General features: G+C 40.6%; 2 protein-coding genes and 2 long non-coding RNA genes across 6 annotated transcripts; 1 reads left to right on the top strand and 3 right to left on the bottom strand.

The window, feature by feature from the left end:
• Positions 1–319: 319 nt before the first annotated feature.
• LOC127087717 (uncharacterized) lies at positions 320–713 on the bottom strand. Its single transcript, XR_007790004.1, has 3 exons — positions 634–713; positions 474–520; positions 320–385 (listed from the first exon to the last, which is right to left on the bottom strand). It is a non-coding gene; the product is annotated as an uncharacterized LOC127087717 (long non-coding RNA).
• A 12084-nt stretch (positions 714–12797) lies between these two features.
• On the bottom strand, positions 12798–14688 carry LOC127081778 (uncharacterized). 3 transcript variants are annotated; one of them, XR_007788121.1, is made up of 3 exons: positions 14210–14640; positions 13836–14080; positions 12798–13567 (listed from the first exon to the last, which is right to left on the bottom strand). It is a non-coding gene; the product is annotated as an uncharacterized LOC127081778 (long non-coding RNA). The 3 variants fall into 3 exon arrangements; XR_007788120.1 differs by having other exon boundaries at positions 12798–13543; XR_007788119.1 differs by having other exon boundaries at positions 12798–14080; positions 14210–14688.
• A 2490-nt stretch (positions 14689–17178) lies between these two features.
• LOC127079559 (uncharacterized) lies at positions 17179–18210 on the top strand. Its single transcript, XM_051019944.1, has 2 exons — positions 17179–17325; positions 17434–18210. Exons 1-2 carry the CDS (start codon positions 17179–17181, stop codon positions 18208–18210), a joined length of 924 nt encoding a protein of 307 aa, XP_050875901.1.
• A 14930-nt stretch (positions 18211–33140) lies between these two features.
• Positions 33141–34879, bottom strand: LOC127079558 (uncharacterized). Its single transcript, XM_051019943.1, has 3 exons — positions 33947–34879; positions 33190–33460; positions 33141–33145 (listed from the first exon to the last, which is right to left on the bottom strand). Exons 1-3 carry the CDS (start codon positions 34877–34879, stop codon positions 33141–33143), a joined length of 1209 nt encoding a protein of 402 aa, XP_050875900.1.
• Between the last annotated feature and the right edge of the window lie 26080 nt (positions 34880–60959).

The raw sequence follows: 60959 nt of genomic DNA, 5'->3' as shown, positions 1-60959 counted from the left end.
TTTAAAAGCAGACGAGTCATTTCCTTCTTAGTCATAAAAACCCGCATAGTTAACCAAGATCCTTATGCTTTATAATTTACAAAAACAATTACCTAGTGCCTACACTTGGGAAAGGGAGATGATCTAAGAAAGAATACAAGACAAATTTAGTGGCTTACATGTTCATCTGGGACTTGGGCAATTTCCAGGAGCTGCATTAAACAATCAAAGATAATGTCACTTAGCATCAATACCTTAAGATTCTAATTGATCATAAGTTTACTGACTTAATTAAATAAATTTTGGTTGAGAAGAAATGAATTGAGCAACAGATACGTGCCTGAACCCTTCCTTCATAAGAAATAAGAGTGCCACCCTTCACATCAGCCAATGTCTTGGGAGTCACCTGTATTACAAGCACCAAGAAAAAAAATCAATATTATGTAGGTCTAAATCTAAATGGAAGTTTCTTGATAACAGCTATCTTTATTTACCTCCATACAGTATTCATTCTTGTTCTGGATCAAATGATTTAAGATTTCTTGATTAACCAGTCAAGGATACCGCTGTACTTGAGATACCCTTTGCATGTATAAATAACAAACAAGCAATACAACCAAAATGTAATAGAAAATAAAACATAAGGAAGGATACTCAAATCAACTAGGGCACCCAAGTTATCTGAATTGGCAACGAACACATACTCCTTACCCTGTAAGAGAGTAAAAAAAGAAAAGATAGTGATGCATTAATTATAAAAGACCCATATGAAGATTAGAAAAATACCTATGGTGTCAAAATCGAACAGCTAACAACGAATTAATAGAAGGAGGAAACGTCGTAGATCTAACAGAGGTGGAAGGAGAACGCCTTAGAAGTAGCTAAAATCGTAGCAGTGAGAACCCTAACGTGAAAAAGAACGAAAATAACAGAGAGTGAAATAACAAAACGCGCAGTATGTTATAATTTTAATGTTTACTAAAGGGGACCTTAGAGGGCGCTTGTGGAAAAAAAGCGCCCTCTAAAGGGGGCCTAAGAGGGCGCTTATGAAAGCGCTCTCTAAGGCTTTCCAAAAGCGCTTTATAAACTGGAAATGCACATGGACTTATAGAGCGCTTTTTTAAAAGTGCCCTCTAAGGGTAACCTTAGAGGGCGCTTTCTAAAAAGCGCCCTGTATTGTTGTCCCTCTATCTCCTCCTTATTTTTTCGCTTCACCTTAGAGGGCGCTTTATTACAAAAGCGCCCTCTAAAGTGCGCTGTCTATTCCAGTTGTTCGCTCCTTATTTTTTCGCTTCACTTTAGAGTGCGCTTTTGTAATAAAGCGCCCTCTAAGGTGCGCTGTCTATTCCAGTTTTTGGCGTAGTGTTTTATCTCTTGAAGTTCATGCTTATATTTCTTCAAATATTTCCCATTCACTCTCAAGAGCCTTCGATCCTTAGCCACTTATTAGATTTCATATGTGCCATTTGAAAAAACTTGGATAATTTGAAAAGGGCATTCCCACCTAGGGGACCCTTTTCCAAATGTTCTATCTTTTTGATCCATGGGTAAAATTACTTTCCATACTATATCTCCAGTCGAAAACAAATTAACTTTAACCTTTTTGTTGTACAATTTTCCACTCTCTTTTTCTGCTTTTTTAATAATTCAAAGGCATTTAATCTTTCTTCGTCCAAGTTAACTAATTCATCCAACAACATGTTCCAATAAGACTCAGATGGGATTTCATGGTGTCTTTGAATTCTTGTTGACTGCAAGTAGATTTCGACTGGCAAAACTGCATCATGACCATATGTTAGCTGAAAAGTCGTAGTGTTTGTAGCCTCTTTAGGGGAGGTTCTACATGGTCATAAAATTTGGTCCAATGTCTTATGCAAATTCTTTGGCTTTTTTCCCACATGATTTTTGATTAACCCAATTACTACCTTATTTGCTGCTTCGACCTGGCCATTAGCTTGAGCATAATAAAGTGTAGATGTCAATAACTTGAACTCCATTTCCTTAGCAAACTCTTGGACCTTTCGACTAGTGAAAATTGATCCTTGATCTATTTTGATAGTTTCTTGGATTCCAAACCTGTAGATGATGTGTCTCTGGATGAATTTGATTACAGCTTCTTGATCCACATTCGTTAAATGTATAACCTCAATCCACTTAGTGAAATAATTTATACTCACTAGGATGTATCTTTGACTTTTAGATGATGCTGGTCGAATTTCTCCAACTAGGTCCAGTGCCCAACCTCTAAAAGGCCAAGGCTTCACAATGGAGTGTAGTTCGCTTGCAGGGACATGTTGTATGCCCGCATGCACTTGGCACTCTTGGCACCCCTTAGTAAATTCAATACAATCCTTAAGCATGGTAGGCCAATACATTCCTTGTCGAAATAATAATCACTTCATCTTATGACCCACCTGATGTGCCCCACATGCCCCACTATAGACACTCAAGAGAGCTAAGTATGCCTCAGATTCACTAAGGCATTTGAGTAAGACTCATTCAGGTGTCTTCTTGAATAATTAGCTCCCCATAAGAATATAACTTAAGGCACGATACCTGACTTTTCGTTCAGCAAATGTTGTTGGGTTTTCTAAATATTCTGCTATTGGCTTTCTCCAATCTTCGCCTGTCAAACAGTCTATGGCTAGTATCTCAAAATTCTTGTTGTCATCATATCCTAGCTTCGTTGTATCCAAATTTGATGGGGATAGTCTTGTTGACACAACTCTTCCTCTAACCTCAATTACATCTTGCAATTTCTCTTTTGAAATGTTATACCCAAAGGCAATTTGAGCTAATTCATTGGCCTCTTGATTCTGAAGTCGAGGTATGTGTCGAATGTTTATCATTTCAAATTTATGTAAGAGTTTTCTGGCTATCCCAAAGTACATAATTATATTTTCTTTAACACATTCGTACTCCTTTGTGATTTGTTTTATCACTAACTCTGAGTCTCCCATTATTTCGACTCGAGTTGCCCCTAATTCCAATAAGATCTCAAGGCTGGCTACGAAAGCCTCATACTTAGCCTCATTGTTTGAACAAAGGCCTTCGACCTTGTACTTGAATTTTGTTTGGATAAATAATTAATACTCCCATACTCGTTCCATCCTTATGACTAGAACCGTCAAAGTATAACTTCCAAGGTTCAAGTTCCAAATAGTTTAGGGAGTTTTCGACTATAGAGTGGTCGACTATAAAGTTTGTTACCACTTGTCTCTTAACAATCTTTAAAGGCATGCAAGTTAAAGAATACTCAGTTAAATCCAATGCCCATCTACCAATTCGACTATGTAAAATAGGTTTAGATAACATATGTTTAATAACGTCGAAATGAGACGAAACGTGAACATCAATTGGCTTTATATAATGCTTCAATTTTGTACATGAGAAATATAGACATAGACATAAGTTTTTGACTACACTATATCTAGTCTCGACGTCATTTAGAACTCTACTAAGGTAGTAAATGTCCCTTTCGACGCCATTTTCATCCTCTTGAGCCAACATGCTCCCTAAAGTTACATCAGATGCAGATATGTACAATCTCATACTTCTATTCCTACAAGGAGGTGACAAAATTGGAGGATGCACAAGGTAGTCTTTGATCTTGTCGAAAGCCTCTTGTTGCGCTTGCCCCCATTCAAAGCCTTCCTTCTTGAGTCGAAGTAGAGGTGAGAAGGTTTGAGTCTTGTCACTTAAGCTTGAGATAAACCTCCTTAAGAAGTTGATCTTGCCTAGCAGCGATTGTAGTTCCTTCTTCGTTGATGGCGGTTTCGCCTCCATGATGGCCTTGGTCTTGTTTTGGTTAATTTTGATTCCCTTCTTATGGACCACGAAGCCTAGGAAACCCCCAACCTGCACGCAAAAAGCACATTTAAGAGGATTCATCTTTAGACCATGTTTCCTCATTCTTTCGAATGATTGTCGAAGATGGTCTATATGACTTTTTTCTGAAACAAACTTAACCATAATGTCATCAATATAATTTTGCATGAAAATTTCAATAAAGTCATGAAAAATAGAGTTCATTGCTCATTGATAAGTTGCCCCAGCGTTTTTTAGGCCAAAAGGCGTCACCAACCATTCGTAGGTGCCTAAGGCTCCGGGACATCGAAATGTCATTTTTGGCACATCTTCATCAAAAATGAAGATATGGTTATATCCAGAACATCCGTCGAGCATGCTAAGATACTCATGTCCTGCAGCAGAATCTACTAGCATTTCCGCCACAAACATTGGATACTCATTCTTTAGGGTTGCAGTGTTCAAATCTCTAAAGTTAATGCAAACGCTCAAAGTGTCGTTCTTTTTAATGACCAGTGCAATATTAGCAATCCATTCGACATACTTGGTAGTACGAATGAAATTACATTTGAGAAGCCTTTCGACCTCTTCTTTAATCTTTGATAGAACTTCAGGTGCAAAACGCCTCAGTGTCTGCTTGATGGGCTTCTTCCCAGGCTTTATAGGCAGCTTTAGTTCGACCAGATCTCTGTTTAAACCATGCATTTCATCATAATCCCATGTGAAGCAGTCTTTGTACTCCTTCAGCAATTGGATCACTTTGATCTTGAGTTCTGGGCTGATGTTGGCACTTATGTATGTTGTCCTTTTGATTCTCCCGTTTCCCAAGTCGATCTCTTCTAGAGGATCTTGCGCTAGCATCTTTATGTTATTTTCCAGCGGATCCTTTTCGAAACCTAACGGCTCGTCATCGTATATGGTGTCGAGCTTCTGGCCTTGCACTTTATTTCGAACCTTATTAGGTGGTTCTGGATCAAAATCCTTACCAGGACCTTCCAAGTGCATTTCATTATTTTTTGCTTTGAAAACCATGTATTTGACTTTAGCCTCCAAGACCGCTTTTAATTTGTTTTCGGCTATATAAGCCGAAATCCTTTCTAATGTCTTTGACTCAGACATCATCATCGAATTCGCTTCCCCAAACAGTTGGTTGGATTCCTTCCGTTCCTCCATAGCCCAAGCCTTCTTCGTGTACAATCTCTCTATCCCATTGAAACCCATGGGTTAGGTGTAGGTAGAGGGAACATAATGCATTGTCTGCAGGCGTGAAGTCAAACCCTGCAGAATTGCAAGGTGCAATGTGAGCCAGGTTCTTGTCGAAGTTGCTTCTGTCCACCTGGTTGACTTCAGCCATGAAATAGCTCTTGTAAGCTTCTTTGTTTTCCAAGATTCCATCATTTCTCCAGATGGTGATCCTTTGGTGCATAGAAGAAGGGATCGCGCAGATTCCATGAATCCACTCTCGACCTAGCAGCAGATTATAATTGGTCTTCGATATTATCACCATAAACATTGTTGTCCTTGTTATAGTGTCAGCTGTGAGGTCTATTTGTATTACCCCAATTTTTGTTCCAACCTTCCCTTCATAGTTCGATAGAACCATCTTATAGTGCCTTGTATCGGTATCATCTTTCCCAATCCTTTTCAGCATGTAATGTGCGGCATCAGGTTAACTGTCGCTCCGCCATCAACTAGGATCTCATTCACTCCCACGCTTCCTACTTTACCTCTGATAAACAGAGGTTTCAAATGACTTTTCATTGATTCATCCGGACTTTCAAAAAATGTATTTTGTTATTCTACACGACCATTGTTCATTATATAGTAACAAACATGCTTGTGCCTAGCCATCTCCATTTTAGTCAAATATTATGGCTTCTTTACTTCCATAACTTGATCATATTCTCTGAGAAATACAGATACCACATTGCAAATGATGTCTAATGAGGCCTCAAAATCTGAATCGAAATCATATGTCAACTTCATGATTAGACTTCTCTGCAGACACCCTCTTCTGAGGGGAAAACAACTTCCTTTCAACAAACTTTATTTCTTCCTTCTTCTCCTGCTTCAATGGTACATTTCTACTTGACCCAGGCTTCGCCTGTTCTACAGCCTCCCTCTCAACTTTTATTTCCCTTTGTTACCTCATCCACTAAGACCTTGACATCAGGTTCTTCCCCTTATAATTTTCAGAGCGATACACTAACTGCTTCGAGGCCTGAAACTCCTTTCGGTACGCTATTGATGACCCCTTTCGACTTCAAAGTTTTTCCATTTCTGATGGCCTTGTCCCCTTCCTTCAACTAGTTTCACCCACCTACCCTTAGGGGCGTCAACAGTGGGCATGAAGGTTAAATACCTATTTCCTTGAAGGGTTAGGTCTCTTTGGTCTACCCTTCTAGGATCACTTATGTCGTCAAAAACTTGGTTATTTATGGGGTCTCTCTAGTTCCTCCCTTTCCTGGACAATCGAACTCCTTTAAGGTTTTCTGTAGCTTTCCTATTAAAAACTGAATTTCACCTTGGGCACAACATCACCTCCGATCTCTTCCTCTGGAATCTGTGGAGGAATTCGACCAAACCTTCCTCTTGCTTGGGGTAGGCCAGTTTGTTATATTCCTCTTGGCTGAAGCTTTCTTCATCCACCTCCATTGCAGCCTTCTGGGTCATTTCGACCATGTTAACCCTTAAGTTGGCACCCTTAGTGATGTCCAACTTTTGTAACTTAACCCCAAGGCCCTCAATGGCCTTGAGTAGTTTCATTCGTTGTGAAACCTTCAATAGTGTCTTGGTTAAAATCCTCAGTAACCTATTTGTCGACACCCTCAGTGTTTTCAATTGTTGTGAACATTTGATTGGGATCATTGATGATCCATTTATTAAAGCCTTCAGTGACTCGCTGAACGAAGCCCTCGGTTGTCTCGTTGGTGAAGCCTTCAGCAGCTTCCTGGTTGAAGCCATTAGTAACTTCGACCATCTCAGTATTATTTCCATAAACATCGGATATCTCCACCATATTAACCATGGATGGTTCAGTGTAGTGAACATCAACGATCTGGAGAGGATCTGAATCAATCCTCATTGGAGACTTCGACTTGTCTCTGAATTTGAGTCTTCCATCTCTAATAGCACTTTGCACAAGATACCTGAAAAGAAAACATTGTGAAGTTTTATGGCTCAAAAAATTATGATACTTATAAACCTCCCTCTTTTTTCTTTGTTCTAGAGGAGGTATTTTAGCGCTAGGAGGCAATATCAGTTGACCATCTTTGACAAGTAAGTCGAACATTTCGTCACATTTGGTGACGTCGAAGGTATAAGTTTTCTTAGAAAACCTATCATTCTTTTCTGGTTCGACTGGATTCTTCCCATTTAAAGGCACTAAGACTTTGCAAGAATAAGGTGGTCCTTGCTTTAGTTCAGCAAGGTCAATTTCACTTTCGTTGAAATCCGCCGGATCACCATACATTTCAGGTTCGTCATCACCTAATTCTACATAAGCTATTCTATCTTTCAAGTTATTTTTGTTTGCTCTGGCTTTCTCAGTCTTCAAACGTTCTACATGTCGAACTCTATCAGCCAACTGGGCCATGTCTCTCAGGTATTGGGTATCCAATTTCTTCCTAACAGAATAATCAAGGCCACCAGCGGCCATTTCGATAACTCATGCTCATGCACTTGTGTAAAATATTTTGCCTTAAGTAAACTAAACCTATTTAGGTACTCATATATTGGCTCAGTGAATTTTCATTTTATGCTGGCCAATTCTTTCAGACTTATCTTCGATTGTCCCATGTAGAATTGCTCATGGAACAATCTTTCTAAACGAGTCCAAGTATCAACAGAATTCGATGGTAATATGGTGAACCATGTGAAGGAATTCTTAGTAAGGTAAATTGGGAAGTATTTTATTCTAAGACTCTCATCATTTGCAATTTCCCCTGCCTCTATTAGGTATCTAGCCACGTGTTCGACAATGGACTCACTGGTGTCCTCAGAGAACTTATTGAACTTAGGGACTTTCCATCTAGCGGGTAATTCTGATTGCAGAACATACTCTGATAAAGGTGATATGTAATTTGGCCTATGGAGGCCAACATTCACCCCATTTCATGCCACGATTCTTTCGACCATGGTTGTTAGGTTATTGTCTGTTGTCATATCATCACGTCGAATTTCTTGAACGACTTCGTCAGTATTTTGGTTCATGTTTACCATTACTACCCCATGTTCTCTTTCCCTTGGGATTTGTCGCTCAACCCTAGGGGGTTCGACTCTCGGGGTTTCAACCCTAGGTGGTTCGAATCCTACTCCCTGATTAACCATATTTTCTTGTGGTGCATTTCGTGGGACTTGGTTAATGGTAAAGTCCTCCTCGATGGCTAACACTTGGCTTTCTCTTATCCATTCCTTTTGAGGGTGTCAAGGGGGTTGTGGCACGTCAAAGAAATCAACGATGCGCGTCATTTATGCTGCCATTTGTTGATTTGATTGGGTAGTGTTTTGGATCAAAGGGGTAAATATTGTACCCATTGTTTGGGCCAGCATCTGGATCATTTCATGGTTACTTTCGTCAATTTGTTGCCCTAAGGGTTGGCTTAGACCCAAGTTGTTAACACCAGACACATACCCTTGTAATGGCGAAGATGCATTCACCAATGGGTCAGTATATGTTGATGTTGAGTTATGTAAATTGGCCATCATCGAAGTTGGCATGCCAAATGGCTGTTAGCGACCATTTAAAGGCATCAAAAACCCAGTCACATAGGGCCTGAAAATTTGATTTCCCCTTTGAGTGGGGCCACTAGTGGATCATGCGTCCCTAAGGGATTTACTGGTGGGCCTTATGGCCCTACATAAGATAAAATATGCCCATTTTGGGCAATCGACTACAGAGGCGTCAAATTTGTGGTGGATGGTACAGGTTCCAAAGAAGATGTTGCGACCGTAGTTCCCCCTGTCGCAGATGAAGGGGGTGGTTCTCCATTACTATTTGGAGGATTTTGGTTATTTGGTGGATTTGGATTCACCATTCTCATCGTGTATCTTCTCCTTGATCTATCTTCGTTAGTTGTGACTACTTTACCACTTCTCAGTAACATGCAACGAAGTTATAAAGAGCGATATCAAAATGAAGAACTAATAAAGATTTTAAAAAAGAAACTTATTTTAAACACTAGAATTGTCCCACTGGGCATGCCAATTTGTTTACCGTGAAAATTGGTAAACAACCGTTGGTCTTCCAAATTAAAGATAATTTGGTTACTCATAGGATTGACCAGATTGATCCTAAGACATGTGCTATTGTTGAAATTATATTTGAAAAATGATGAACACTTCGATAACATTCATGTTTGAAGATTGTTCGTTTAAAAGGTTTTTAAAGAGATAAATTACAAAATGTAAAGGAAAGTACAATAAAGGTGATTGAAAAGAACTTGCAATGGAAGATAAATTCTGGAAAAGTATAAATAAAATTTAATTGAAATATGGAAAATGGTGTTATCAAACGTACATTCTCAATTACACTCTTTTCTTAATACACTAGATACTTTGAGTAATTTTGAGTATTTGTACAACAATTGAACACACCAAAATCCTAACACTAAGACCCTTATATATACTAAGTCGAAATAACTATTACCAATGACTTTTCTCCCAGGCAATGACATGTCGCACTCGAAATGTCTTCAATCCATCATAACATCCCACGCGTCTTTTCTTGAAACTGGATAAGGACAAAATACAATTATCCTTCTTTTATTCAAATTCAAACATTTGTGTCGAACACAGCCTTAACGTTGCCTCCGTTGAATTAGCACTATAATCTTAGAAATATTTCTAAGTCTCATACAGAAATTCCCTCTTACGCAAGGATCACTTCGATTGGAAATCTCAAACAATGTTTTTATGTCGAAGTCCAGAACATATTCAAAGATATTTTCTTTTCTTTTGTCCATTGAATCAGGCTCGACGTCAAAACTTCCAGCTAACAATATCATAGACTTATTTTTATGCCTGAATTTAACCTTTTTGAATGCCTTATTGATCAACTAGCCTGCTTAAAAATATACTCGCTTGAATATTTGTAAATAATAAATTTAAAATAGACTAGCGAATTAAAAAATCAATGAAACTACATGTTTGTTTTTATTGATTCATTCGAATTTATCTATTAGCATAAGTTTTGTGATACTATTTGTATGAGAGAACTTGTGAAAATAATTTATGACAACAATTTATGATATTATTCATAAGGTTTTTTTAACTTATTTTCACAAGATATCCCCTGTGTGTGGCCTTTTGCAAACACCTTGGGAATCTTCAACTAGAGGCTTACCTTTCGTAAGCGGTCCCTTGCCTTTTGCATGGGAGGTCCCTCATTTCATTTCAATACTCGTCCGTATTGATCTCCAACACTCGTCCGTGTTGTTATCTTTCTTCAATACCCGTCCGTATTGATCTTCAACACTCGTCTGTGTTGGTCCATTTTTAGTACCTGTCTGTCTTGACCTTCAACACTCGTCCGTGTTGGTCTTCTTTTTCAATACTCATCCGTGTTGTTACCTTTTTTCAATACCCGTATGTATTGACCTCCCTCACTCGTATGTGTGGACTTCAACTTCCTTCTTGACCTTTTGTCAAGAAGTTCCCACTACCTTTTGTGTGAGAATCCCCAGCCGACCTCGTGTCTAAGAGTTCCCGTTACCTTTTGTACGAGAATCTCATCCCCCATTTTTCTTCTTAACCTTTTGTTAAGAAATTCTCACTACCTTTTATGTGAGAAATTCAGTCATCTTTCTTCTTAACCTTTTGTTTGGAGGACCCCTTCTCTTGTGCAAAGGAGTCGTTGCTTATCCTTTCCAGTTTTCTTCTTAACCCTCTGTTGAGAAGTTTCTCATTACCTTTTGTATGAGAGATTATATCCAGCTTCATGCGCCTTCTTAACCCTCTGTTGAGAAGTTTCTCATTACCTTTTGCATGAGAGATCATATCTAGCTTCATGCGCCTTCTTAACCCTTTGTTGAGAAGTTTCTCATTACCTTTTGTATGAGAGATCATATCCAGCTTCATGCGCCTTCTTAACCCTCTGTTGAGAAGTTTCTCATTAGCTTTTGTATGAGAGATCATATCCAGCTTCATGCGCCTTCTTAACCCCCTATTAAGAAGTTTCTCATCACCTTTTTGTATGAGAAATCCTTTCACCTTTCTTCTTAACCCTTTGTTAATAAGTTTCTCATTACCTTTCGTATGAGAAATCCACCTCAGCTTTCTTCTTAACCTTTTGTTAAGAATTTCTCACTACCTTTTGTGTGAGAATCCCCAGCCGACCTTGGGTCTAAGGGTTCCCGTCATCTTTGGTACGAGAATCTCATCCCCTTTTCTTCTTAACCTTTTGTTAAGGAGTTCTCACTACCTTTTATGTGAGAAATCCAGTCATCTTTCTTCTTAACCTTTTGTTTGGAAGAGTCATTCTCTTGTGCAAAGGAGTCATTGCTACCTATTGTGCGCGAAAATCATTTCCCTAACAAGGTCGTACCATTCCCATTTTTTCTTAACCTTTTGTTAAGGAGTTCTCATCACCTTTTGTGTGAGAAGTCTGTTCACCTTTTCTTAACTGTATTTAAAGATTTCGTTTCACTTGCTAAGAAGTCGTTGTTGTCTGTTGTAAGAGAAGGTCGCTTCTCAGTTGAGTTGCTTGCCTTTGGCAAGATGTCTCTCTGCCTTTCGCAGAAGATCTCATTTCAATCCTTTTTCTCCACTGGTACTTGCCTTTTCCAAACACCTGGTTCTTTTTACATTCGCGGAATCCTGCGGGAATACCTCGATTTCAAGCCAAAACTCGTTAGTGGAGGCGAGAAAATAAAAAAAGAAAGGAATGAGGAATACAGAGAAAGACACGAAAAAAGAGATCAACATACATGACATATCGCATATAACATGCATGACTTCCTAAAGCATCTCACTGAATAACTTCCTATAATACCGTGCATCTCACTCATTTCGTTCATTCCCTGCGGGCAAATTTCTTGGCTATTTTTAGTATTTAATCCTCTCCTGCCATGAATGTTTGAAAGCAGTTGCTATTCATACCTTCAGGTCCGATAAGATTAAATAGGGGCAGCTGGCATACCCCAAAATTTTCCCTCCTTTTCGCTTTTTCATCTTACTATAACTTGATATCCATTCTAACCTCATTCATACTCATTCATGTGCATTCATTCATTCGTGATTAACATCGACTGACAAGTATCATGGATTCAGGGTTGGTGGTTGATAAAATCAGGGTTTTGGATTGAAGTTTGTGGCATTGCACGTCATATGGATAAAATATCGATTCATGGCTTTTCTATTCGAGGATCTTGTGTACGAACTGTTGTTTGGTCGATGTTCACCTGAATTGATTCATGGCATTGACACAAGTCGTTGGTTCGGGATATTATGATCCATATTCGTTTGTCCATGAGAAAATACGCATTTTTGACTGTGTTGACATTTTGGTCATCCAGTTGACCGAAGTCAACCATAAACTTCTGAATTTTTAATCATGTGATCCGTAGTCGTCCTGTCATTTTCGAATTAATTCTAGAAGTTGTGAATGGATTTTAATGGTTCAAATTTGATTTAATTCAAAATTTGATTTTTGAGATTTAAATCGACTTCGGAGAATTAGTTCGATTTCATAACCATTTCATCATTTTTCGTTAGCCGATTAATTCTAGAACATTATTTTTAAGTACAAATTAATCGTGAAATTTTTTATCATTAGAATTTCTTGATTTTATTAATGAACCATTTAAGTGTAACCATAGCCATAGTCCAATCCTAATTTGTGAGTCCATTTAGTGAGTCATAAACCAAAAATCCATTACTAACCCAATTTAATCCATATCTATTTTAAATCCAAAATCCAATTTAATATCCATATTAATCCATTTCATAATCTATATCCATTTGGTTTAACAATTAACCAAGTCCACTTTAAATCCATTGAAACAACTAATAAATTCATTTTAAACCCATTGTTAAATTAACCATCATCCAAATAACAATGTACATTCATTAGTATACTTCCAAAAGCGCGTTACATAAGTTGCTACGCCAAAACATACATCAACAAGTTGCAGAACGGCAAAACGCCAGCAGCCAAAACAAAACAGCTACCAAAAATTGTTGCAGAATGCTGCATAAACCACGCGTAGCGAGCAACCAAAACCAACAGAAATTACGCCTACAAGCCAAAATGCAGCATAAGCCATCAACAGGTTGCAACCCATTAAAACGTCAAGCGAAACACCACCTGCTGCCAAATCCAAAACGCGAACGAGCCATGAAAGCCAATCCAAATGCAACTGCAAATAAACTGCAGCCGGCGCCGTAAGCCAAGCTGCAACTTCCACCAAGCGCCATGCTAGTACAAAAGCTACAAATGGAAATGTAGTAGCCGTTAGCGTCCAAGCCAAAGGCAGCAGCATGCCAAGAAATGCAATTGAAAAAAAGAAGACGTGAGAAAAGCTCCACAGCAGCAATGATAACCCCGTCGGCACCGAAAGCAAAGTGAGCAAAGCCTATCCATGAAAAATAAGCTATAAACTGTCAAAGCTGCAACATGAAATCCGAATGAAAGTTCCCGCACAAATCAAAAATAACTGGCATAGCATAAAAACCTGCATAATTAAAAACCAACCTCACAAAATCAATAACGGAAAAGAATCCACAAAACCAACAACCACGGCGACGCCGACATAAAGATCTGCATAAAATAGAAATGAAAATCCTGCATACAAGAGAAATGAAAATCTTGCAAACAAATTCCTTTTATATTAAAACTAACTTCTAAGTTCTAGCAGAAATCAAAGAGTGATCTAACAGAAATTTTTTCGCTAACAAGTTCTAACAGAGTCCAAGTGAATGGAATTCAACCTAACAGTTCATGATTTTTCCAATTAACTAATTGTAACCGATTCAGTTGCAAATCGATAAGAAACTTTAGTAACAGAAAAAGAAGTAGAGAGGGAGATTTGGAAATCTATAAAAAGGCATACCTTCATAGTTCAGATGGCTCTCTCGCTTATTTACATTTCCATCACCTTCAACCTCACCAATTCTCTAACAAAAATTGGACTCTCACACACAAAACTCCACCTTCCATTCCTCCCCCCACCTTCCAAATCTCCCCCACAACGACCTCCATAACCGAGTTACCTCGCACACAAACACTCTCCCTCTTTAATTCCTTCACACGCGAGCTCACTCTTCATTCATCAATTCGGAAGACGCTCACGATACACTGCAGAATGCGAGAAGACGAAGAGGTAAGAAAAAGCAGAAGAAAGTTTGACACAGAAGGAATAGAAGAGGCATCGAAGAACGAATAAAAGAAGAAGAAATATTAATTTGAGGAGAAAGTAAGTGATACCTGGTCTCTATCCGATGAGTACGCATTATTTTCTTTCCACCTTCATCTCAGCTTCACGTTCGTTCGAGTTGTCGCGTTTGTTCTTTCGCGGTTGGTTCGTCTTATTACGATTGGTGTTCGCCGTCGAAGGTTGAACTCAAGTTTTGATCTTGAGTCCTCCGCAGTCATCCGTCGTCGCTTCGTGGTGAGGTCATTGGAAACACGTTGATTCCAAATACGACACTTAAAGAAGATACAAACGCGAGCCGCCCGCCTAAACACGAATCCATGGTGTTAATCGGTGTTTTCAAACACGTAGATCATGAAGGACGTGAGGGTGATTGAGGAAGGATCGTGCCATTGCTCAGGTCCCGTTCGCGTAGGCGCCGTCAGCGTAGCTCGCGTTTTACTCATGAGATGTTGTTGCCCTTTTGGCATCAATTGATAGATCCTTGGGGATCTGGACTCGTTTTCAGGCCTAAGGCCCAAACGGGATGTTCGTATACCCCCTCCTGAGAGCATAGAGATCCTTGGGCCGGTCCATGGGCCCTGCGTCCTGGATATCCACACCACTGAGTTTCAGTGGTTCACCCCTTGGTTGGGTGTTTCTTTTCTATTTACTTTACTAGTATCCTTTTAATTGTTTAATTGTTAATTAGAATAATATTAGTTTAGAATATTAGATTTTTTAGGATCATAATTAGGTGTTAATTAGGATATTAGTTTAGAATATTAGGATAATTAGAAGTTAATTAATTTTAGATTTAGATTTCGAATTTTAATTAGATAATTAGAAATATTAACTTTGGTTAGAAATTTTAATTAGATTTTAGAATTAGAATTAATCAAGATTAGGTAATGATTTATAATCTTAGAAAATTTGGAATGGTTTAGAATTTAATTGTTTTAATTAGGATTTTCGTAATTGGTAGTTTAATTCAATATTAACCAAAATTGTGAATTGACGATTCTACCCATAGGTTTAGAAATAGTTCAATCTTGCATGCTCCTTTAGTTTTAGGACTTGTTTAAATTTTAGAATTAATTTCTGTTTGATCGACTTTATTTTCGCACTCCCTTGTACTTTATATGTACTCCCATCCCCTTTCCGATGTACGCTTTTACTTGCTTTCTTTTATTGCTTGTTATCTACTCCTCAGGCATTAGGAGTGACCACCATTTCATAATCAATAATCAAACCCTTGATCCAACATCAAGCGGGTTTTTTTCTTAAATCAAAAAAACAATAAACAAACCCTTGATCCAATGTCAAGCGGCCTTTTCAAATCAAACTCAAAAACGCAATAAATGGCGATTAGGATTGTACGTCACGAGCCTTAAGTGGTAAAGAAGGGATGAGACTGGAGCTTTCCTACACTAATTCTGAATGCTTCGAACACAAGACGTTTGGCTTGGTAGTTCGAGGTATTCACCTTTATCTATAGTCTTTAGTGCAATCCGAAATCAATAACACTTTCTCAAAATCTAAAAATAATTCAACGCATTCAAACCTTTTGTTTGAGCCTTAGGGTGACGCATTCGAAAACCCTTCTTCAAGGTAATAAAATCAACCAAGCAAACCAAACAATCTTAAACCCACGAACTACGAAGGCTCCGATTTTTCACTTTAACAAGTGGGCATACGTAGGCACGAGGATCCCAATCCTTGGCGAGCACACTAATTTAAAATCTACCTCCACTCCGCAAAACCTTTGGCAAGCAAACATTCGATAAACAACATCCACGTAAGCGCAAACATCCTAGATGGTTCCCATGGAATACCATGGATGTGAGGGGTGCTAATACCTTCCCCTTGCATAACCGACTTCCGAACCTGTTCATGGTTGCGACAACCCCTCTTTGGGGTTTTCTTGATATTTTCCCATTCCTTTGGAATAAATAAAAACCGATGGCGATTATGTATTTTCGCGTAGCGACAGGTGGCGACTCTGCTGGGGACACCTCCCTAAGCAAGTCAAGCCTAATCTAGGTTGCTTCCTCGCGTGTGTGAGTGCTTATCCTTTTGATATTGCTTGCCTTATTTATTGCCTTTTGCTTTAAATTTTGTAATATTTGTTACATGGTTCCATGGTTCTATGGTATTGATGGATAGTACTTTGATTGCAAGAAACCTTGTGGGAAAGACTCTCTACCCGAGTCTTGAGTGGAAACTTGAGATAGGAGAGGTTGAGTAGTATGGGCCACCGAGAAGCTTTTCTCGTAAGGGTCGTTATGAGAACCTCGCTTAGAGTAGATTCTTTTGATAATGTTGACGACCGTCAAGCTTTTGGCGTAAGCGATCAATGTTTTCATTAGGATCCATGACTCTAAGGACCTTCATAGAACATTGAACCTTCGGCCAATTAAGATTGATGGTCGAGTAGTATGGACCACCGAGAAGCTTTTTTCGTAAGGGTCGGTACAAAGATCTCACTCAAAGTAGATTTTCTTGATGGAGTTGTCGACCAGCAAGCTTTTGCCGTAAGCGGCAAACAGTCAAGGAGCTCCGTGACTTGGAGACCCTTGTCTAGAACCTGATGTCGATGGTCGTGTAGTGCGGGTCCCCGAGAAGCTTTTCTCGTGTGGGTCGGTACGAAGATCTCACCCAGAAGAGGCTCATTTGAGGGAGTTGACGACCGACAAGCTTTTGCCGTACGCGTCAAACAGCCAAATGAATCGATGACTCTGGGGTTCCTATCTAAAAGCCCTAAATCATACCCGATGAGATCCCTGATGTAGAAAGCAGTCAGTGTTATCCTTCATCCGTACCTCGAACTTTTGAATCCATGTGCCTGAATGTCGTCCATTCGTCCATCCATCCATTCATTAATTCATTCATTCATTCATTCATACATCAAAGTGAAAAAATTCGCATGCATCCCTGCATAATTTTGCATACCATATTTCCAAACCATAACAAAAAAGTTCATCTATCCTTTGTCCATAATCTGTAGTTGATTTCCCGACACTCGTATTGGACTTGAAAGATTATGGAGCAAAATCAGTTTGCGTCAAAGGCGGATGTTGATGTGATAAACAATCAGTTGGACCAACTTGTGGAAGCTATGGCAACCTTGGAAAGGAGAGATGACAGTGTTCAACGGACTATAGTCATCGAGAATATCATTCCACCTCAAGTGAACAATCTTGCTCAAACTCAGCCTGTGCAGATCCCTGTCGAGGACCAGATTATACAAGAGCGTCCCATTGTCCGAGACGGACACTCCTCTTGCGATGCTATTTAGTATCATAGTTTTGCTTTCTCTGTGCAAAATTCCCAAGGGGCAGTCCCAGTGACGAAAATCAAAGATCCACGAGATGTGGCGGTTGCTGAAAGATTTCAGGTGTTAGAAGAGAAGCTTAAAGCCATAGAAGGGCATGACGCTTTCGGTCTGAATGCTTCGGACATGTGTTTAGTGCCTGGCCTGATAATGCCTCCAAAGTTCAAGACACCGAACTTCGAAAAGTACAAAGGGGATAGTTGTCCAAAGAACCATTTGGTGATGTTTTGCAGAAAAATGACTTCATATGCTCGCAATGATAAGTTGATGATTCACTATTTTCAGGATAGTCTGGGTGGAGCATCATTGAGTTGGTACATGCAGCTAGAAAAGTGCCACATCCAATCATGGTTAGACCTGGCTAATGCCTTTTTGAAGCAGTACCATTACAATTTGGACATGGCTCCCAGTCGTATGCAGTTGCAAGGTTTGTCTCAAGAGAGCAACGAATTCTTCAGAGGATATGCCCAAAGATGGAGAGAATTAGCCGCTCAAGTTCAACCACCACTTCTAGAAAAAGAATTGGTTGACTTATTCATGGATACCTTGCAAGGTCCATACTACAAAAAGATGATAGGCAGTACTGCACCTGATTTTTCTCACTTGGTGTCAGCTGGAATACGCATCGAGAGTATGCTCAAAAGTGGAAAGATCCAAGACGTCTCGAACATCCAGGCTAGCGAGAGTGAATCCCTTGTCAGTTCCCAGGAACAAGAGGAGATGGAAATCAACGCAATCTAGGAAGCTCCACAAGCTCCGTATCATACGTCATTCCCTCCACAGGGCCAATCCCCTCGTGAAAACCGAAGATCTCCTTGGAATCAACGACAAGCTCCACATCAACAGCGTTAACACACTCGACAAAGACTGAGAAAGCCAGTAAGACATTTTGATCCACTTCCAATGTCATACAGTCAAGTACTGCCGTATTCGATCAAAGATGGATTGATAATGCCGAAGGAACTGCGTCCAATGATTCCTCCATACCCTCCAGGCTTTGACGTCAACGCCTGATGTGACTTCCATGCTGGGGCACATGGGCATTCAACTGAAGATTGTAAAGTGCTGAAAAGCCAGGTACAGAAATTGCTAGACTCCAAGATGTTCTCATTTGTGCCTCGAGATCTTCAAATCAACAACAATCCTTCGCCTAGTCATGAAGGTCCGTCAGTGCATGTTATTCCTCATATTGGTCTCGACGAGCAACTATGAAGAAGACTAGCCCAACAACAAAGCGAAAGAGGAAAGCCCGGTTCCCCAACACTGACAATCCTTAGATCACATCATTGCTTTGCATTTGTAGTTTCTTTGTTGTTGATTGCTACTTGCTTTTAAACATTGTTTTGTTTATAAATGGTAGTGTTAATAAAATGAGCATGCATGTTTTGAGCGAATCCATTCGTATTCACTCATATTTTCTCATTTTTACTTGCAAAAATCACAAAAAAATATCTTTCCATTTGCTTTATTCAACTGCTGTTTAGAGAATATTGGAGGGAGGATGACGAAAACAAGATACCCATAATTGTTGATGGTATACTTTCAGATAAAACCTTTCTGATGATGTACGGGCATTGTTTCAAATTCCCAAACACTGGAGAGATAAGGAGTTAATCCCTAGTTAACCACTTTGAGCCTAGAAGTAGGTGTTTCTTTCGGATCTGAAAACCCTTACGCTTAACCCGGGGCAGGGTGGTGTTCAGTTGATTCGGCTATGCATTCGGATTACAAGACAAAATATCCCGTCTAGGGATCAATCACATGATGCTTTTCGCACACGTCCCGAAGTGTCGAATGCAAAAGCTATGATGGTGGTTCTTCAACAACCAATGACCTGACAGTCATAACCTTTAGAAGAAATCGAAAAAAGGGAAAAAGCAAAAACCCGCTAAGTCGGACCCCCAAAGGGGTGACTTAGGCAAAAATCAGGGTAATCCCGGTGGACCAAAATTTCAAAAAATGGTCCAGGCAAAAATTAGGGGAGAAACAAAAACAAAGAAATCAAAAGAGGTCGTTGAATCCTCAATTAAGGCAAAGCAAAATAAGGTAACTGCCATATCAGGAATCTGAAGGTCACCGACATCCATAAAAAATAAGGTGACTGCCATTTCAAGCGAACCTTGAATCATCATCTTCACTCTTACATCGTCAAACTCTCTTGGAGGATGAATGCATATGTTGAATTATCTCAACGTAGGACTGGAGAACATTACGAAGAAAGGGTGGGTTAAAATCAAATTTGAGCCTTATATCCTTTGTTTCAATAACCGTGAACCAGACCATATTACAACCCTCAAAAGACCTAATTGAAGCAGGGTTTATTTTGTAAAGCATACTATAGCAAGGTTGCGTAAACCAACTCCTAGATATTTGCTAAATATTTTGTGTTGATATCATGTTTTCAATGTATCTTTCACATTAGCCAAATCAGCATTGCGATTGGACTAATGGTCCATTCGTCACTTGTCATTACAATCATCTCAAATAAATGATTCTTTTCCAAATTTGCATGAATGTCGCATTGAAATTACCATTGTCAAATGAACAATTTTAACTGCAAGTTAGTAATTGACATCAAGGAGATTCCAAAGATCAGTCAGAGAGGAGCTTGAACATTCGTCGAGACCGAGGCTACCTCGAATCAAGACTGTTTCGTAACCCTATGGATCATGGGTATGACATCCAGTGACTATGTTGGACTTAGAGTTGGGTAGTCTAAAGCAAATCTTCAAGCATCGGTTGATCAAGGATACAAGTCGTCAATACCCAGTTAATCAGGGGCAATTCCTTCAAGGGCTCGGGCAAGAGCAGACCACCGCAGATTCAGACACTGGGGCAAATCATCTCAGACCATGTCATGGTATAATTCCTCCCAAGGTTTCCTTTTGAGGAAGATTACTTTGAATACCCTACAAATTGGGACAGAGCAAGAGCATTCTCATTTTGCATTGATTACGTCGCTACGCTCATGAAATCATTTGCAAGCTTGTCATGGCGTACCAGGCAGAGAAGTAGAAGTTCTCTTGGGAACAAAGACACAGGTCCAACTGAGGATCAAACTTGGGGCACCAAGAGCATACGCATCTATCCTCCGATGATAGCATCTTCAAATTTCGAGTGTCGGGAAGTCGAATCCTTTCCCAAACCATAAGTCCAATCTCTATTGGCAACTACCAAAAAACCAAAGTCCTCTTTGTTGGCATCATCATAAATTCAAATCCAATCAGTATTGGTACCCAAAATATCTCACCTTCAAAAAAGGGAGACCAACCCAGAAACTAATCACCAGCTGGCATTTCCAAATGCATTGCATGCAACATACATGCATGACTTTCCTGCCAAGGTAGGAAGTCCCATATCGAAAAAGGAGTTCTCTCACCGAGACGAAAAGATTGCATCAAGTTAACACACATCATATGCATACAAAGTCAAGCATCGTCCATCAACCCTTTGATGATGACTATCTTTCATCAACCCTTTGATGATGTCATCAAACCTTTGATGATGATATTACCTAAGCACCCTTTCCATCAACTCTTTGATGACGCCATTCCACTTCCCATCAACCCGTTGATGGAGATACCCCCTTTCGTCAACCCTTTGACGATGCCAAATTGTTTTCCCATCAACTCTTTGATGACGACAGTCTTCCCATAAATTCTTTGATGACGATAATCCTTTCCATCAACTTTTTGATGATGATAATCATTTCCCATCAACTCTTTGATGACGACAATCATTTCTCATCAACTCTTTGATGATGACAATCCTTTCCATCAACTCTTTGATAACGACAATCCTTTCCATCAACTCTTTGATGACGACAATCATTTCCCATCAACTCTTTGATGACGACAGTCCTTTCATCAACTCTTTGATGACGACAACCCTTTCATCAACTCTTTGATGCCTCCGTCAAACCTTTGACGATGACAATTGTTGTCCCATCAACTCTTTGATGACGACCTTCCTTTTCAATCAACTCTTTGACCAGGACAATTGTTATTTCATAAACCTTTGAAGTCAGATCCCCACAAAAGCCTTATCAAAAACCCAACCACACTTGGTGTACCCAAATACATCTCGACCGTTGCATAAACTCCATCCTCATTTTTGCATAAATAATCATTCATTACATCACATCGCATCAGAAAACACATAGCACATTCCATTGAGGTGGAGCATTACGCCATACAAGATAAACATGCATAAATGCATAAAAGTCTTTCTCGAAAGCATAAAAGAATCCTCCAATGAGACACCTTTCCTCCCCAGTGAGAACATTATGGTATTCCCCGCAGGTTTTTCGAGATATCCCCTGTGTGTGGCCTTTTGCAAACTGTAAGACCCCAATTTTGGGCCCTAAGATCCCTCATGGCCCATATCATTCATATCATAACCTCAAGGATCATTGCATGCCTTTGTCCCCTCCTAGTGGGTAGGTTGCCTTGTAGGTTGATTTCTTGATCACCAAGCATACTTTGCATTTGTATATCTTTGCTTTCATGTGTTTATCATTCAAAAAGTACAAAAATATTGTCAGTCTAACCTTGTTGATTGCAGATGAAGCAATTAGGTCAAAGTCAGTCAACAGTCAGTCAAAGCAATGGATGGTGACCATTCTTGCAGAATTTGGGCACCATGATCAATAATCAAAGGTTCATACAACTTGAGACATCATTTGAAGTCAAGTTCTCAAGGAATTAGGGTTTGGATTTCATCAGAAGTGGTCCAGTCATCCAAAACCCTAGAAAAGTCAAACTTGGTCAACTGAGGATTTAATCAGAGATTTGATGGATAGAATTGATCTGAAGGAGCTCATTCATGCTTGTATAAGCCTCATCTATCATGTCAAACCTCATCATGGAAGAAAATCAAGTCAAACAGAAAATTTTCCAGAAATAGAAAGTGGACCTGTAATTTCAACTGCCAAAAATGGAAACTTCTTGATCTTAAACTTACATCATGATACAAGCTTCAAATGAATTTTTGCCCAACATAAAAGTTGAAGATCTTGTTCTCCCATTTTCAAAAAGTCCAAGAACTCTCAAATCCCATGTGTGGTTGTCAAGATATGATCAATTCAATTTCAGAAATTTTTGAACTTCACAGGACCATATCTCTCAAACCATAAGGCCAAATTTGGTGGGGTTTTTTCCTACAAACCACATTTTTCATCCTCTTTCCAAAAATATAAATTTCATGCACCAAAACCCTACCAATCAAAATGGCATTTTTGGACCTTTTTCATTTAAATTCAAAGTTTGACCAAACTTTGACTTTTTGATTTATGGACTTTTTCTTAATTTGGCCAATTGGGAAATGTTGTAAATCATATTTGTGACTTGCCTCAAGCCTTAAATCATGTCCATACCATCATTCCACCACCATTTTGGACCAAAAGGCAAAGTTGGCAAATTGTACAATTGGTTTCATCAAGTAAAAGCAAGGTACAGCAATTCATGAAGCAACAACAAACAGCAGAGTTTTGGTCTGCTAGCAGCCTGTCTAAAGGCCCACTCGACCAATTCACCCCTCCATTTTCCATTTCTGCACCAACTTGGCACTTTTGGCAAATTAGTTTCAAAGAGTAAATCAAGTACAGCAGTTCTGCAGCACACACAAAACAGCAATTGGCAAGGTCATTTACAGCTGTTTGCAAGCCCACTCGACCAAGTATTGCACCTCCCTTGTTCACTTGTACACAATTAGCAAAATGGCCAATACTTCATTTCACACTAAATCAATTTAGCACATGGATTAAGGACCTAAAATAGAAATATATAAGCCTTGTTTCTGCACAAAACAACCCTAGTTTTTGACAGCCACCAAACAGAAAAACACATATTCTCCTTCTTGCATTTTGGCATTTTAGCAAGATTCTGCAAAACCCTTGAAGAAACTCGAGTAACCTTCATCCCTTCATCATCCAAACCACATTTTGAAGCTTAATCAACATCCATTCCCCTGCTGTAACAGCTCTTTCTCACTCTGCTTTTCATCAAGCTCAACAATGGCCAAACAAGTTTTGGAAGCTTCAAAGCCTTGCTGAGTGCGTTTCCTTCAAGGTTCCATCACTCCATAACATTGTGAGCGCCTGTTTACACTCGAATCAACCAAAACAGCACTGCCTCTGCTTCTGCTCTTCACATTGGTAAACTTTCGAATCCTTCATTTTCCAAATCCATGCTATGCCTTGTGTTGTTCATGATGTGCTGAAGCCCATGCAGTTTGAATTATTGAAAATAATCGACTATGCTGTGTGAAATTTGAATTTCATTGTTTATGCTCAAATGAGTTTCTGTTCGATTTGCTTTACCCATGTTGATTTAGAAAAAATGGCTACCATATTTGTATTGCTTGATGTTTGCTGAAGCTAATGATATGCTTGTTCAAACTTTCTGGGTTTGTTGAAATTTCATGATGAATGTATGTTGCTGCTGTTACATGAACCTACCATGCCCAAAATTCCCTTGGTTATGTTGGTTTTGCTGTTAGTTGATGAGGTTTCATGGCCACGATCATGTGTTAAATGTTGTTGTTCATGTTGATGATTGACTGATGAATGTTGGAGATGATGATATGCTGCTGTTAAACCTGCCCTGTCCAGATTTTTTCCATGATTAATATTTGCTTTGTTGTTGTTTGATGTTATATGATATTAGTTATTGCATGAACATTGATGCTGGTATGTTTATTTTGTTCATGGTTGATAAATGATGATGAATGCATGCTGCTATTGCTGAACCCTGTAGCTAGAAACCCTAGGTTTGTCCAAACTTGCATGAGCCGTGTTGATTTGGTGCATGAGGTTGCATGAAGGTTACTACACCATATGCCATGTTTCTGCATGATGCTATTGAATTTCGTGATTAATGATGAATGTTGGAGATACCATGAAGTGCCCTGCTGTTATGCTTGAACCCAGAAAAAACCATATGTTTTGTGATACATACTGATTGTTGCTGCATAAACCATACTGCTGTGTTTAAACCCTATCATTTCCAGATTTCCCATGTTTGTGTTTGTTTGGTTGTTAGCTGGTGTTGTTTAATGATGAGGCTACATTGCTTTGTTTTGGATTGTTGATGTTGGTCACAGTTGATGCTTGAATGATGAACAATTGATGTTGGAATTGTATGTTGCTGCCAAATCCTAAAAATGCATGAGAACCCAGAATCGTGTTTGCCTTCGACTGTTGTTGTAGCCCATGTTGCATGATGCATTTCAATGTATGCTGTTGTGATTGCTTGAACGAACTAGGTTTGATCATTGTTAATGAACATGATACCATGAGCCATGCTGTTAGAAACCCTAAGGGTTTATGTGAAAACCAGAAAATTTGAGTTGTTTGGCTGTGCACTGTTTCATTGGCTGAGAGCCAATCAAAACATTTCATTTGCCTTGCCAAAACGCTGCAGTTTAGTTAAGTGGGACGCCTATTTACACTTCTGCCATCCAGTTGACCATGTTTGACCCCATTTGCCATGCTATCTTGTTCATACTTCATCCATTATTCACTCAACTTAAACAATTCATTTCTCTTTCAATTTTCATCCAAAAATCATGAAACTTTTTGCATCATGTCCATGAAGATGTCTAGTATTTTATTGTGATTTTTAATTAATTTTCCAATGGCTGGATTTTAATTGATAATTATTTTCTTGACATGTATGCCAAAATGACACCCTTTGCCATTTCAATTGTGAAATTGTCATGTTGTATCCAATAAGCCTAAAAATTTTTGTGGTAAAACTAGACACATTGACCTTTGTTTCCATATAGAGTTTGTGGATTTCTCATTTGTGGTTTGATAGATATGAATTTTTGAACTAGGGTGTGACAATTTGTGTCACACCAATGATATGCAAATGTATGATTTTTGTTCACATGCTTCCCTACATCCAATTGACCCCAAATTTTGCATGAATGACCTATCACATGTCTAGTTTGTGTATGAATTTTCTTGGAATTAATCTTGCTGTTTTCCATTTGATTGAGAATTTTCTTCCATACTTGGTCATTTGTTGACTTTTTGTGCTATGCCTTGCCAAATCTTTTGTGAAATTCCCAAATCTTATTGTATGATCATGAAATTTCATATGTGATAACTAGACATCTCAAGCTTTGCATTGGTGTTAATCTCACTCATTTCTCTTCTGTTTTCAATTTGATATGATTTTTTGAAGTTGACCCATGTTTGTTGACCTTCATTATGCATGCTTGAATTTGGTTTGACTTCATGATTTTAATTGACTGCCTTCCTCTCATCCAAATGCCATGAAATTTGACATGCTTGCCATGCTAGATGTTAGGATTGAGTGTGATTTATTTGATAATTTTTGAGAATGTTTGGGTTGACTTTTGATTGAAGTCTTGCTGTTGACCTATTTGTGCTTCTTATTGCCATGCTTTGCACTCTTTTGTGCATAAAATGACAATGATGCATGATATAATTATGAATCCAATTGAGAATGCTTCTTGAATGTTTAGACTTGGTTTGGGTTGACTTTTCCTTGCTGCCTTGACTTTTTCTTTCATCTTTGACCCTAGGCTAGTCCTAGTGGTCTTCTAAGCTTATGTTGAGTTCATCTGTTTCAGGTTAAGCACCAATGCCTTGAGGATCATTCAAATGTGTTTTAGTTTGATTGTTTAATGTGCTAACCTTTGTTTTGTAGGTGACTCATATGCTTGAGTCTTTGTGCCTTGCACAATTGATCCCTCTGTGGTTGACTTTTGTTTATCCATTTGCCTTTGATTTTGACTGTTGAACTGTTTGCTAATAAGTTTGACTTTTTCAGGTACTTTAGTTGCCTAAGTTCTTTGAACTTGCTTGCTTTGCTATTTAGAATTTGCTTTGAGGTATAAACATTTCTTCTTCATGTAGTCTGGAGACCCGGTCTGTTATTTGACCGGGCAAACTGTCTGAAGCCCTCCTTAAGAGGCAATGCCTGTGTTTGTTTAAATTTGTCCCAAGCAGGAAAAGTCCTTCAAGTAAGGCAATTGGTGGAAGGTAGGGATAAGCAATCTATCCCCCACTATTCAGTGTGTCCTCTCTTTGCTCCCATTACATGGTTGAAGCATTGAGACAAAAACCCAAGATCTAATCGAGTCAATAAAGGGGAAAGAGTTCCATCTTTCTGAACTCCCCCACTTTCTATTATCTGATGCTCTCTCTGATCTGAGATAGAAGCAATGAGGCACACCCCTCATCTCCTTTTCATCTGCTTCACCTTAGCCTCTCAATGGCAAGGTTAAGAGCGACCTTTACCCATTACAGTGGACTTTCAAAGTCAAACCCTCTTGTATGAGCCCCCTTGCTTTGGCTATAGAGTGTGCTGTTTGATATTCATTGATTGATTGATTGCTTCATGTGCACTTGTTTGCCTGTATGCTATGCATTTATCATCATCATCAATTGCCATTAGTGCATGATCATCTCATTTGTCTTTGTGACATTATCATTGTTGTTTGCCCATTGAGGACAATTGTAAGACCATCCATTGGCCATTGCTCCTATGATATGGAAGTGAGTATAAGACCATCACCTTGGCCACTCATCTTATCTTTGCCTGATGCATTTACTTGATTGTATGTGAGGAAGCAACTGTAAGTCCCTGCAAGTTGGCATTTGCTCTCCTATGATCACATGTTGTTTTGTTTGTTTGTATGTGAGGATACAGTTATAAGTCCCTGTAAGTTGGCATCTGTTATCCTGTGATCATAGTTTGTTTTATCTGTTTGTATGTGAGGTTGCAGTTATAAGTCCCTGTAAGTTGGCATCTGCTTTCCTGTGATCATAGTTTGTTCATCTGTTTGTATGTGAGGAAGCAACTGTAAGTCCCTGCAAGTTGGCATTTGCATTCCTGTGATCATATTGTTGCTTTTGTTCTTGTATGTGAGGATCCATTGTAAGTCCCTGTAATGTGGCATTGGTTTTCCTAGGACCATACTGTGGAGTTAACCTAAGTCCAGACAGATTGGCAGTTGATTTCCATGTTTCATCTTTGTTTTCTTTTGAGGAGATTAGTGTAAGTCCATTGAGTGGCTTCTGGTATCCTGTTCTATTTTAGGAGACTGGTGTAAATCCATCTATTGGTATCCGGTATCCGCTTTTTATTTCTTTGCTTGAGGAGATTAGTGTAAGACCATAGAGTGGCCTCTGATATCCCGTTTTGTTTTAGGAGATTGGTATAAGACCATTGATTGGCATCCGATATCCGCTTTTCTTTTGCTTTGTTTGTTTATTATTATCCATTGCATTCCAAAAGGACACACTTGAATCATCTGCTATATGATTTCAAGAAGTGAACCTTCTAAGAAGTTTTACTATCCATCCTCATCCATTCATCATTCATTATGTCCTAGACTTTTTCACACTTTATCTTTCAAATTTGACATAAGTGTTGTGCAAACATCTTCATGTTTTTTTCAAACTAAAAACCTGGACTCAAGTCCTTGACTTTTTTCAAACTCCATTTCATAATACTTCTTCAAACCAATCTTAATCATACTTTGACTTCATTTTCATAATCACAATCAATTAACTTCACTCATTCACTTGTTTTGGCTCTGTCCATTGTTAATCTTTTCATGCATTAGCCATAGGTTTCAATTATCTTTGTGGTTGATGTAAATCTTGCCTATCCTTAGTGAGTCGACAGTAAGACTTCCGTACTTCAAACAGGGCTAACCCCTCTAGTACGTCGAAGCTATCCTCGCATGGTGGATGTTGTTTTTTGGTCGAGTTTTCTCCCATTGATAATGAAAAGCCTCAGTGCTTGTGTTTAAAACTGAATCCACCAACTTTTGGAAATCTTTTAGCCGAACTACGGCGTTTTGATCCTTACCTTTGATGGAAGGTACGTAGGCAGCGGGTTCATCCGTTCAAACCCAATAATCCAATAAAACTTGTACATTCTTTTCTCATCATCCCAATCATGTTTGCACAATGTTTATGTTATAACAAATAACAATTTAGTACAACAAGTGTGAAAAGGGCTCCCTAGGAGTACCTAGGACGTAGTGGGTGCCTAACACCTTCCCATTGCGTAATTTACCCCTTACCCAGACTCTCTGATCTTTTTATTAGTTTTCTACGTGTAAAACTTCTTAGGCTTTTGTTCGCTTTTTAGCCAATCCTTTGGATAAATAAAAGTGCGGTGGCGACTCGAAATTTCAATGTATCTCCTAGCTTATGATTTAATCGATAGATCATATAGCGACGAATACACCGCTACACAAACACCTTGGGAATCTTCAACCAGACGCTTACCTTTCGTAAGCGGTCCCTTGCCTTTTGCATGTGAGGTCCCTCATTTCATTTTCAATACCCTCCCGTATTGATCTCCAACACTCGTCCATGTTGTTATCTTTCTTCAGTACCCATCCGTATTGATCTTCAACACTCGTCCGTGTTGGTCCATTTTTAGTACCCGTCCGTATTGACCTTCAACACTCATCCGTGTTGGTCTTCTTTTTCAAAACTCGTTCGTGTTGATCCCTAGGGAAGTCGCCATCTTTTGACACTCATCCTTATTGGCCTTCTTTCTTCAATACCCGTATTGATCTTAACACCCGTCCGTGTTGATACCTTCTTTTTCCATACTCGTCTGTTTTGGTCCTTAACACCCGTCCGTATTGATCTATGTCACCCGTCTGTGCCTAGATCTCCAACACTCGACTGTGTTGTCCTTTTTCCAGTACTTGTTTGTATTGATCTTCAACACTCATCCATGTTGCTACCTTCTTTCAATACCCGTATGTATTGACCTCCCTCACTCGTCTGTGTGGACTTCAACTTCCTTCTTGACCTTTTGTCAAGAAGTTCTCACTACCTTTTATGTGAGAATCCCCAGCCGACCTCTGTCTAAGAGTTCTCGTTACCTTTTGTGCGAGAATCTCATCCCCCATTTTTCTTCTTAACCTTTTGTTAAGAAGTTCTCACTACCTTTTATGTGAGAAATTCAATCATCTTTCTTCTTAACCTTTTGTTTGGAAGACCCCTTCTCTTGTGCAAAGGAGTCGTTGCTTATCCTTTCCAGTTTTCTTCTTAACCCTCTGTTGTGAAGTTTCTCATTACCTTTTATATGAGAGATCATATGCAGCTTCAAGCGCCTTCTTAACCCTCTGTTGAGAAGTTTCTCATTACCTTTTGTATGAGAGATCATATCCAGCTTCATGCGCCTTCTTAACCCTCTGTTGAGAAGTTTCTCATTACCTTTTGTAAGAGAGATCATATCCAGCTTCATGCGCCTTCTTAACCCTCTGTTGAGAAGTTTCTCATTACCTTTTGTATGAGAGATCATATCCAGCTTCATGCGCCTTCTTAACCCTCTGTTAAGAAGTTTCTCATCACCTTTTGTATGAGAAATCCTTTCACCTTTCTTCTTAACCGTCTGTTAATAAGTTTCTCATTACCTTTCGTATGAGAAATCCACCTCAGCTTTCTTCTTAACCTTTTGTTAAGAAGTTCTCACTACCTTTTGTGTGAGAATCCCCAGCCGACCTTGGGTCTAAGGGTTCCCGTTATCTTTTGTACGAGAATCTAATCCCCTTTTCTTCTTAACCTTTTGTTAAGGAGTTCTCACTACCTTTTGTGTAAGAAATTCAATCATCTTTCTTCTTAACCTTTTGTTTGGAAGACTCATTCTCTTGTGCAAAGGAGTCGTTGCTACCTATTATGCACGAAAATCATTTCCCCAGCAAGGTCGTACCATTCCCATTTTTTTCTTAACCTTTTGTTAAGGAGTTCTCATCACCTTTTGTGTGAGAAGCCTGTTCTCCTTTTCTTAACTGTATTTGAAGATTCTGTTTCACTTGCTAAGAAGCCGTTGTTGTCTGTTGCAAGAGAAGGTCGCTTCTCAGTTGAGTTGCTTGCCTTTGGCAAGATGTCTCTCTGCCTTTCGCAGAAGATCTCATTTCAATCCTTTTTGTCCACCGGTACTTGCCTTTTGCAAACACCTAGTTCTTTTTACATTCGCGGAATCCTGCGGGAATACCTCGATTTCAAGCCAAAACTCGTTAGTGGAGGCGAGAAAAAAAAAGGAATGAGGAATATAGAGAAAGACACGAAAAAAGAGATTAACATACATGACATATCGCATATAGCATGCATGACTTCCTAAAGCATCTCACTGAATAACTTCTTATAATACCGTGCATCTCACTCATTTCATTCATTCCCTGCGGGCAAATTTCTTGGCTATTTTTAGTATTTAATCCTCTCCTACCATGAATGTTTGAAAGCAGTTTCTATTCATACCTTCAGGTCCGAGAAGATTAGATAGGGGCAACTATCATACCCCAAAATTTGCCCTTCTTTTCACTTTTTCATCTGACTATAACTTGATATCCATTCTAACCTCATTCATACTCATTCATGTGCATACATTCATTCATGATTAACATCGGCTGACATGTATCATGGATTTAGGGTTGGTGGTTGATAAAATCGGGGTTTTGGATTGAAGTTTATGGCATTGCACGTCATATGGATTGAAATTCTGGTTCATGGTTTTGCTATTCGAGGATCTTGTGTACGAACTGTTGTTTGGTCGATGTTCACCTGAATTGATTCATGGCATTGACACAAGTCGTTGGTTCAGGATATTATGATCCATATTCGTTTGTCCATGAGAAAATACGCATTTTTGACTGTGTTGACTTTTTGGTCAACCATTTGACCAAAGTCAACCATCAACCTCTGAATTTTTAATCATGTGATCCGTAGTCGTCCCGTCATTTTCGAATTAATTCTAGAAGTTGTGAATGGATTTTAATATGAAATTCTGGTATCAGATATAAGATGTCGAATGTAATGTCACGACACTAATATCTGCTAATACACAATGGATAATTAAACAGAATTGTAAAGCAAATCACACAAGCAATTGTTAACCCAGTTTGGTGCAACTCGCCTACGTCTGGGGGCTACCAAGCCAGGAAGGAAATTCACTATAATAGAATTAGTTCAAAGACTATCCGTACACTTCCACAAGTTACAGTCTTTCTCACCTAATCTCTACCCGTGCAACTTCTACCTAAGCATTCTTAGATATGAGAACCCACTCACTTCCCTTACAATCACACACCCGTGATTTTAAACAACAATCCTTGTGAAAAGAAAATACTTTTCAATTACAAACTCTTGATTTTACTTCACAGTTTTAATCAAGAAGACACACTCTTGATCTTGCTTCAAAGCTTTGATCAAGAAGACAAATCAGTCCAATTCAATCATCAATGGATGACTTGAATGACCTACAGACACAAACCCTAGCTCTCTCTCTAAATTTTGCTCAGTCTTGGTTGTGTGTAAAAACAGGTTTTCTAAGTCCCTTTTTATAGAAGCATTGGACATTATGAAAACCCTAAATATATTTTCCAATCAAATCTTTTTATAACAACTGTATAGATCTCCTTGGAAAATAAACAAATCTGGTTGTAATCCCTGATTGAATGCGCCAGCTAGCCATATCTTCAAACAACCAATGATTGCCATTAATTGTGCAATCACAAAACACCAGACATTCATACTGAATGTTCCGTGTACAGGATGTCATGACATCGGGTCTGACATCCTAGAAAAATCCTGCATAATCCAATTTCCTTTTATAGCAGGTACAGCCATATCAGATATCATGACATTGTGTATGTCATCTGAAACAATCCTGCATGAACATGTCTTCCATATAAGCTCCAGCAGGTACAACCAATATCAGAAGCCTTGTCATTGTATGTGGCATTCTGAAACAATCCTGCTTGCATCTGTTCTTTAACTCCAGCAGGTACATAGGATATCTCATGTTAAGACATCACACATGACATCTTGTGAACACTCTTTATTTTACCAAAATTGCTGCCAACACTTAGAATCAACAAACTCCCCCTTTGGCAAATTTTGGCTAAAACATATATCTGTCCTTTTTGTTCACAAGGCAAACTATCAGCAGTTAAACAACTTAACAGTAGTTTAATCAACAGCAGAAACAAAACAATTACTAGCTATGGCTACTAGTAATACACACATGCACAAGGGTACTTCTCCTCCCCCTAAATCTGTGCAACAATCAACAGAATTACCAGTTATGGATGCAACTAGTAAGACACACAAATGCACAATGCACCAGGGTACTTCTTCTCCCCCTAAATCTGTGCATTCATCGAATAACAGCTACTGTAACTCCAGCACCTGTACCAGCCAGAATGTCATACTGACATCTGCTTCAACATCAGCACCTGTGCACCATATCAGACATCCTTTTTGACATCTGTAACAACCAGAATTACATTCTGTTTTAGCACCTGTGCACTTCTTTTAATAATAGTTGTCCTTCTGTCCAGCTACATACAACTTCCACATCAGCACTTCTCCCCCTTTTTAGTCAAAATTGACCAAAGGTGACCAATCAGACAAAATAAATGTCTATTAGCCTAGCAGAGAATGTTAGATCAGATGTTATAACATTAAGCATGTTAAAACAAAATATTCAGGAAGTACACACCATCATTATCCACAGCTGACAGCTGAGATAATGAACAAATTCAAGGAACTCTTTAAGAGCCCTAAATATTACATAACAGGCATCAATATGGACTGCCACAAAATACATAAAAAAACAATCAAGACAACAGCCTTCCAAACAGCAGCCCAGCTTCCACCACACCTCTCAGTCTTCAATTCAGGCAGGAACCATTAATCAGAAGAAGAAGTATCACCTTCACCTTCATCTTCATCTTCACCTGCACCTTCAGAGTCTTCTGAGCTTTCAGAACTGGATTGGGATCTTGTATTTGAGTCCTTTCCAGCCTTTTCTATTTCTTCCCTTTCCAGGCTACAAATGAGAACTTCTAAAGCTTCTTTTCTAGCCTTTGCCACCCTTATGCCATTGTCCAATTCTTTGCAAGTCTCTTTTAGTTGGTCAATCAAGCTTCCTTTAGATGTAGACTCTCTTCTGGCAGATATCATGACATCATTGACATGACTTCCCTCAAACAATTTATAATGTGTGGACAAAGGGGTTTTTCTCCTGCTTGGGATGTCACTTGTACTCAGAATCCCTGGTTGTTGGCTTAGGATAATGCCACAGATAAGGGAGGGGAAGTCAATGGGTAGTTTTACAGCATTTGTAGAAGCATGTCTAATGGTTTGATCAAATATGAACTTGCCAAAATCATAGTTAACCCTTATTCCAATTGCATGAATGATTCTTCCAAGATTGATGGAGATGGTAGAGGCATGATTAGTAGGAATCCAATTAGCTGAGCCAATATTGTGCAATATGGCATATTTAACACTGAGTTTTCCAGCTGATAAGTGATTCCTGCTAGGCCATTCCTTAACTTGGCCAGCTGTGATAACTCTACAGACCTCATTGTCTGTGGTCTCTAGGTCTACTCCTCCATCCGTTCCTCTTCCTAGGAACTTGTTGATGACACTTGGTGAGAATTTCACGCATTTTCCCCTTACAAACACCTTGCAAAAATCCCTGATGTTCTTTTCATGAATATCTTCAGGGATATTAACAATAAACTCTTTTACCAACCCCTCATAGCATTGGGGTAGGGTCACCACAGTCTTCATGAGTCCAGCATTCTTGATCAGCTCAATTATCTCCTTTACTTCTATAGCTTCTTGTCCAAGCTCTCTTTCAATGGCTACTCTTCTCTGAATGACATATTTCCACTTTGCTGCTCCATCTTTCATGTGAAAGGAGATTTTGTCAAGATGTACACCAGTAGCAGCAACAGTCTTGCCAGGAGATTTCTGACCAGCCTGCCTTTTTGCAGGGGAGATGTCTGGGACATCGTCTTTAACATCCTCCTCAGAATCAGAGTTGTCTCTTTCTTTTCTTTTTCCAACCTCAACCTTGCTCCAGGGTTTTGAGGGTCCTACTCCTGCAGTCCTTTTCACTCTAGCAACTCTCATTTTAGCCATACTTCTTCCTTTCTTAGTTCTCAGTTTCTCAACTACGCTAGGTTTAACCAGATGAACCAAAGGATCATCCTCTCCTTCAGTGCTTTCTTCCTCCAGATCAATAATATTTTCTTGAGGCACATTTTGTTTCTTGCTAGGTAGGGTTTTACCTAGAGAGCAAAGCCCTTCAGCAACCACCTCCTTTTCTGATCTAGATGAATCATCATCTTTATCTGCATGGGGTTCTCCCTCAGGGGAGGGTTCCCTTCTGAACAGAGGGGTAGAAACTCCTTCAACTTTATGTCCTTCACTCAGAATTCTCGTAACCAGTCTCCTTATAGCACGATCAGTGTAGTACATGTCTTTAGGAAGAGAGGAGTTACCAGAGGTATTACCTTGCTTATCTCCAACCTTGGAGGAAGTACCAGTGGTGTCGCCCGGTATCATGCACAGAGGAGTGACGTCCATTATGTCTTTATCTACAAACTCCATAGATGGAGTCTTTGCATATTGGGAGGATTTGGTACCAGATGATGATGGATGTTAAGACATGTTGTAGGACTTTTGAGGAAAGTTTCTTTGCCCTAGCTGAGCTTTTCTTAGAAGTTGAATGGAAATGGCAGTTGCTGAGTTTAGGTAGCGTGTGCTAAGGGAATAAATACTATTTTCAAAACTTGGGAATGATTTATCATCAATGGGGCTCTTTCTTTTAAAAGGGCAGCCATTATTTTTATTTCTTTTATTTTTTCTTTTTAATTGCCATAATTTCTCAAGAGTCCAAATCCCTAATTTTCCTCCCTCATATTCAGTTTTACCTAAATTTCTTGCAAGCTTGTCTGCTAGTTCCAGTCCAAGCTTTAGACTTCTGAATTTGTCTTCCACAAATTTTCTAATGGAGTGACAATAGCTAGAACAGTACTTTGTCCATCTGTGTTGAGTCTGATTTTTGGACCTGGCTTCAGCATTCAGGAAGTCATAATAAAATGTTATGACATCGTGTGTGACATTGTATGCAATCAGTAATAGGTTCATCCAACCCAGTAGAGCCCTACTGCTATCATCTTCTGTACTTTTCACAGGTGTCATTCAAATCTTCTCAATATTGTCCTTGGCCTTTTTGCACAGAGTCCTTTGTGGCTTAGTCCCAACAGTTCCATTCTCCCTGTGACTGGTCAAATGTCCACCTGTTTGGTCTAATCTCTCAGGTTTTTTAGCCATCATAACCTTTTCTCCTCTGAGCTTCTGGTGTGACATCTTTGTATGACCTTTTCCCCAGCCTTGTTTTGCATCACTCTTGAGAGTATCTGTTCTCAACCAATACTTTAAGGGACAATCCAGTTGAGAGCTCCATATGTAGCAATTGTCTTTGGTCCTGATTCCTCTCATAATTACTTCACTCTTTATGTCCATGATTAGACATTCAGTTTTGGTGAAGTTAACATTCAAACCTTGATCACATAGTTGGCTGATGCTTATGAGGTTTGCAGTTAAGCCTTTGACTAGTAGAACTTTGTCAAGTCTAGGTGCTCCAACGCAATCAAGCTTACCTGTTCCCTTGATTTCACCTTTTGCTCCATTTCCAAAGGTTACATGACTTATAGTATGGTGATGCAGATCAGTTAGCAGGTCTTGGTTTCCAGTCATGTGTCTGGAGCATCCACTATCAAAGTACCATTCTTCTTTGGCTGAGATTCTGAGGGGAATGTGAGCTATCAGACTTGTGACATTAGTCTTAGGGACCCATTGCTTTTTGATGATAGGCATGTGATGTTTGGGTCTGAATTGATGGTGATCCTGATGATGAGCAGACCTAGGATAGCCATACAGTTTATAGCAGAAAGGCTTTAGATGACCAAATTTCCCACAGTAATGGCATCTCCATCTTTGGTGTTTTCCTTTCAACTGTTTTCTCCATTGGTGTTGTGACATATAATGTGACATCACAGGTTGTTGAATGCACTTAAGTTTGGCTTGAGGTTTGACACCAGTGTCACTGCTCTCAGGTTTTGAGTTATTATACCCAATGCCAGATTTGTCTCCTGTTATTTGTCCAGTTTGAAGAATCTTGTCTAAGGAGTCAGACCCATTGCTTAACATCCTTACATACTTGGTCATCTCTTCTAATTTAGAATTTTGAAACATGACTTCAGTCTTCAATTTTGAGATGGTTTTTGCATGGTCTGCCTTCTCACTTTCCAGCTGTGCTATCTTCTGATTTTCAGCTTGTGGATTTTTGTCTAGCTTGGCATTCAGAACCACTGCTTCTGTTTGTAACTTGGAGATGGTTTCCAAGTACTCTATCTTCTCGTTCTCAAGTTGAGTAATTTCCTTCTTCTGGCTATCAACCTGTTTGCACAGCTCTACACTTCTGTGACACAACTTTATGTAGGTAGATGCCAATTCTTCAAAGGTAACTTCATCATCACTTGAGTCTTCATCAGACCCCCATCTTCCTGTCAAAGCAGTCACAAGATTTGCAGTCTCTTCAGTATCACTCTCATCAGACCATGTGGCAGCAAGACTCATCTTCTGTTTCTTGAGGTAGGTACCACATTCAGTCCTGATGTGTCCATACCCATCACATTCATAACACTGAACCTCTTTTCCTTCTTTGAGCTTCTCATCTGCTCTTGCTCTTTTTCCAACATTGTTGGATTTACTGATGTCAGATGAGATGTTCTTGACATTTGCCTTTGATCTTACATCCATCTTTTTCAACAGTTTATTGAACTGCCTTCCCAACATAGCTACTTCATTGACAAGATCTTCATCACCCTCTTGACTCTTATCCTCTTTTGTGTTTGACATGAAGGCAATGCTCTTTGTTTTCCTTTCAACACCATCATTCAACCCTAACTCAAAGGTTTGGAGAGAACCAATTAGCTCATCTACCCTCATGTTGGAGATGTCTTGAGATTCTTCTATTGCAGTTACCTTCATAGCAAATCTCTTGGGGAGTGACCTGAGAATTTTTCTTACCAGTTTTTCATCTGTCATCTTTCTCCCAGGGCTCCTGAGGCATTAGCAATTTCAAGGATACTCATGTGAAATTCATGGATATTCTCTTCTTCTTTCATCCTTAAGTTTTTAAACTTGGAGGTGAGTAGTTGTAGTCTAGACATCTTTACCCTGGATGTGCCTTCATGAGTGGTCTTGAGAATGTCCCAAGCATCTTTAGCTATTTCACAATTGTTTACCAATCTGAAGATGTTCTTGTCCACTCCATTGAAGATGGCATTCAAAGCTTTAGAATTCCCAAGGGCTAGGTCATCCTCCTCTTTGGACCATTGTTCTTCAGGCTTTTTCTCAGTAGTGGCTTCTCCTTCTTTAGTAACAACAGGATGCACCCAGCCTGTCAAGACAGCTTTCCAAGCCTTGTTATCAAGGGATTTTAAAAAGGCTACCATTCTTGGTTTCCAATAGTCGTAGTTAGAACCATCCCAAATTGGTGGCCTATGAACAGATCCTCCATCCCTCTCCATTGTACCAGAAAGTATTTTCCCTAGATCTCACCCAGAGCCAGAGCAGAATGCCTACTCTGATACCAATTGAAATTCTGGTATTAGATATAAGATGTCGAAGGTAATGTCACGACACTAATATCTGCTAATACACAATGGATAATTAAACAGAATTGTAAAGCAAATCACACAAGCAATTGTTAACCCAGTTCGGTGCAACTCACCTACGTCTGGGGGCTACCAAGCCAGGAAGGAAATTCACTATAATAGAATTAGTTCAAAGACTATCCGTACACTTCAACAAGTTACAGTCTTTCTCACCTAATCTCTACCCGTGCAACTTCTACCTAAGCACTCTTAGATATGAGAACCCACTCACTTCCCTTACAATCACACACCCGTGATTTTAAACAACAATCCTTGTGAAAATAAAATACTTTTCAATTACAAACTCTTGATTTTACTTCACAGTTTCAATCAAGAAGACACACTCTTGATCTTGCTTCAAAGCTTTGATCAAGAAGACAAATCAGTCCAATTCAATCATCAATGGATGACTTGAATGACCTACAGACACAAACCCTAGCTCTCTCTCTAAATTTCGCTCAGTCTTGGTTGTGTGTAAAAACAGGTTTTCTAAGTCCCTTTTTATAGAAGCATTGGACATCATGAAAACCCTAAATATACTTTCCAATCAAATCTTTTTATAACAGCTGTATAGATCTCCTTGGAAAATAAACAAATCTGGTTGTAATCCCTGATTGAATGCGCCAGCTAGCCATATCTTCAAACAACCAATGATTGCCATTAATTGTGCAATCACAAAACACCAGACATTCATACTGAATGTTCTGTGTACAGGATGTCATGATATCGGGTTTGACATCCTAGAAAAATCCTGCATAATCCAATTTCCTTTTATAGCAGGTACAACCATATCAGATATCATGACATTGTGTATGTCATCTGAAACAATCCTGCATGAACATGTCTTCCATATAAGCTCCACCAGGTATAACCAATATCAGAAGCCTTGTCATTGTATGTGGCATTCTGAAACAATCTTGCTTGCTGTCGCATCCGTGAAAAACAACCGGCGGGAAAAAACAAAACAAACAGAGCCGCCACCGTGCGTTATTTATCCCAAAAGAGGGAAAGGAAACGCTCGAAGTAAACCTGGAAAAGACATGGTCTCGCGACCAAAGAGAGATGGGATCGGGAGTCGGTTACGCAAGGGGAAGGTATTAGCACCCCTCACGTCCGTCGTACTCGACGGGATCCACGCTCAAAAGAAATAGAATAAGGTTGCTCAAAACTGCCCAAAGAATGCACACACACACACACACACACACTGGAATAAGACACAGATGGGAGAAAAGGGGAACGGGCTCGCTAGGATATCGCATCCTATGCCTACGTATCTCATCTGGAATGAGAATCAGAGCTACCGTAGTTCGGCTCACGCACGCCGAAACAAAACACAGACAAACAAGCAAACACACAAATGGAAACAGACTGCCAATGGCTGGTCTTACGTCCGACTCCAAACAACAAACACAAATAGGATACGGAATGCCAATCGCTGGTCTTACATCCATCTCCTACCACACGAGAAGGAAAACAAACAACAAGTTAATAGGGAGTCTGGAACTCGAGCCTAATAACTGTCAAGCAAACACACTCAACAAAAAAAAAGGGTGCCCGGAGAGATCTCGTACGATCTCCTGCCTACGTACCTCATCTGGTATGAGGATCAGGGCAACGTAGTTCCCCTTAACAGGGGAGAAACTTTCTCCTAACCAGAGACTGGGAAATGACAAACTAGAAGGGAGACTGACTCGAGCCTAATAGTTATCATGCAATCCACAATGGTCCTAGGTTAAGGTTTCTATTTCACTTGCACAGGCAGAAAGCTATCCTAAACAGGCAAAGCAAAGCAAACATACACACAATTAGCACACACTATATACAAACAAAGTGGGCTCACACAAGGTTAGGCTGTGAAACACAAGCCAACTGGAATCGGGTGTAGTTAGCTCTTAACCCTAACATTGAGAGTTAGGGTGAAGCAGATGAAATGGAGATGAGGGGTGTGCCTCATAGCTCTTATCCCTGGCCTGGGAGAGCTTGACTCAAATAGAAGGTGTGGGAGTTCAGAAAGTTGGAACTCTTCTCCACATATGACTGACTCAAGAATGATCTTGGGTTAATATCCACAATGCATCAACACAATGGTGTGAGCAAAGTGGATGACTCACTGAATAGCAGGAGATGGATTACACATCTCTTTTGTCTGCCAATTGCCTCATAGAGGTCTTTTCCTGCTGGACACAAAGATAAACAAACACAAGCATTACCTCTTAAGGAGGGCTTCAGACAGGTGCCTACCCAAGTAACAGGACAGGTCTTCCAGACTACATGAAGTCAGAAATATTATACCTCAATGTGGTTAAGCAACCAAGCAACAGCAAAAGCAAGTTCAAAAGAACTTAAGCAACTAATGTACCTGAAAACAATCTAACTCAATCAGTATACAACTCAAAAAGTCAAACAGACAGTCAATGGTCAACAGTCAACAGACATAGTCAAACAAGCAACGCAACAATGTGCAAGGCACAAGCTCAACTCAAATGAGCTAACATCAACCTACAAAACAAGTCAAGGTTAGTCAATGTCAACCAAATATTCCAACTCAAGCAAATGAATCAATCTCCTCATGGCCATATGCTTCTCATCCTGAAAACAAAGCTCAAACATAAGCACAAACCACTAGGACAAGGCCTAGGGTCAAAGAGGGAGAAATAATTCAAAACAGAACATGAAAATTGACATGAATCAACTTTAATCAATTAGAAACATCATCCAAAAGGTCTCATGTCAATAGCATTAACCAAATTCATTTCACAAATCAATCATGGCAAGGTATGCAAGTTGGAAACACATTGAAGCAACAGAATGAACAAATGCACATTAATTCCAAAATGACTCAATAAATCTCAAGAAAAAACATGGCTAAACAGAACACACAATATGATCAACACACCAAAAATCAAGGCATTTGGACAAGTTTAAGCATGGTAATCAAATTCATCAAGTCAAGGCAATCAAAACAAGCTCAAATGAGACACCAAATGATACATCAACTTAGCACAAGCCTAAAACAGAAATTACAAATGATAAATACCTCAAACCAAAGCCACAATAAACTTCAATGTGTCTAGAATCAATGTGAAAAATTTCACATCCATATGATACACAACCAGCATTTCACAAATCATTGAAGTTCAACACCAATCAAAATCTCACAAATGACAAACCAAAAAGAAAAATCTCAAACAAATCAGAAATCAATCCAAAAATTCCACAAAAATTCATGAGCAACCCTAACATCTAGAAGAAGCACCATACAAAAGATCACATCAATTGGCATTTATTTGGCATGGCAAAGAAATTCATCAAATTGAGAAAGCAATGGTGTGACACACATTGTCACACCTACATTAACATGAGCATATCTCAACAACCACAAATGCTAAAAATGCAAACTTAACACCAAAATGACCAGCAAGATGTCTAGTTTAAGCATACCAAATTTCAAGAGTATTGGATTAAAACTCATCATTTCACAAAGCAAATGGCAAGCAAGGTTCAAAAAGCACATGCATACACAAACCCTAGGCCAAATTAAAATCCATCCAGGAACAAATTGTGGAAAAATAGTCATAAAAAACTAGAAATGATAAGGAGAACAATGCAAAAAATCCCATATTATTTGGATGCATATTTATTGAGTTGTGATTTTTGGAAGTGAAAGAAAAAATTAAAAACACATGAAATGGCATGTATGAACATGGATGAGAAAAATGGAATAAAATGAAAATGCATTTTGGAAATGTCATGAGCCCGGAATCGAACAGAGCGCCATTTTGAATTAGGCGCTAGTTAAGTGAAACGCACCGTTTCACTTAACTGATGTGGCACTGCAAAGCATTCCTGGCCAATCAATTCGCCACGTCCATGCCAAGTGGTCCACTACATGTTCAGTAACATAAAAACACATGCAAAACAGGTGAGGAAGGATCAAATGGACTTCTGGACACGAAAACCTAACTTCTTCATGCGCCTTCATCGTGTTCTTGAGGCTCAAGAACAAAAGTGTCCAGAAATGCAAAACAATTATATCATTGGACTCATCTTCCATCATACATTAACACGCCATGCTTAATTTGTTCTAAATCAACATATATCATGCAAAACGAATGGATTAAGTTGCATATGCCAAAACTTTAAATCACCATAACTATCACAATACTGCATGAAATTCATGGATCTAAAGCTCAGTATGCTCAGTGATGAAGGATCTACAACATCCATACAACAATTTCATGGATTATGAGAATCGAATTCTGACCTTAATGAAGATGCAGAAGTGTAATCGCTCGAATCAGGCCATGCTAAGCTCAAACAGATGCTCCTCAATGCTCATATGAATGAATGGATGAAGAATGATAGCTTAATCGTGCTTGATTTGGTCAGAAACTCCAACTGCCATGGATGAGTGTGAGCTTCGAAACAACTTCAAATCTTGATGAATTCCTCTGAATCTTGCTTCCAAAATGCTCAATTATGCTCCTATGTGATGAATCAACCAAGAACAAGGCAATGCTTTTGCAAAATTTTGATGAAAATTGAGAGAGAAAGTTTGAAGAGATTTTTCAGATCTGAGAATTATGATGTGTTCATCCCATTTTCTGTTATGATTTGGCTTATATATGATCTGTTAATCAAGTTTGTTAATCATGCTTAGACCAAATGCCAAGGGATTAGTGAAAACAAGTGTTTATGCAAATTTGCCAATGCACCTCATGTATGGAAATGCAATGTAACAGTACTCGAAATTGGCTTGGAAATCAATTCAAATGCTGTTTGGAGTCAAGTGCAAATGTTAGAATGTATGGACAATGCCTAATTTTTGAATTTAAACTTTCCCTCCAAAATTCAAATGAAAAGTCAAATATTTTTGTGATGGAAATGCATGATATGTGATGCATGATTTGGATAGTGCATGTCAACAGAGAAATGTTGCAAAAAGAGCCATCTCATTTGGACAATTGGTGTGGAAGTTATGCATTCTTGAAGTTCAAATTCATTTGACCATGATTGATCCATATCTTTTCAACCATACATGAGAAATTCATGTTCTTGGACTTTTTGGAAAGGGGAGAACAAGATCTTCAACTTTCATGTTGGACAAAATTTCATTTGAAGCTTGCTTGATGATGTAACCTTGAGGAGAAAACCTTTCCATTTTTGGCAATTTCAAATTACAGGTCACTTTCTATTTTTGGAAAGTTTTGTCCTGACTTTATTTTCTTCAATGTTGATGTTTGAAATGTCAAATGAGACTTGTTTGAACATGAATGAAGTATTTCTAACCACTTCCCACCTCCAAATCCAACAGTTGACTTTTGGTTGACTTTTTCAGCTGATAGATGACTTGGCTATGCACAGGTGAATTTGAACCTCAATCTTCTGATGAAATGGCTCCAAAATGAAACCCTAGCTTATACAAGCTCCATAAAACCATATGATGATCCCCATCTCCACAAAGACCCCATCTCCTTGCAAAACCCTGATTGGCACAATACAATTGATTAGGGTTGACCAGAGGTCAAAACCCTAATCCCAAGGAAGCTGATCAGGAACAATGAACCTCTTGGTGATGATAAGACCATGATGATGGTGATGTACCACTTCAACCAAGATAATACCCAATCTCCTTGAGGAACCAAGAAACCCTAATTGAAGCACAAACCCTTAGATGGCTAGTGATCAATTCAATAGGACCCTCAGGCTTGAATCTCTTAACCTCTTTATCTTTTGAGCAAGACTTAGGAGGATGACTTGCTCAATGTTTCCACATGATATGCAAAGATGTAATGCCTAATGTCCTAAAAGATGAAATGCAATATGTTAAGCCAGTCCCAAGAGAGGAGGGCAAATTTTGAGGTGTTATAGCTGCCCCTATTCAATCCACTGTGAACCTGTCGATATGAATAGCCTCGGCTTTCAGATGATCAGGGTGAAGAGTGATTGAATACCAAGAACAGACGAACAATTTGCACTCTGATGGGAAATAATTAACAATGCCTGTCAGAATCGGCAAAGAAGCAATCTCAAAAGAAGAACCCGTCTGGCACGGAGAAAGTCGGCCTGAATACCGCACAGAAATATTGTCTGGATACCAAAATAAATGGTAACACAGGGATAACCATGGCCTGAACACCACCTATCCGCTGGGGATTATTACTACTTTTTTTTTTTACTTTTCTTGAACCCCGAAACTTTCTGATTGATTTCCTTTTTTCATTTTCTTGAACCCCGAACAAATATTTTCTTTTGCGCGAATGATCCCAGATCACCGCAGTTGAACCCCGACACCTTCATAGTAGTCTTGTTTGCCAAATCATGAACCCCGCTCTCCATTTTGAACCCCATTCGCCTGACGATAACTTGTGATCGCCATTGTGAACCCCGTTCCCCAGAAAACACCCTGTGTCTCCCTTTCTCCATTTGGACCCCGCTCTCCAGAAAATGCCTCAACACTTCCTTTTCTCCATTTGAACCCCGTTCTCCACTTTCTTGTGATAATTCTGCTGGCAACGTCGGAAATAACACCAAAACACCACTCTGATGGCGACATATCAGAGGGTACACCTTCACAAAAGGAAGGTAACATGTGCATCTCTTCCTCAGAAGACACCCATAACGACCTCTGTTGACCTCAGCCAAAGTCTAAGGTGACACATGAACAGAAGATAATCCTGAGGACCTCATCCCGGATATAATCTTCACTCCAATCTCCGTTTGAACCCCGCTCTCCAGAAAATGCCTCAACATTTCCTTTTCTCCAATTGAACTGTATTTTCGCGCTGATCGCGTAACGTTCTTTGATTTTATTTCCATCTCCGCCCGACGGAAAAACTTCCTCCAATATCGTACTACTGGGGAACATTGCTGATCTGACGTCATGATGCTAAACTCCTCAGAGTAACATCTTCCAACTTCTATCTCGCACGACAGAAATCTCCTCCAGTATCGCACCACTAGGGAATATTGTGGACCCAACACCACGATGCTAAACTCCTCAGAGTAACATCTTCACCATCCGGCGAAACCAAATCTCAAACGGTAACCACGGCTCGAGTAACTGATGCTTGCAATGCTAATGCTGATCTTCCAACTAGCGAAACCACTTCTCAAACGGTAACCACGGCTTGGGACTAGCTTATGCTTGCAATGATGATGCATGATTTTTTAGCGCAATGCTCCATAATTATGGAAATGCTACGCAATTTATTATGCAATATGCTATGATCTCTTAAATGATGCATGCATAAAAAGTATCGCCTTCAAGGGACTCTTCTGGGGAGCTCGAGGCACTCCGCTGAGGAACTCGACAACACTCCAATCTCCACCCCGCTGGGGAATAGCACTGCTGCTGGGAAAGGACCACCCTCATCAGGGAAAACCTCCTCCGCACCCGATCCACTTGGGGACTTCGTTGGGGAAAGAACCACCAACGCACTCTGTGGGGAAACCATCAATCTCTGACCTGCTGGGGATACAACAATCCCGACTCTGCTTGGAGAAACCCCTACCAATAGATACCTCCACTAGGAAATAGCAACCTCCAGGCCTGGCTGCCAAGGAAACACCGATCTCAAACCTACTGGGGAGATAACCATCCCGACCCTGCTAGGGGAAGCACAGACCTCTAATCTGCTGAGGAGGTAACAATCCCAGCTCTGCTTGGGGAAACCAGAACAGTCTGGTACTGAACACCCGTCGACTCGTCGAACCATGGCCTTCAACTAAACCCCATGTCAGCTTTCCAATTTTGAGAACTCCCAGACTCGTCTGGACTTTTCTGATTCATCACCTTGTATTCCCGACTTCTCCGTACTCTACGGAGAGCGAACTCCTGGATTCATATAAACTTTTCAGTCCTCGGACTTTGAAGAGTCTTCTTGGTTAATCCCAAGATCGTCGTACGTCTTTCGCCGTCTTTTCACCATTCTCCATTCATTCGTCCCTGATTGGACTCCGTAGGGATCTTTCGTCAAAAGCTTCCACATCACAACCTGCAAGTGAGTGAAAACATCTAACAGTACTTGCAAAAGAGATCATTAGATAAAAACGTGCCCCAGGCGTGTCAAGATTTCAACACTTGGGTCACTCGACCTTCCGAATAAGATTTCAAGTTTTCAATCTTATAAACATGCATTTGAAGGGACCTGTATGTCTTAAAATGCCAAAGTTCTTTATCAAAATAACTGGATGTTTTCGCAATCAAAGCGGTAATGAAGACAAAAACAAAATTATTTGACTGAATATGCATTTTATTGATTGAAAAATGTGGCTAAAAACTGAGCAATACAAAGGAAGCAATTCCTGAAAAGAGGTAATTGCGCACAAAAGGAAAATCTATCCTAATGGCAATGTGAAACCGTGATCTCATCGAGTTCCAACTCGGTTACACCCCATATGTCCTCAGACTCTCCGTGCTTTCTTCCTTCTGAACAAGACGCTTCTGACTGATCCCTGTCAGGGACTATCCATGTCATATCCAATGTACAAACGATCATGCCAGACGCAGTTGTTCGTTTCAATCCCTCTTTTGCCTGGACCGCCCTTTCGGGTTTTCAGTCCACCGGGATACCCTTTTTTGCCCAAGCCGCCTTTTCAGGTTTTCGACTTGCCGGGTGTACAGTTTTTTCTCTTTATATCCCTAATTTTTGCCCGAACCTTTTCATTTCTTTTTCGGTTCGCCGGGATGCCCATTTTTGCCTGGACTATTTTATTCTTTTCGTCCAGCGGGTCTCTTATACGAAGTATTTTTTAACTGCGTCCGCATTCATAGGGGATGGAAAATCTTCGCCATCCATGGTCGTTAACAACAAGGCTCCGCCAGAGAAAACCTTCTTAACCACGAATGGACCTTCATAATTGGGTGTCCACTTGCCCCTACGATCGTTCTGAGGAGGAAGGATCCTTTTCAGCACCATATCACCTACATGATACACACGGGGTCGTACCTTTCGATCAAAAGCACGCTTCATCCTCTGCTGGTACAACTGCCCATGACAGATGGCTGCCAGCCTCTTTTCCTCAATCAGGCTCAACTCTTCGTACCGAGTCCTTACCCATTCAGCCTCTTGCAATTTCACGTCCATCAGGACTCTCAAAGAGGGAATTTGAACCTCAACAGGCAGCACCGCTTCCATTCCATATACGAGTGAGAAAGGCGTTGCCCCAGTAGATGTACGCACCGAAGTTCGATACCCATGCAATGCAAACGACAACATCTCATGTTAGTCCTTATAGGTCACGACCATCTTCTGCACAATCTTCTTTATATTCTTATTGGCCGCCTCAACCGCCCCATTCATCTTCGGACGATAGGGAGAAGAATTGTGATGCTCGATCTTGAATTCCCGGCACAGTTCCGCCATCATCTTATTATTCAAATTAGAACCATTATCAGTAATGATTCTTTCGGGAACCCCATATCTGCAAATGATGTCTCTTTTCAGAAATCTGGCAACAACCTGCTTCGTCACGTTTGCATAAGAGGCTGCTTCCACCCACTTGGTGAAGTAATCAATAGCCACTAATATGAACCGATGTCCATTCGAAGCCGTAGGCTCAATCTTTCCAATCATATCGATGCCCCACATAGCAAACGGCCATGGAGACGACATTAAGCTCAACGGATTTGGAGGCACGTGCACCTTGTCAGCATAAATCTGGCATTTATGACACTTCCGCACGAAATTGAAACATTGGGCCTCCATTGTCATCCAATAATAACCTGCTCTCAGCAGCTTCTTCACCATTGCATTCCCACTGGCATGGGTACCGAACGACCCTTCGTGAACCTCTTTCATCAACTGGCTTGCTTCTTTATCATCAACACATCTGAGCAAGACCCAATCAAAATTCCGTTTGTACAAAACCCCGTCCTTATTCAGGTAGAACACCATGGCCAACCTCCGCAGAGTCTTTCGATCCTTCTTGGATGCTCCCTCAGGATACTCTTGAGTTTCCAGATAGCGCTTGATATCGTAATACCACGGCTTCTCATCATCAGACGTTGTATCAACAGCAACCACATAAGCCGGTCTATCCAGACGTCCCACCTCAACACTGGGGAACTGATTCCACCACTGCACCTTAATCAAGGCGGCCAGAGTAGCCAAAGCATCTGCCAAAGGATTCTCTTCTCTGGGCACATGATGCATTACCACCTTGGTGAAAAACGTCAACAATCTCCTCGTATAATCCCGATATGGAACTAAATGAGACTGATGCGTATACCATTTTCCGTTAACCTGATTCACAACCAAAGCTGAATCTCCATATATAACAAGGTTCTTGATCCTCAAATCAATCACCTCTTCAATCCCCAGAATACAAGCTTCGTATTCAGCCACGTTGTTGGTGCACTCAAATGTCAGCCGGGCAGCAAAAGGAATATGGGATCCTTTCGGCGTAACCAAAACAGCACCAACACCGCTACCATTCACGTTAACGGCCCCATCAAACATCAGAATCCATTCGGATTCAGGGTCAGGCCCCTCCTCCGGGATCGGTTCCTCGCAATCTTTCGATTTGAGAAACATGATGTCCTCATCAGGGAATTCAAACTTCATCGGTTGATAATCCTCAATGGGTTGCTGAGCGAGGTAATCAGACAATACACTCCCCTTGATCGCTTTCTGAGAGGTATATTGTATATCATATTCAGTCAAAATCATTTGCCACCTCGCAACCCGTCCGGTCAATGCTGGCTTCTCAAAAATGTACTTAATTGGATCCATCTTGGAAATCAATAAAGTGGTATGAACCAGCATATACTGCCTTAGTCGGCGAGCAGCCCAGACCAAAGCACAACAAGTTTTCTCGAGCAGTGAATATCTTGTTTCACAGTCGGTAAACTTTTTGCTAAGGTAATATATGGCATGCTCTTTTCGACCAGACTCGTCATGCTGCCCCAATACACACCCCATAGACCCCTCGAGGACCGTCAAGTACAGAATTAACGGTCGTCCCTCCACAGGAGGCATCAGAATCAGAGGCTCCTGCAAATACTCTTTTATCTTTTCAAATGCCGCTTGGCAATCATTATTCCACCTGACCGTTTGATCTTTTCTCAACAGCTTGAAAATTGGTTCACACGTGGCTGTTAGATGAGATATGAACCGTGAAATGTAGTTCAATCTACCTAAGAAACCACGAACCTCCTTCTCCGTTCTCGGTTCAGGCATTTCTCTTATTGCTTTTACTTTAGCAGGATCAACCTCGATTCCTTTTTCACTTACAATGAACCCCAACAATTTACCGGACCGCACTCCGAAAGTGCACTTATTCGAATTCAACCTCAGTCTGAACTGTCTCAGCCGGTCGAACAACTTGGCCAGATCTACCAAATGCCCCTCTTCTGTCTGGGACTTTGCTATCATGTCATCAACATAGCATTCGATTTCATGATGAATCATATCATGAAACAAAGTCACCATGGCTCTCTGATAAGTAGCGCCGGCATTCTTGAGACCAAATGGCATCACCTTATAACAGAAAGTGCCCCACGGTGTGATGAACGTTGTTTTCTCCATATCATCTAGCGACATTTTGATTTGATTATAGCCAGAAAAGCCATCCATGAAGGAAAACACCGAGAATTGAGCTGTATTATCTACCAACACATCAATGTGAGGTAGTGGAAAATCATCCTTCGGGCTAGCTCTGTTCAGATCCCGGTAGTCCACACACATTCTCACCTTCCCATCCTTCTTCGGGACTGGCACAATGTTCCCGACCCAAGGTGGATAATTAGTGACAGGTAGGAAACCAGCATCCCACTGCTTCTGAACCTCCTCCTTAATTTTCATGGCCATCTCGGGTCGAGTTCTGCGCAACTTCTGCTTCACTGGAGGACAATCTGCTCTCAACGGTAGCTTGTGCACAACGATATCGGTATCCAACCCTGGCATATCTTGATAAGACCAGGTGAAGATATCAACATACTCTTTCAACAATGCTACCATTCCGCTCTTAACACTCGCCTCCAAAGCAGCCCCGATTTTTGCTTCCTTTCTGACCTCTTCGGTACCCAGATTCACTATCTCAACTTGCTCTTCATGCGGCTGAATCACCTTCTCCTCTTGTTTTAACAACCTGGCTAATTCCTTCGGCAGTTCACAATCTTCTTCGCCTTCTTCTTCGGCATGATAGATCGGATTGTCGAAGTCATATGAGGGTGTAACATGATTGTTATCAATGAGATCCGGAGAGAAATCGCATTTGCATGAATGTTGATTCATGCATTGCTTTAGAACCGGAGCGAGACAAATTGAAAAGGAAAATGAAAACATTGCCATTTTTATTTTATTTTTTAAACTGCAAAAATAAATGAAAAACAGGGAACACCGCTTTTAATTGAAAAACATCCTTTTATTTATGATGCAAGAAATTGCAAAATGAAACATGAGGTGGCCCTTACAATGAACCATTACGTTTCGGGCAAAACGTATGGCTTTCATGCAAACAAAATTGAAAACAAGAAAAATATTACTCTTCGAGCAGAGTGACAGTGATGATCTTTTCAGCCTTCCAGTTCTGGACTTCCATCCCTGGTGCGCACGGCTTTATCCACTGATCCATCTCGCAGTCACTGTCGACTTCTTCACCCACCATACAGATGTGATCTGGATCCAGCATTCCAGCACTGGTGAATGTGAATGACGGACGACGTCCTCTGCCTTGTCCAGACGAGCCTCGGCCCGGCTGATAACCAACCCCAAATCTGTCCTTCTTAGCGGCGATGTCCATCATCTTCCCCCAACCTGGAGCTTCCCCACTCTTCACCACCTCGGCGGCCTGTTTATACGAAGAAATGGACGGCTTCTCCTCCTCCTTAGCAAAAAGAGCATTCTCCACTTTAACGGTTTCAAATGCTTGACTCGGTGTTTCCCATATTTCACCGTCCATTTCAACGTATTTGAACGATGACAAGTGGCTGACAAAGATATCCCCCTCTCCACAAACGGTGACGACTTGCCCGTCCCAGATGTACTTTAGCTTCTAGTGCAAAGTCGAAGTCACTGCCCCAGCAGCATGGATCCATGGACGACCCAACAGGCAACTGTATACCGGCTGAATATCCATGACATAAAATAGCGACTTGAACACCTCGGGTCCGATCTTTACCGGGAGCTCAACCTCTCCAAACACAGCCCACTTCGAACCGTCGAAGGCCCTCACTATCAGGTCAGTGGGCGTCAAAATCAAACCTTCGCAGTCCAGCTTCGCCAGGGCTTTCTTTGGCAACACATTTAAAGAGGAGCCGGTATCAACCAACACATGTGAAAGCACAGCCCCTTTACACTCCATTACGATGTGCAAAGCCCGGTTATGATTACGCCCATCCACAGTTAGATCCATATCGGTAAAACCCAGCCCATGACTGGCATTAACATTCGACACCACCGTCTCTAACTGATTAATTGTTATCTCCTGAGGAACATAGGCTCTCTTCAGAATTTTCAATAAAGCCTCTCTATGCCCCTCGGAGCTTAGCAACAAGGACAAGATCGAAATCTTGGATGGAGTTTGCTGCAGATGGTCAACAAGTTTGTACTCTGACTTCTTGATGATTCTCAAAAATTCCTCCGCTTCATCATCAAGTTCTCTCTCCGACCCACCAGGCGCCGGTGTCACCACTGGAGTACCTTCATTCACTACTTGTTTCCCTCTTGCCCTGGCTAAAGCCTCGGCCTTTTCTTTCTTTTCTTTTTCTCCTTCTCCTCCCCTCAGAGCATCAGGGGCAAACAACCTCCCACTACGAGTGAAACCACTAGGTCCGACATTATCCACCTTTGAAACAGCGGTTTCACTTGCAGTTTGATCCTCCAGCTTCTCCCCATTACAATACACCTCCCCACCATAATGCCACGGCACGGCATCATCTTTATCATAAGGAATTGGCCCAGGTACCGTGATAGTAACTGGAGCCGCATCTGCCAACGTTGACAAATCAACCGGATCGAAATAGATAGTTATGGTGGAGACATCTTCCTTCACCAGATCCATCTTCTCAAACCTGAGGCTTCCCTCATCCATCAGCCTCTGGATAGCCTCCCTCAACAATATACATCCATCAGGAGTAACGGTGCACGCAACACAATCATTACTACAGCCCGGAAAGACCCCATTCTTCAACAATTGCCGCTTGACCTCAGCCAACGGAGTCTTTAACTGATCAACACTCAACAGCCCAATTCTGTCCTCCTCAGAGATTGCATTCACCCCCATTTGACCATGCGCAGGCATGGGATTAGCATTAATGTTTGGAGATGGAGCAAAGTTGATAGCTTTAGAATCCACCAAGTCCTGGACCACATGCTTAAAAGCTTTGCAATTTTCTATATTGTGTCCAGGTGCACCCGAGTGAAATTCACATTTAGCATTCTCATCAAAACTGGCTGGCCTCTGATCAGGTCTCAAAGGAGCCAAAGTTCTCAGCTGAACCAACCCCAAGTCCTTCAGCTTTTTCAACAAGAAGGAATAGGTCACAGGTGGCCTATCGAACTGACGATCATTCATCCTCCCACGCACCTGATACCCAGCCCTCTGCGGCCTCTGCTGAAATGGCTGTCTTTGTTGTTGCGGTTGTTGCGGTTGTTGCTGTTGCTGTTGTGCAGGCTGATTATCAGCAGGAATGGTTACCGCAGCAGTGTGCTGGTAGTAACGATCCCTACTCGGTCCTCTTTGGGTATACACTGCACTGGTATCACCCTCCTTCTTCCTCTGACCATTTCCAAAGGGCTTCTTCGATCCAGATGACGAAGCATTACCCTAGATTTCCCCCAGCTTCAACCAACTCTCTATTCTCTCCCCGGCCACCACTATATCAGCGAAGTTGGTAACCGGGCATCCAACCATCCTTTCGGCAAATGTCCCCTGCAGGGTACCCATAAACAGATCTGACATCTCTCGGTCCACCAAGGGAGGTTGAACTCTGGCAGCCAACTCCCTCCACCTCTGTGCATACTCTTTAAACCCCTCAGTAGACTTCTGAGGCATACCCTGCAACTGGGTACGACTAGGAGCCATATCAGCGTTGAACTGGTACTGTTTAAAGAATGCATCGCCAAGATCCTACCAGCTCTTGATGTTAGAAGACTTCAGCTTAGTGTACCACTCCAAGGATCCTCCGGACAAACTGTCCTGGAAGAAGTACATCCACAGCTTCTGATCCATCGTATACGCAGAAATCTTGCGGACAAAAGCTTGAAGGTGAGTCTCCGGGCAAGAACTCCCATTATATCTGTCAAATGCAGGCGCTTTGAACTTCTGTGGGATCACAATCCCCTCGACCAGCCCCATATTTGACATGTTGACAAACCCTGGAGTAGCATGGCTTTCCAGAGCCCTGATCTTCTCTGCCAGCAACTGAATCTCTTTATTCTGTGGTTGGACACCGTACTGACCAAACGGCTCATTCATCAAGGAGAATTGATCAGCTTCTCGGTCTTCCTCTCTATCATCCTCAACCCCAAAGAAAGGAGGAAACAAACTGTCTTTCATGTTATTGCCCATCTGACCGGGTCCACCACCTGTGGCAGCACCAAACCCACCGGCATTGTTAGTCACTACACCCCCAGTTGTCCTCTTTCCACCGTCCCTAGAACCACCCAGACCATGGTTAGAGACACCATCCAGATTAACACCACTGTTGGCAGCTGAAGCCCGCTCGAGCTTCTCTACTTTATCAGCCAGTGCTTTCTGGCCCACAACAAACCCTTGCATGATGTTAATCAACTCATTCATCTTCTCTTTCAGCTCGAGAACATCTGTATTCGGTAGATCCATCAGCCTAGGTGTATTGCGTCTGGTGAAGTATCTGTGTGGACGGGTTGTATGCAAGGGTACAACTCTACGCGCACGAGCAATGATTCCTGAAATAATCAAGCACGTTAGCAACTGATACCTGCAAAATAGAAAACAAGTTATTATGATCATGCGTGAATGCAATGTCTATCCACATGAGGAACACTCTGTCTTTCGATCCTAGTTTCATCGAGACAGATAATAATCCGGCAGCAACATTTTGACATTCATCAAATGAGCTCATCATACAGATCAGAGATATGTGATTTAGCAAAATACCACCCAACCATGTGTGTGCTATGTGAGAGCATACAGGAAAGCAAATAAAGCTTGAAGACCAATCACTGAATGAAACAATCATTGTATATCAAAAGTGCACAATAAACGCCATAGTCATACATCAAGTCTGATACAAATCAATACAATTCTCCATAATCGGAAAGGAAATACAAACAAATGAATTCCGTCAACAGGCCTGACGGTAATTCAACACAAAAGAAAGGTCTAATCTGATGAAGGTCCCACAGAAGGCCCTACATCATCAACCATCCTAGTAAACTTCACCGCGAACCTAAGCTCAGTGTTCTCCTGCTGCAATCTCCCTATCTCCTTCTGGTGAATCTTCATCTGTCGGAAGTATTGATCTCTCTCAGCAAGATAATGATCTCTCTCGGCGATATAATGATCTCTCTCAGCAATGATCTTTACCTTCTCTGTTTCCTTAATCTTCAGCTTTGCCTCCCACTCAGCAATAAGGACTCTGACTCTGTCTTCCCTTTGATCCCTCACAAGGATTTGCCTCCTCTTCTCATCTTCAATGACCTTCGAAGCTCTGGCCAACCTCTCCTTGGTGATGTCGTGCTCCCTTATGGATGACTCTAAAGCTTGGCTGACCTTGCCATAGTAAGCGGTATCCATCTCAAAGCGCTTCACCACAAGAGCATGCCTCTTATCCTGATCTTCTAATCTCCCTTTGATCTCCTAATTAGCCATCTGAATTCGAGCAACACTCATCTCCAATTCAGTCTTCTCTACCTGCAACTGATCTCTCTCTCTCTTCATCTCTAGGAATTCTTCCATACTGACGGAAGGATGGGACTCCTCAATCAACGGATACCAAGGATCAACCACAGGAAATGGTAGACAAGTGAGCTCCACTCTCTTGCTGAGCCAGTCATCAAACGGAGGAAAAGACCTGTTATTAGCTCTACCCCAAGAAAACTTGCCTTTCCTTTGAATGCTGCGCCATGCATCAGATACTTGCCTCAACCTGGCCTGATTGCCCTCAACCGGGAAGTACAAAGTTTCCTGAATCTCACTCTTGAGAGGAGGAACCTCCATAGCGAATCCTATTTGTCTCTTAAGAAGTGTCGGGTTATAATTAATGCAACCCTGAACCCCTATAAGAGGCACATTGGGAAAACTCCCACAACTGCAAATGAAGTCCTGTCCAACCCCACTACTGTGAGTCCAAGCTATGTCTTTGGCCCGCAAACCCATCAACTTGGTCGCCCAATTGACAGTATGGTCAAGGAGAACAAAAGCACCCCTGGAAGGCAAATATCCCATAAACCATTTATATAATAGCTGAGCACAACACCTAATCAATCCCCCACGCCTCTTCTCGTTCCGATTATGAACCGAGTAATAGACATCTCCAACCAGAGTAGGAACAGGATTCCTCTGAACAAACAAACGGACGGCATTAATATCCACAAAGTTCTTCTGGTTAGGGAATAGGATGATACCATAAAGGCTCACAGCAATCAAAGCACAGACAACTTTCCAATCACCCAAAACAGCATGCTCCTTGGCCTTAGCCTCTAGGAAACTCAGATGAAAACCAGGCAACTTCCCCTTCTCTTTCAAACCACCCTTAATCATCTCTGGACTCAAATAAAGAACACGGGATATCCCACCAATATCAGGTTCTTCCTTAGTAGCATAGAAAGGAACCTGATTTCTGATCTGAATGCACAAGATACCAGCATAGTCCTCCATCAAAGGCCCTAATAAGTAATCCGGGAAGACGAAACACCTCAAGCCCGGGTCATAGAACTGGAGAAAAGTATGGACGGCGCTCCTATCCCTGTCAGTGAGCCTGAAAACCATCTTCAGAATACCCCCATACGTCTCACGGAACAACCCCACATGGTCGGGTGTAATCAATGCTATCATATCTCTCAGCACGCTGATCTCTGGGTCGAAGAAACTATAGACAACATCATCCTTCAAACCGGGCCTCATATCTGAGCAAAGAAGTCTCTCAACCAGGATCTCAATCGAAAATGTCCCTGCATATGGATGAACATGAATTAGATGTAGATAAATGCAAAATGTGAATGATGCTGATGTATGAATGCAATGCATAGTGCCATCCTCCAAGTCATCTGAACATCTGTTGCACTGAGTTACGGCCTCTGAACTGATCACACTCATCTGAGATATTGAGCAATCATGGATCCAACTCTGGGTTCCGAAATAAACGGAACTGGAGAATACACCATCATCATCACTGGAATTCCTCTGAACAGATAACCATAAGACCCTCTGAACCAGCCCAGGGAATCCTGAAATAAACGGATCCCCACTGATAAATAACACGGACAGAACTCCGGCGTCTCCGAAATAAATGTCCATAAATCCGACTTATAAATAGGACTCCGATCAACGACTGAACCAATAGTCACCATCAAAGTCACCATCAAAACATGCATCTGTAAGAATCAACCCTCCCCTCACAGGTAAATTCTAATCAGGTTATCCTAAGACGGATAATAGTCTCGACAATCAGGCAAAGATACTCAACGGGTTTGCCTTTTCGGGTGTGCCGTTGCAGCTCTCGTAAGATCGTCTAAACCAAAGATCCGGGAAAGAACGGTCACCGGAGTCAATAGCTCAAAAGAGGTAACTAGACCAAAGTGGAATACTCCATAATGGAAGAGCTCTCTCAGATGAACCTCGTCCGGCTTGTGGTATGTCACGTCGCAACAACATGCCCAACCAGCATGTGAGGAACGTGAGACCACACTAATCCTAGGTGTATACTCGGGCCTGGGTTTTAGCCCCACTCAGAACACCCACCCCAAATCATAGGAACCACCTGTACAGAGGACAACAACATGATAGTATGATGCATGCAAATATTTATGCAAATATATACACAACATAATAATCATAAATGCAATAAATAGAGCAACACAAGCAACCTAAACTATCCTAGAGAACGCTAGAAGAGACTCGCTTAGGGAAGGTGGACCAGCCAGAGGTCAACTTCTTTAATCCCCAGCAGAGTCGCCAGCTGTCGCATCCGTGAAAAACAACCGGCGGGAAAAAACAAAACAAACAGAGCCGCCACCGTGCGTTATTTATCCCAAAAGAGGGAAAGGAAACGCTCGAAGTAAACCTGGAAAAGACATGGTCTCGCGACCAAAGAGAGATGGGATCGGGAGTCGGTTACGCAAGGGGAAGGTATTAGCACCCCTCACGTCCGTCGTACTCGACGGGATCCACGCTCAAAATAAATAGAATAAGGTTGCTCAAAACTGCCCAAAGAATGCACACACACACACACACACACACTGGAATAAGACACAGATGGGAGAAAAGGGGAACAGGCTCGCTAGAATATCACATCCTATGCCTACGTATCTCATATGGAATGAGAATTAGAGCTACCGTAGTTCGGCTCACGCACGCCGAAACAAAACACACACAAACAAGCAAACACACAAATGGAAACAGACTGCCAATGGCCGGTCTTACGTCCGACTCCAAACAACAAACACAAATAGGATACGGAATGCCAATCGCTGGTCTTACATCCATCTCCTACCACACGAGAAGGAAAATAAACAACAAGTTAATAGGGAGTCTGGAACTCGAGCCTAATAACTGTCAAGCAAACACACTCAACAAAAGAAAAAGGGTGCCCAGAGAGATCTCGTACGATCTCCTGCCTACGTACCTCATCTGGTATGAGGATCAGGGCAACGTAGTTCCCCTTAACAGGGGATAAACTTTCTCCTAACCAGAGACTGGGAAATGACAAACTAGAAGGGAGACTGACTCAAGCCTAATAGTTATCATGCAATCCACAATGGTCCTAGGTTAAGGTTTCTATTTCACTTGCACAGGCAGCAAGCTATCCTAAACAGGCAAAGCAAAGCAAACATACACACAATTAGCACACACTATATACAAACAAAGTGGGCTCACACAAGGTTAGGCTGTGAAACACAAGCCAACTGGAATCGGGTGTAGTTAGCTCTTAACCCTAACATTGAGAGTTAGGGTGAAGCAGATGAAATGGAGATGAGAGGTGTGCCTCATAGCTCTTATCTCTGGCCTGGGAGAGCTTGACTCAAATAGAAGGTTTGGGAGTTCAGAAAGTTGGAACTCTTCTCCACATATGACTGACTCAACAATGATCTTGGGTTAATATCCACAATGCATCAACACAATGGTGTGAGCAAAGTGGATGACTCACTGAATAGCAGGAGATGGATTACACATCTCTTTTGTCTGCCAATTGCCTCATAGAGGTCTTTTCCTGCTGGGCACAAAGATAAACAAACACAAGCATTGCCTCTTAAGGAGGGCTTCAGACAGGTGCCTGCCCAAGTAACAGGACAGGTCTTCCAGACTACATGAAGTCAGAAATATTATACCTCAATGTGGTTAAGCAACCAAGCAACAGCAAAAGCAAGTTCAAAAGAACTTAAGCAACTAATGTACCTGAAAACAATCTAACTCAATCAGTATACAACTCAAAAAGTCAAACAGACAGTCAATGGTCAACAGTCAACAGACATAGTCAAACAAGCAACGCAACAATGTGCAAGGCACAAGCTCAACTCAAATGAGCTAACATCAACCTATAAAACAAGTCAAGGTTAGTCAATGTCAACCAAATAATCCAACTCAAGCAAATGAATCAATCTCCTCATGGCCATATGCTTCTCATCCTGAAAACAAAGCTCAAACATAAGCACAAACCACTAGGACAAGGCCTAGGGTCAAAGAGGGAGAAATAATTCAAAACAGAACATGAAAATTGACATGAATCAACTTTAATCAATTAGAAACATCATCCAAAAGGTCTCATGTCAATAGCATTAACCAAATTCATTTCACAAATCAATCATGGCAAGGTATGCAAGTTGGAAACACATTGAAGCAACAGAATGAACAAATGCACATTAATTCCAAAATGACTCAATAAATCTCAAGACAAATCATGGCTAAACAGAACACACAATATGATCAACACACCAAAAATCAAGGCATTTGGACAAGTTTAAGCATGGTAATCAAATTCATCAAGTCAAGGCAATCAAAACAAGCTCAAATGAGACACCAAATGATACATCAACTTAGCACAAGCCTAAAACAGAAATTACAAATGATAAAGACCTCAAACCAAAGCCACAATAAACTTCAATGTGTCTAGAATCAATGTGAAAAATTTCACATCCATATGATACACAACCAGCATTTCACAAATCATTGAAGTTCAACACCAATCAAAATCTCACAAATGACAAACCAGAAAGAAAAATCTCAAACAAATCAGAAATCAATCCAAAAATTCCACAAAAATTCATGAGCAATTCTAACATCCAGAAGAAGCACCATACAAAAGATCACATCAATTGGCATTTATTTGGCATGGCAAAGAAATTCATCAAATTGAGAAAGCAATGGTGTGACACACATTGTCACACCTACATTAACATGAGCATATCTCAACAACCACAAATGCTAAAAATGCAAACTCAACACCAAAATGACCAGCAAGATGTCTAGTTTAAGCATACCAAATTTCAAGAGTATTGGATTAAAAATCATCATTTCACAAAGCAAATGGCAAGCAAGGTTCAAAAAGCACATGCATACACAAACCCTAGGCCAAATTAAAATCCATCCAGGCACAAATTGTGGAAAAATAGTCATAAAAAACTAGAAATGATAAGGAGAACAATGCAAAAAATCCCATATTATTTGGATGCATATTTATTGAGTTGTGATTTTTGGAAGTGAAAGAAAAAATTAAAAACACATGAAATGGCATGTATGAACATGGATGAGAAAAATGGAATAAAATGAAAATGCATTTTGGAAATGTCATGAGCCCGGAATCGAACAGAGCGCCATTTTGAATTAGGCGCTAGTTAAGTGAAACGCACCGTTTCACTTAACTGATGTGGCACTGCAAAGCATTCCTGGCCAATCAATTCGCCACGTCCATGCCAAGTGGTCCACTACATGTTCAGTAACATAAAAACACATGCAAAACAGGTGAGGAAGGATCAAATGGACTTCTGGACACGAAAACCTAACTTCTTCATGCACCTTCATCGTGTTCTTGAGGCTCAAGAACAAAAGTGTCCAGAAATACAAAACAATTATATCATTGGACTCATCTTCCATCATACATTAACACGCCATGCTTAATTTGTTCTAAATCAACATATATCATGCAAAACGAATGGATTAAGTTGCATATGCCAAAACTTCAAATCACCATAACTATCACAATACTGCATGAAATTCATGGATCTAAAGCTCAGTATGCTCAGTGATGAAGGATCTACAACATCCATACAACAATTTCATGGATTATGAGAATCGAATTCTGACCTTAATGAAGATGCAGAAGTGGAATCGCTCGAATCAGGCCATGCTAAGCTCAAACAGATGCTCCTCAATGCTCATATGAATGAATGGATGAAGAATGATAGCTTAATCGTGCTTGATTTGGCCAGAAACTCCAACTGCCATGGATGAGTGTGAGCTTCGAAACAGCTTCAAATCTTGATGAATTCCTCTGAATCTTGCTTCCAAAATGCTCAATTATGCTCCTATGTGATGAATCAACCAAGAACAAGGCAATGCTTTTGCAAAATTTTGATGAAAATTGAGAGAGAAAGTTTGAAGAGATTTTTCAGATCTGAGAATTATGATGTGTTCATCCCATTTTCTGTTATGATTTGGCTTATATATGATCTGTTAATCAAGTTTGTTAATCATGCTTAAACCAAATGCCAAGGGATTAGTGAAAACAAGTGTTTATGCAAATTTGCCAATGCACCTCATGTGTAACACCCTTCTAAAATACCCCAAATATTTAATTAAAAATAAATAAACATATAACA

The sequence above is a fragment of the Lathyrus oleraceus genome, chromosome 5, assembly GCF_024323335.1.
Source record: "Lathyrus oleraceus cultivar Zhongwan6 chromosome 5, CAAS_Psat_ZW6_1.0, whole genome shotgun sequence".
NCBI classification, from domain to species: Eukaryota; Viridiplantae; Streptophyta; class Magnoliopsida; order Fabales; family Fabaceae; genus Lathyrus; species Lathyrus oleraceus.
The sequence above is the reverse complement of the archived record's forward strand: the minus strand, read 5'-3'. Positions and strand labels throughout refer to the sequence as shown.

Bases quoted from the DNA above. Each gene is read 5' to 3' on its own strand.
- LOC127079559 (XM_051019944.1), top strand. From the start codon at position 17,179: ATGGAGCAAAATCAGTTTGCGTCAAAGGCGGATGTTGATGTGATAAAC. The intron at 17,326-17,433 runs GTGAACAATCTT...GATGCTATTTAG, and splicing joins AGAATATCATTCCACCTCAA to TATCATAGTTTTGCTTTCTC.
- LOC127079558 (XM_051019943.1), bottom strand. From the start codon at position 34,879: ATGGAGTTTGTAGATAAAGACATAATGGACGTCACTCCTCTGTGCATG. The intron at 33,461-33,946 runs GTGTTTGTAAGG...AAATTGTTTGAG, and splicing joins ACATCAGGGATTTTTGCAAG to GGAAGTCATGTCAATGATGT.